This window comes from Maylandia zebra, linkage group LG9 (genome assembly GCF_041146795.1).
Source record: "Maylandia zebra isolate NMK-2024a linkage group LG9, Mzebra_GT3a, whole genome shotgun sequence".
Taxonomy (NCBI): Eukaryota; Metazoa; Chordata; class Actinopteri; order Cichliformes; family Cichlidae; genus Maylandia; species Maylandia zebra.
Window position 1 is genome coordinate 6,204,273 of NC_135175.1, and position 72,089 is coordinate 6,276,361.

Consider the following 72,089-nt stretch of genomic DNA (forward strand, 5'->3'; position numbering starts at 1 on the left):
GGGATATTGAGTTCTATAAGATAAAGCCATAAACATGTTTGTCTGAGTCTTCTATCAAAAGTTACAGCGATTTATATGAAGTTGTTCAAAAACGCTTTATTTCGCCAAGACAATGCGCTTCTCACTGTTACATGCATTTGAATGGGAAACTCGCCTGAAACAAAGTATAGGTTTTCATTATGTGAATAATTTTAAAATCTTAGCTCAAACGGCTGCAAAACCTGTTTGCCCAGCACGGGGATATTGAGTTCTATAAGATAAAGCCATAAACATGTTTGTCTGAGTCTTCTATCAAAAGTTACAGCGATTTATATGAAGTTGTTCAAAAACGCTTTATTTCGCCAAGACAATGCGCTTCTCACTGTTACATGCATTTGAATGGGAAACTCGCCTGAAACAAAGTATAGGTTTTCATTATGTGAATAATTTTAAAATCTTAGCTCAAACGGCTGCAAAACCTGTTTGCCCAGCACGGGGATATTGAGTTCTATAAGATAAAGCCATAAACATGTTTGTCTGAGTCTTCTATCAAAAGTTACAGCGATTTATATGAAGTTGTTCAAAAACGCTTTATTTCGCCAAGACAGTGTGTTTCTCACTGTTACATGCATTTGAATGGGAAACTCGCCTGAAACAAAGTATAGGTTTTCATTATGTGAATAATTTTAAAATCTTAGCTCAAACGGCTGCAAAACCTGTTTGCCCAGCACGGGGATATTGAGTTCTATAAAATAAAGCCATAAACATGTTTGTCTGAGTCTTCTATCAAAAGTTACAGCGATTTATATGAAGTTGTTCAGAAACGCTTTATTTCGCCAAGACAATGCGTTTCTCACTGTTACATGCATTTGAATGGGAAACTCGCCTGAAACAAAGTATAGGTTTTCATTATGTGAATAATTTTAAAATCTTAGCTCAAACGGCTGCAAAACCTGTTTGCCCAGCACGGGGATATTGAGTTCTATAAGATAAAGCCATAAACATGTTTGTCTGAGTCTTCTATCAAAAGTTACAGCGATTTATATGAAGTTGTTCAAAAACGCTTTATTTCGCCAAGACAGTGCGTTTCTCACTGTTGCATGCATTTGAATGGGGAACTCGCCTGAAACAAAGTATAGGTTTTCATTATGTGAATAATTTTAAAATCTTAGCTCAAACGGCTGCAAAACCTGTTTGCCCAGCACGGGGATATTGAGTTCTATAAGATAAAGCCATAAACATGTTTGTCTGAGTCTTCTATCAAAAGTTACAGCGATTTATATGAAGTTGTTCAAAAACGCTTTATTTCGCCAAGACAGTGCGTTTCTCACTGTTACATGCATTTGAATGGGGAACTCGCCTGAAACAAAGTATAGGTTTTCATTATGTGAATAATTTTAAAATCTTAGCTCAAACGGCTGCAAAACCTGTTTGCCCACCACAGGGATATTGAGTTCTATAAGATAAAGCCATAAACATGTTTGTCTGAGTCTTCTATCAAAAGTTACAGCGATTTATATGAAGTTGTTCAAAAACGCTTTATTTCGCCAAGACAATGCCCTTCTCACTGTTACATGCATTTGAATGGGAAACTCGCCTGAAACAAAGTATAGGTTTTCATTATGTGAATAATTTTAAAATCTTAGCTCAAACGGCTGCAAAACCTGTTTGCCCAGCACGGGGATATTGAGTTCTATAAGATAAAGCCATAAACATGTTTGTCTGAGTCTTCTATCAAAAGTTACAGCGATTTATATGAAGTTGTTCAAAAACGCTTTATTTCGCCAAGACAATGCGTTTCTCACTGTTGCATGCATTTGAATGGGAAACTCGCCTGAAACAAAGTATAGGTTTTCATTATGTGAATAATTTTAAAATCTTAGCTCAAACGGCTGCAAAACCTGTTTGCCCACCACAGGGATATTGAGTTCTATAAGATAAAGCCATAAACATGTTTGTCTGAGTCTTCTATCAAAAGTTACAGCGATTTATATGAAGTTGTTCAAAAACGCTTTATTTCGCCAAGACAATGCCCTTCTCACTGTTACATGCATTTGAATGGGAAACTCGCCTGAAACAAAGTATAGGTTTTCATTATGTGAATAATTTTAAAATCTTAGCTCAAACGGCTGCAAAACCTGTTTGCCCAGCACGGGGATATTGAGTTCTATAAGATAAAGCCATAAACATGTTTGTCTGAGTCTTCTATCAAAAGTTACAGCGATTTATATGAAGTTGTTCAAAAACGCTTTATTTCGCCAAGACAATGCGTTTCTCACTGTTACATGCATTTGAATGGGAAACTCGCCTGAAACAAAGTATAGGTTTTCATTATGTGAATAATTTTAAAATCTTAGCTCAAACGGCTGCAAAACCTGTTTGCCCAGCACGGGGATATTGAGTTCTATAAGATAAAGCCATAAACATGTTTGTCTGAGTCTTCTATCAAAAGTTACAGCGATTTATATGAAGTTGTACAAAAACGCTTTATTTCGCCAAGACAGTGTGTTTCTCACTGTTACATGCATTTGAATGGGAAACTCGCCTCAGACAAAGTATAGGTTTTCATTATGTGAATAATTTTAAAATCTTAGCTCAAACGGCTGCAAAACCTGTTCTGTTTGCCCAGCACGGGGATATTGAGTTCTATAAGATAAAGCCATAAACATGTTTGTCTGAGTCTTCTATCAAAAGTTACAGCGATTTATATGAAGTTGTTCAAAAACGCTTTATTTCGCCAAGACAATGCGTTTCTCACTGTTACATGCATTTGAATGGGAAACTCGCCTGAAACAAAGTATAGGTTTTCATTATGTGAATAATTTTAAAATCTTAGCTCAAACGGCTGCAAAACCTGTTTGCCCAGCACGGGGATATTGAGTTCTATAAGATAAAGCCATAAACATGTTTGTCTGAGTCTTCTATCAAAAGTTACAGCGATTTATATGAAGTTGTACAAAAACGCTTTATTTCGCCAAGACAGTGTGTTTCTCACTGTTACATGCATTTGAATGGGAAACTCGCCTCAGACAAAGTATAGGTTTTCATTATGTGAATAATTTTAAAATCTTAGCTCAAACGGCTGCAAAACCTGTTCTGTTTGCCCAGCACGGGGATATTGAGTTCTATAAGATAAAGCCATAAACATGTTTGTCTGAGTCTTCTATCAAAAGTTACAGCGATTTATATGAAGTTGTTCAAAAACGCTTTATTTCGCCAAGACAGTGTGTTTCTCACTGTTACATGCATTTGAATGGGAAACTCGCCTGAAACAAAGTATAGGTTTTCATTATGTGAATAATTTTAAAATCTTAGCTCAAACGGCTGCAAAACCTGTTTGCCCAGCACGGGGATATTGAGTTCTATAAGATAAAGCCATAAACATGTTTGTCTGAGTCTTCTATCAAAAGTTACAGCGATTTATATGAAGTTGTTCAAAAACGCTTTATTTCGCCAAGACAGTGCGTTTCTCACTGTTACATGCATTTGAATGGGGAACTCGCCTGAAACAAAGTATAGGTTTTCATTATGTGAATAATTTTAAAATCTTAGCTCAAACGGCTGCAAAACCTGTTTGCCCACCACAGGGATATTGAGTTCTATAAGATAAAGCCATAAACATGTTTGTCTGAGTCTTCTATCAAAAGTTACAGCGATTTATATGAAGTTGTTCAAAAACGCTTTATTTCGCCAAGACAATGCCCTTCTCACTGTTACATGCATTTGAATGGGAAACTCGCCTGAAACAAAGTATAGGTTTTCATTATGTGAATAATTTTAAAATCTTAGCTCAAACGGCTGCAAAACCTGTTTGCCCAGCACGGGGATATTGAGTTCTATAAGATAAAGCCATAAACATGTTTGTCTGAGTCTTCTATCAAAAGTTACAGCGATTTATATGAAGTTGTTCAAAAACGCTTTATTTCGCCAAGACAATGCGCTTCTCACTGTTACATGCATTTGAATGGGAAACTCGCCTGAAACAAAGTATAGGTTTTCATTATGTGAATAATTTTAAAATCTTAGCTCAAACGGCTGCAAAACCTGTTTGCCCAGCACGGGGATATTGAGTTCTATAAGATAAAGCCATAAACATGTTTGTCTGAGTCTTCTATCAAAAGTTACAGCGATTTATATGAAGTTGTACAAAAACGCTTTATTTCGCCAAGACAGTGTGTTTCTCACTGTTACATGCATTTGAATGGGAAACTCGCCTCAGACAAAGTATAGGTTTTCATTATGTGAATAATTTTAAAATCTTAGCTCAAACGGCTGCAAAACCTGTTCTGTTTGCCCAGCACGGGGATATTGAGTTCTATAAGATAAAGCCATAAACATGTTTGTCTGAGTCTTCTATCAAAAGTTACAGCGATTTATATGAAGTTGTTCAAAAACGCTTTATTTCGCCAAGACAATGCGTTTCTCACTGTTACATGCATTTGAATGGGAAACTCGCCTGAAACAAAGTATAGGTTTTCATTATGTGAATAATTTTAAAATCTTAGCTCAAACGGCTGCAAAACCTGTTTGCCCAGCACGGGGATATTGAGTTCTATAAGATAAAGCCATAAACATGTTTGTCTGAGTCTTCTATCAAAAGTTACAGCGATTTATATGAAGTTGTACAAAAACGCTTTATTTCGCCAAGACAGTGTGTTTCTCACTGTTACATGCATTTGAATGGGAAACTCGCCTCAGACAAAGTATAGGTTTTCATTATGTGAATAATTTTAAAATCTTAGCTCAAACGGCTGCAAAACCTGTTCTGTTTGCCCAGCACGGGGATATTGAGTTCTATAAGATAAAGCCATAAACATGTTTGTCTGAGTCTTCTATCAAAAGTTACAGCGATTTATATGAAGTTGTTCAAAAACGCTTTATTTCGCCAAGACAATGCGCTTCTCACTGTTACATGCATTTGAATGGGAAACTCGCCTGAAACAAAGTATAGGTTTTCATTATGTGAATAATTTTAAAATCTTAGCTCAAACGGCTGCAAAACCTGTTTGCCCAGCACGGGGATATTGAGTTCTATAAGATAAAGCCATAAACATGTTTGTCTGAGTCTTCTATCAAAAGTTACAGCGATTTATATGAAGTTGTACAAAAACGCTTTATTTCGCCAAGACAGTGTGTTTCTCACTGTTACATGCATTTGAATGGGAAACTCGCCTCAGACAAAGTATAGGTTTTCATTATGTGAATAATTTTAAAATCTTAGCTCAAACGGCTGCAAAACCTGTTCTGTTTGCCCAGCACGGGGATATTGAGTTCTATAAGATAAAGCCATAAACATGTTTGTCTGAGTCTTCTATCAAAAGTTACAGCGATTTATATGAAGTTGTTCAAAAACGCTTTATTTCGCCAAGACAATGCGCTTCTCACTGTTACATGCATTTGAATGGGAAACTCGCCTGAAACAAAGTATAGGTTTTCATTATGTGAATAATTTTAAAATCTTAGCTCAAACGGCTGCAAAACCTGTTTGCCCAGCACGGGGATATTGAGTTCTATAAGATAAAGCCATAAACATGTTTGTCTGAGTCTTCTATCAAAAGTTACAGCGATTTATATGAAGTTGTTCAAAAACGCTTTATTTCGCCAAGACAGTGTGTTTCTCACTGTTACATGCATTTGAATGGGAAACTCGCCTCAGACAAAGTATAGGTTTTCATTATGTGAATAATTTTAAAATCTTAGCTCAAACGGCTGCAAAACCTGTTCTGTTTGCCCAGCACGGGGATATTGAGTTCTATAAGATAAAGCCATAAACATGTTTGTCTGAGTCTTCTATCAAAAGTTACAGCGATTTATATGAAGTTGTTCAAAAACGCTTTATTTCGCCAAGACAATGCGTTTCTCACTGTTACATGCATTTGAATGGGAAACTCGCCTGAAACAAAGTATAGGTTTTCATTATGTGAATAATTTTAAAATCTTAGCTCAAACGGCTGCAAAACCTGTTTGCCCAGCACGGGGATATTGAGTTCTATAAGATAAAGCCATAAACATGTTTGTCTGAGTCTTCTATCAAAAGTTACAGCGATTTATATGAAGTTGTTCAAAAACGCTTTATTTCGCCAAGACAATGCGTTTCTCACTGTTACATGCATTTGAATGGGAAACTCGCCTGAGACAAAGTATAGGTTTTCATTATGTGAATAATTTTAAAATCTTAGCTCAAACGGCTGCAAAACCTGTTCTGTTTGCCCAGCACGGGGATATTGAGTTCTATAAGATAAAGCCATAAACATGTTTGTCTGAGTCTTCTATCAAAAGTTACAGCGATTTATATGAAGTTGTTCAAAAACGCTTTATTTCGCCAAGACAATGCGTTTCTCACTGTTACATGCATTTGAATGGGAAACTCGCCTGAGACAAAGTATAGGTTTTCATTATGTGAATAATTTTAAAATCTTAGCTCAAACGGCTGCAAAACCTGTTCTGTTTGCCCAGCACGGGGATATTGAGTTCTATAAGATAAAGCCATAAACATGTTTGTCTGAGTCTTCTATCAAAAGTTACAGCGATTTATATGAAGTTGTTCAAAAACGCTTTATTTCGCCAAGACAATGCGCTTCTCACTGTTACATGCATTTGAATGGGAAACTCGCCTGAAACAAAGTATAGGTTTTCATTATGTGAATAATTTTAAAATCTTAGCTCAAACGGCTGCAAAACCTGTTTGCCCAGCACAGGGATATTGAGTTCTATAAGATAAAGCCATAAACATGTTTGTCTGAGTCTTCTATCAAAAGTTACAGCGATTTATATGAAGTTGTTCAAAAACGCTTTATTTCGCCAAGACAATGCGTTTCTCACTGTTGCATGCATTTGAATGGGGAACTCGCCTGAAACAAAGTATAGGTTTTCATTATGTGAATAATTTTAAAATCTTAGCTCAAACGGCTGCAAAACCTGTTCTGTTTGCCCAGCACGGGGATATTGAGTTCTATAAGATAAAGCCATAAAAATGTTTGTCTGAGTCTTCTATCAAAAGTTACAGCGATTTATATGAAGTTGTTCAAAAACGCTTTATTTCGCCAAGACAATGCGTTTCTCACTGTTACATGCATTTGAATGGGAAACGCGCCTGAAACAAAGTATAGGTTTTCATTATGTGAATAATTTTAAAATCTTAGCTCAAACGGCTGCAAAACCTGTTTGCCCAGCACGGGGATATTGAGTTCTATAAGATAAAGCCATAAACATGTTTGTCTGAGTCTTCTATCAAAAGTTACAGCGATTTATATGAAGTTGTTCAAAAACGCTTTATTTCGCCAAGACAATGCGTTTCTCACTGTTACATGCATTTGAATGGGAAACTCGCCTGAGACAAAGTATAGGTTTTCATTATGTGAATAATTTTAAAATCTTAGCTCAAACGGCTGCAAAACCTGTTCTGTTTGCCCAGCACGGGGATATTGAGTTCTATAAGATAAAGCCATAAACATGTTTGTCTGAGTCTTCTATCAAAAGTTACAGCGATTTATATGAAGTTGTTCAAAAACGCTTTATTTCGCCAAGACAATGCGCTTCTCACTGTTACATGCATTTGAATGGGAAACTCGCCTGAAACAAAGTATAGGTTTTCATTATGTGAATAAATTTAAAATATTAGCTCAAACGGCTGCAAAACCTGTTTGCCCAGCACAGGGATATTGAGTTCTATAAGATAAAGCCATAAACATGTTTGTCTGAGTCTTCTATCAAAAGTTACAGCGATTTATATGAAGTTGTTCAAAAACGCTTTATTTCGCCAAGACAATGCGTTTCTCACTGTTGCATGCATTTGAATGGGGAACTCGCCTGAAACAAAGTATAGGTTTTCATTATGTGAATAATTTTAAAATCTTAGCTCAAACGGCTGCAAAACCTGTTTGCCCAGCACGGGGATATTGATTTCTATAAGATAAAGCCATAAACATGTTTGTCTGAGTCTTCTATCAAAAGTTACAGCGATTTATATGAAGTTGTTCAAAAACGCTTTATTTCGCCAAGACAATGCGCTTCTCACTGTTACATGCATTTGAATGGGAAACTCGCCTGAAACAAAGTATAGGTTTTCATTATGTGAATAATTTTAAAATCTTAGCTCAAACGGCTGCAAAACCTGTTCTGTTTGCCCAGCACGGGGATATTGAGTTCTATAAGATAAAGCCATAAACATGTTTGTCTGAGTCTTCTATCAAAAGTTACAGCGATTTATATGAAGTTGTTCAAAAACGCTTTATTTCGCCAAGACAATGCGTTTCTCACTGTTACATGCATTTGAATGGGAAACTCGCCTGAGACAAAGTATAGGTTTTCATTATGTGAATAATTTTAAAATCTTAGCTCAAACGGCTGCAAAACCTGTTCTGTTTGCCCAGCACGGGGATATTGAGTTCTATAAGATAAAGCCATAAACATGTTTGTCTGAGTCTTCTATCAAAAGTTACAGCGATTTATATGAAGTTGTTCAAAAACGCTTTATTTCGCCAAGACAATGCGTTTCTCACTGTTACATGCATTTGAATGGGAAACTCGCCTGAGACAAAGTATAGGTTTTCATTATGTGAATAATTTTAAAATCTTAGCTCAAACGGCTGCAAAACCTGTTCTGTTTGCCCAGCACGGGGATATTGAGTTCTATAAGATAAAGCCATAAACATGTTTGTCTGAGTCTTCTATCAAAAGTTACAGCGATTTATATGAAGTTGTTCAAAAACGCTTTATTTCGCCAAGACAATGCGCTTCTCACTGTTACATGCATTTGAATGGGAAACTCGCCTGAAACAAAGTATAGGTTTTCATTATGTGAATAATTTTAAAATCTTAGCTCAAACGGCTGCAAAACCTGTTTGCCCAGCACAGGGATATTGAGTTCTATAAGATAAAGCCATAAACATGTTTGTCTGAGTCTTCTATCAAAAGTTACAGCGATTTATATGAAGTTGTTCAAAAACGCTTTATTTCGCCAAGACAATGCGTTTCTCACTGTTGCATGCATTTGAATGGGGAACTCGCCTGAAACAAAGTATAGGTTTTCATTATGTGAATAATTTTAAAATCTTAGCTCAAACGGCTGCAAAACCTGTTTGCCCAGCACGGGGATATTGAGTTCTATAAGATAAAGCCATAAACATGTTTGTCTGAGTCTTCTATCAAAAGTTACAGCGATTTATATGAAGTTGTACAAAAACGCTTTATTTCGCCAAGACAGTGTGTTTCTCACTGTTACATGCATTTGAATGGGAAACTCGCCTGAGACAAAGTATAGGTTTTCATTATGTGAATAATTTTAAAATCTTAGCTCAAACGGCTGCAAAACCTGTTCTGTTTGCCCAGCACGGGGATATTGAGTTCTATAAGATAAAGCCATAAACATGTTTGTCTGAGTCTTCTATCAAAAGTTACAGCGATTTATATGAAGTTGTTCAAAAACGCTTTATTTCGCCAAGACAATGCGTTTCTCACTGTTACATGCATTTGAATGGGAAACTCGCCTGAAACAAAGTATAGGTTTTCATTATGTGAATAATTTTAAAATCTTAGCTCAAACGGCTGCAAAACCTGTTTGCCCAGCACGGGGATATTGAGTTCTATAAGATAAAGCCATAAACATGTTTGTCTGAGTCTTCTATCAAAAGTTACAGCGATTTATATGAAGTTGTTCAAAAACGCTTTATTTCGCCAAGACAGTGTGTTTCTCACTGTTACATGCATTTGAATGGGAAACTCGCCTGAAACAAAGTATAGGTTTTCATTATGTGAATAATTTTAAAATCTTAGCTCAAACGGCTGCAAAACCTGTTTGCCCAGCACGGGGATATTGAGTTCTATAAAATAAAGCCATAAACATGTTTGTCTGAGTCTTCTATCAAAAGTTACAGCGATTTATATGAAGTTGTTCAGAAACGCTTTATTTCGCCAAGACAATGCGTTTCTCACTGTTACATGCATTTGAATGGGAAACTCGCCTGAAACAAAGTATAGGTTTTCATTATGTGAATAATTTTAAAATCTTAGCTCAAACGGCTGCAAAACCTGTTTGCCCAGCACGGGGATATTGAGTTCTATAAGATAAAGCCATAAACATGTTTGTCTGAGTCTTCTATCAAAAGTTACAGCGATTTATATGAAGTTGTTCAAAAACGCTTTATTTCGCCAAGACAGTGCGTTTCTCACTGTTGCATGCATTTGAATGGGGAACTCGCCTGAAACAAAGTATAGGTTTTCATTATGTGAATAATTTTAAAATCTTAGCTCAAACGGCTGCAAAACCTGTTTGCCCAGCACGGGGATATTGAGTTCTATAAGATAAAGCCATAAACATGTTTGTCTGAGTCTTCTATCAAAAGTTACAGCGATTTATATGAAGTTGTTCAAAAACGCTTTATTTCGCCAAGACAGTGCGTTTCTCACTGTTACATGCATTTGAATGGGGAACTCGCCTGAAACAAAGTATAGGTTTTCATTATGTGAATAATTTTAAAATCTTAGCTCAAACGGCTGCAAAACCTGTTTGCCCACCACAGGGATATTGAGTTCTATAAGATAAAGCCATAAACATGTTTGTCTGAGTCTTCTATCAAAAGTTACAGCGATTTATATGAAGTTGTTCAAAAACGCTTTATTTCGCCAAGACAATGCCCTTCTCACTGTTACATGCATTTGAATGGGAAACTCGCCTGAAACAAAGTATAGGTTTTCATTATGTGAATAATTTTAAAATCTTAGCTCAAACGGCTGCAAAACCTGTTTGCCCAGCACGGGGATATTGAGTTCTATAAGATAAAGCCATAAACATGTTTGTCTGAGTCTTCTATCAAAAGTTACAGCGATTTATATGAAGTTGTTCAAAAACGCTTTATTTCGCCAAGACAATGCGTTTCTCACTGTTGCATGCATTTGAATGGGAAACTCGCCTGAAACAAAGTATAGGTTTTCATTATGTGAATAATTTTAAAATCTTAGCTCAAACGGCTGCAAAACCTGTTTGCCCACCACAGGGATATTGAGTTCTATAAGATAAAGCCATAAACATGTTTGTCTGAGTCTTCTATCAAAAGTTACAGCGATTTATATGAAGTTGTTCAAAAACGCTTTATTTCGCCAAGACAATGCCCTTCTCACTGTTACATGCATTTGAATGGGAAACTCGCCTGAAACAAAGTATAGGTTTTCATTATGTGAATAATTTTAAAATCTTAGCTCAAACGGCTGCAAAACCTGTTTGCCCAGCACGGGGATATTGAGTTCTATAAGATAAAGCCATAAACATGTTTGTCTGAGTCTTCTATCAAAAGTTACAGCGATTTATATGAAGTTGTTCAAAAACGCTTTATTTCGCCAAGACAATGCGTTTCTCACTGTTACATGCATTTGAATGGGAAACTCGCCTGAAACAAAGTATAGGTTTTCATTATGTGAATAATTTTAAAATCTTAGCTCAAACGGCTGCAAAACCTGTTTGCCCAGCACGGGGATATTGAGTTCTATAAGATAAAGCCATAAACATGTTTGTCTGAGTCTTCTATCAAAAGTTACAGCGATTTATATGAAGTTGTACAAAAACGCTTTATTTCGCCAAGACAGTGTGTTTCTCACTGTTACATGCATTTGAATGGGAAACTCGCCTCAGACAAAGTATAGGTTTTCATTATGTGAATAATTTTAAAATCTTAGCTCAAACGGCTGCAAAACCTGTTCTGTTTGCCCAGCACGGGGATATTGAGTTCTATAAGATAAAGCCATAAACATGTTTGTCTGAGTCTTCTATCAAAAGTTACAGCGATTTATATGAAGTTGTTCAAAAACGCTTTATTTCGCCAAGACAATGCGTTTCTCACTGTTACATGCATTTGAATGGGAAACTCGCCTGAAACAAAGTATAGGTTTTCATTATGTGAATAATTTTAAAATCTTAGCTCAAACGGCTGCAAAACCTGTTTGCCCAGCACGGGGATATTGAGTTCTATAAGATAAAGCCATAAACATGTTTGTCTGAGTCTTCTATCAAAAGTTACAGCGATTTATATGAAGTTGTACAAAAACGCTTTATTTCGCCAAGACAGTGTGTTTCTCACTGTTACATGCATTTGAATGGGAAACTCGCCTCAGACAAAGTATAGGTTTTCATTATGTGAATAATTTTAAAATCTTAGCTCAAACGGCTGCAAAACCTGTTCTGTTTGCCCAGCACGGGGATATTGAGTTCTATAAGATAAAGCCATAAACATGTTTGTCTGAGTCTTCTATCAAAAGTTACAGCGATTTATATGAAGTTGTTCAAAAACGCTTTATTTCGCCAAGACAGTGTGTTTCTCACTGTTACATGCATTTGAATGGGAAACTCGCCTGAAACAAAGTATAGGTTTTCATTATGTGAATAATTTTAAAATCTTAGCTCAAACGGCTGCAAAACCTGTTTGCCCAGCACGGGGATATTGAGTTCTATAAGATAAAGCCATAAACATGTTTGTCTGAGTCTTCTATCAAAAGTTACAGCGATTTATATGAAGTTGTTCAAAAACGCTTTATTTCGCCAAGACAGTGCGTTTCTCACTGTTACATGCATTTGAATGGGGAACTCGCCTGAAACAAAGTATAGGTTTTCATTATGTGAATAATTTTAAAATCTTAGCTCAAACGGCTGCAAAACCTGTTTGCCCACCACAGGGATATTGAGTTCTATAAGATAAAGCCATAAACATGTTTGTCTGAGTCTTCTATCAAAAGTTACAGCGATTTATATGAAGTTGTTCAAAAACGCTTTATTTCGCCAAGACAATGCCCTTCTCACTGTTACATGCATTTGAATGGGAAACTCGCCTGAAACAAAGTATAGGTTTTCATTATGTGAATAATTTTAAAATCTTAGCTCAAACGGCTGCAAAACCTGTTTGCCCAGCACGGGGATATTGAGTTCTATAAGATAAAGCCATAAACATGTTTGTCTGAGTCTTCTATCAAAAGTTACAGCGATTTATATGAAGTTGTTCAAAAACGCTTTATTTCGCCAAGACAATGCGCTTCTCACTGTTACATGCATTTGAATGGGAAACTCGCCTGAAACAAAGTATAGGTTTTCATTATGTGAATAATTTTAAAATCTTAGCTCAAACGGCTGCAAAACCTGTTTGCCCAGCACGGGGATATTGAGTTCTATAAGATAAAGCCATAAACATGTTTGTCTGAGTCTTCTATCAAAAGTTACAGCGATTTATATGAAGTTGTACAAAAACGCTTTATTTCGCCAAGACAGTGTGTTTCTCACTGTTACATGCATTTGAATGGGAAACTCGCCTCAGACAAAGTATAGGTTTTCATTATGTGAATAATTTTAAAATCTTAGCTCAAACGGCTGCAAAACCTGTTCTGTTTGCCCAGCACGGGGATATTGAGTTCTATAAGATAAAGCCATAAACATGTTTGTCTGAGTCTTCTATCAAAAGTTACAGCGATTTATATGAAGTTGTTCAAAAACGCTTTATTTCGCCAAGACAATGCGTTTCTCACTGTTACATGCATTTGAATGGGAAACTCGCCTGAAACAAAGTATAGGTTTTCATTATGTGAATAATTTTAAAATCTTAGCTCAAACGGCTGCAAAACCTGTTTGCCCAGCACGGGGATATTGAGTTCTATAAGATAAAGCCATAAACATGTTTGTCTGAGTCTTCTATCAAAAGTTACAGCGATTTATATGAAGTTGTACAAAAACGCTTTATTTCGCCAAGACAGTGTGTTTCTCACTGTTACATGCATTTGAATGGGAAACTCGCCTCAGACAAAGTATAGGTTTTCATTATGTGAATAATTTTAAAATCTTAGCTCAAACGGCTGCAAAACCTGTTCTGTTTGCCCAGCACGGGGATATTGAGTTCTATAAGATAAAGCCATAAACATGTTTGTCTGAGTCTTCTATCAAAAGTTACAGCGATTTATATGAAGTTGTTCAAAAACGCTTTATTTCGCCAAGACAATGCGCTTCTCACTGTTACATGCATTTGAATGGGAAACTCGCCTGAAACAAAGTATAGGTTTTCATTATGTGAATAATTTTAAAATCTTAGCTCAAACGGCTGCAAAACCTGTTTGCCCAGCACGGGGATATTGAGTTCTATAAGATAAAGCCATAAACATGTTTGTCTGAGTCTTCTATCAAAAGTTACAGCGATTTATATGAAGTTGTACAAAAACGCTTTATTTCGCCAAGACAGTGTGTTTCTCACTGTTACATGCATTTGAATGGGAAACTCGCCTCAGACAAAGTATAGGTTTTCATTATGTGAATAATTTTAAAATCTTAGCTCAAACGGCTGCAAAACCTGTTCTGTTTGCCCAGCACGGGGATATTGAGTTCTATAAGATAAAGCCATAAACATGTTTGTCTGAGTCTTCTATCAAAAGTTACAGCGATTTATATGAAGTTGTTCAAAAACGCTTTATTTCGCCAAGACAATGCGCTTCTCACTGTTACATGCATTTGAATGGGAAACTCGCCTGAAACAAAGTATAGGTTTTCATTATGTGAATAATTTTAAAATCTTAGCTCAAACGGCTGCAAAACCTGTTTGCCCAGCACGGGGATATTGAGTTCTATAAGATAAAGCCATAAACATGTTTGTCTGAGTCTTCTATCAAAAGTTACAGCGATTTATATGAAGTTGTTCAAAAACGCTTTATTTCGCCAAGACAGTGTGTTTCTCACTGTTACATGCATTTGAATGGGAAACTCGCCTCAGACAAAGTATAGGTTTTCATTATGTGAATAATTTTAAAATCTTAGCTCAAACGGCTGCAAAACCTGTTCTGTTTGCCCAGCACGGGGATATTGAGTTCTATAAGATAAAGCCATAAACATGTTTGTCTGAGTCTTCTATCAAAAGTTACAGCGATTTATATGAAGTTGTTCAAAAACGCTTTATTTCGCCAAGACAATGCGTTTCTCACTGTTACATGCATTTGAATGGGAAACTCGCCTGAAACAAAGTATAGGTTTTCATTATGTGAATAATTTTAAAATCTTAGCTCAAACGGCTGCAAAACCTGTTTGCCCAGCACGGGGATATTGAGTTCTATAAGATAAAGCCATAAACATGTTTGTCTGAGTCTTCTATCAAAAGTTACAGCGATTTATATGAAGTTGTTCAAAAACGCTTTATTTCGCCAAGACAATGCGTTTCTCACTGTTACATGCATTTGAATGGGAAACTCGCCTGAGACAAAGTATAGGTTTTCATTATGTGAATAATTTTAAAATCTTAGCTCAAACGGCTGCAAAACCTGTTCTGTTTGCCCAGCACGGGGATATTGAGTTCTATAAGATAAAGCCATAAACATGTTTGTCTGAGTCTTCTATCAAAAGTTACAGCGATTTATATGAAGTTGTTCAAAAACGCTTTATTTCGCCAAGACAATGCGTTTCTCACTGTTACATGCATTTGAATGGGAAACTCGCCTGAGACAAAGTATAGGTTTTCATTATGTGAATAATTTTAAAATCTTAGCTCAAACGGCTGCAAAACCTGTTCTGTTTGCCCAGCACGGGGATATTGAGTTCTATAAGATAAAGCCATAAACATGTTTGTCTGAGTCTTCTATCAAAAGTTACAGCGATTTATATGAAGTTGTTCAAAAACGCTTTATTTCGCCAAGACAATGCGCTTCTCACTGTTACATGCATTTGAATGGGAAACTCGCCTGAAACAAAGTATAGGTTTTCATTATGTGAATAATTTTAAAATCTTAGCTCAAACGGCTGCAAAACCTGTTTGCCCAGCACAGGGATATTGAGTTCTATAAGATAAAGCCATAAACATGTTTGTCTGAGTCTTCTATCAAAAGTTACAGCGATTTATATGAAGTTGTTCAAAAACGCTTTATTTCGCCAAGACAATGCGTTTCTCACTGTTGCATGCATTTGAATGGGGAACTCGCCTGAAACAAAGTATAGGTTTTCATTATGTGAATAATTTTAAAATCTTAGCTCAAACGGCTGCAAAACCTGTTCTGTTTGCCCAGCACGGGGATATTGAGTTCTATAAGATAAAGCCATAAAAATGTTTGTCTGAGTCTTCTATCAAAAGTTACAGCGATTTATATGAAGTTGTTCAAAAACGCTTTATTTCGCCAAGACAATGCGTTTCTCACTGTTACATGCATTTGAATGGGAAACGCGCCTGAAACAAAGTATAGGTTTTCATTATGTGAATAATTTTAAAATCTTAGCTCAAACGGCTGCAAAACCTGTTTGCCCAGCACGGGGATATTGAGTTCTATAAGATAAAGCCATAAACATGTTTGTCTGAGTCTTCTATCAAAAGTTACAGCGATTTATATGAAGTTGTTCAAAAACGCTTTATTTCGCCAAGACAATGCGTTTCTCACTGTTACATGCATTTGAATGGGAAACTCGCCTGAGACAAAGTATAGGTTTTCATTATGTGAATAATTTTAAAATCTTAGCTCAAACGGCTGCAAAACCTGTTCTGTTTGCCCAGCACGGGGATATTGAGTTCTATAAGATAAAGCCATAAACATGTTTGTCTGAGTCTTCTATCAAAAGTTACAGCGATTTATATGAAGTTGTTCAAAAACGCTTTATTTCGCCAAGACAATGCGCTTCTCACTGTTACATGCATTTGAATGGGAAACTCGCCTGAAACAAAGTATAGGTTTTCATTATGTGAATAAATTTAAAATATTAGCTCAAACGGCTGCAAAACCTGTTTGCCCAGCACAGGGATATTGAGTTCTATAAGATAAAGCCATAAACATGTTTGTCTGAGTCTTCTATCAAAAGTTACAGCGATTTATATGAAGTTGTTCAAAAACGCTTTATTTCGCCAAGACAATGCGTTTCTCACTGTTGCATGCATTTGAATGGGGAACTCGCCTGAAACAAAGTATAGGTTTTCATTATGTGAATAATTTTAAAATCTTAGCTCAAACGGCTGCAAAACCTGTTTGCCCAGCACGGGGATATTGATTTCTATAAGATAAAGCCATAAACATGTTTGTCTGAGTCTTCTATCAAAAGTTACAGCGATTTATATGAAGTTGTTCAAAAACGCTTTATTTCGCCAAGACAATGCGCTTCTCACTGTTACATGCATTTGAATGGGAAACTCGCCTGAAACAAAGTATAGGTTTTCATTATGTGAATAATTTTAAAATCTTAGCTCAAACGGCTGCAAAACCTGTTCTGTTTGCCCAGCACGGGGATATTGAGTTCTATAAGATAAAGCCATAAACATGTTTGTCTGAGTCTTCTATCAAAAGTTACAGCGATTTATATGAAGTTGTTCAAAAACGCTTTATTTCGCCAAGACAATGCGTTTCTCACTGTTACATGCATTTGAATGGGAAACTCGCCTGAGACAAAGTATAGGTTTTCATTATGTGAATAATTTTAAAATCTTAGCTCAAACGGCTGCAAAACCTGTTCTGTTTGCCCAGCACGGGGATATTGAGTTCTATAAGATAAAGCCATAAACATGTTTGTCTGAGTCTTCTATCAAAAGTTACAGCGATTTATATGAAGTTGTTCAAAAACGCTTTATTTCGCCAAGACAATGCGTTTCTCACTGTTACATGCATTTGAATGGGAAACTCGCCTGAGACAAAGTATAGGTTTTCATTATGTGAATAATTTTAAAATCTTAGCTCAAACGGCTGCAAAACCTGTTCTGTTTGCCCAGCACGGGGATATTGAGTTCTATAAGATAAAGCCATAAACATGTTTGTCTGAGTCTTCTATCAAAAGTTACAGCGATTTATATGAAGTTGTTCAAAAACGCTTTATTTCGCCAAGACAATGCGCTTCTCACTGTTACATGCATTTGAATGGGAAACTCGCCTGAAACAAAGTATAGGTTTTCATTATGTGAATAATTTTAAAATCTTAGCTCAAACGGCTGCAAAACCTGTTTGCCCAGCACAGGGATATTGAGTTCTATAAGATAAAGCCATAAACATGTTTGTCTGAGTCTTCTATCAAAAGTTACAGCGATTTATATGAAGTTGTTCAAAAACGCTTTATTTCGCCAAGACAATGCGTTTCTCACTGTTGCATGCATTTGAATGGGGAACTCGCCTGAAACAAAGTATAGGTTTTCATTATGTGAATAATTTTAAAATCTTAGCTCAAACGGCTGCAAAACCTGTTTGCCCAGCACGGGGATATTGAGTTCTATAAGATAAAGCCATAAACATGTTTGTCTGAGTCTTCTATCAAAAGTTACAGCGATTTATATGAAGTTGTACAAAAACGCTTTATTTCGCCAAGACAGTGTGTTTCTCACTGTTACATGCATTTGAATGGGAAACTCGCCTGAGACAAAGTATAGGTTTTCATTATGTGAATAATTTTAAAATCTTAGCTCAAACGGCTGCAAAACCTGTTCTGTTTGCCCAGCACGGGGATATTGAGTTCTATAAGATAAAGCCATAAACATGTTTGTCTGAGTCTTCTATCAAAAGTTACAGCGATTTATATGAAGTTGTTCAAAAACGCTTTATTTCGCCAAGACAATGCGTTTCTCACTGTTACATGCATTTGAATGGGAAACTCGCCTGAAACAAAGTATAGGTTTTCATTATGTGAATAATTTTAAAATCTTAGCTCAAACGGCTGCAAAACCTGTTTGCCCAGCACGGGGATATTGAGTTCTATAAGATAAAGCCATAAACATGTTTGTCTGAGTCTTCTATCAAAAGTTACAGCGATTTATATGAAGTTGTACAAAAACGCTTTATTTCGCCAAGACAGTGTGTTTCTCACTGTTACATGCATTTGAATGGGAAACTCGCCTCAGACAAAGTATAGGTTTTCATTATGTGAATAATTTTAAAATCTTAGCTCAAACGGCTGCAAAACCTGTTCTGTTTGCCCAGCACGGGGATATTGAGTTCTATAAGATAAAGCCATAAACATGTTTGTCTGAGTCTTCTATCAAAAGTTACAGCGATTTATATGAAGTTGTTCAAAAACGCTTTATTTCGCCAAGACAATGCGCTTCTCACTGTTACATGCATTTGAATGGGAAACTCGCCTGAAACAAAGTATAGGTTTTCATTATGTGAATAATTTTAAAATCTTAGCTCAAACGGCTGCAAAACCTGTTTGCCCAGCACGGGGATATTGAGTTCTATAAGATAAAGCCATAAACATGTTTGTCTGAGTCTTCTATCAAAAGTTACAGCGATTTATATGAAGTTGTACAAAAACGCTTTATTTCGCCAAGACAGTGTGTTTCTCACTGTTACATGCATTTGAATGGGAAACTCGCCTCAGACAAAGTATAGGTTTTCATTATGTGAATAATTTTAAAATCTTAGCTCAAACGGCTGCAAAACCTGTTCTGTTTGCCCAGCACGGGGATATTGAGTTCTATAAGATAAAGCCATAAACATGTTTGTCTGAGTCTTCTATCAAAAGTTACAGCGATTTATATGAAGTTGTTCAAAAACGCTTTATTTCGCCAAGACAATGCGCTTCTCACTGTTACATGCATTTGAATGGGAAACTCGCCTGAAACAAAGTATAGGTTTTCATTATGTGAATAATTTTAAAATCTTAGCTCAAACGGCTGCAAAACCTGTTTGCCCAGCACGGGGATATTGAGTTCTATAAGATAAAGCCATAAACATGTTTGTCTGAGTCTTCTATCAAAAGTTACAGCGATTTATATGAAGTTGTTCAAAAACGCTTTATTTCGCCAAGACAGTGTGTTTCTCACTGTTACATGCATTTGAATGGGAAACTCGCCTCAGACAAAGTATAGGTTTTCATTATGTGAATAATTTTAAAATCTTAGCTCAAACGGCTGCAAAACCTGTTCTGTTTGCCCAGCACGGGGATATTGAGTTCTATAAGATAAAGCCATAAACATGTTTGTCTGAGTCTTCTATCAAAAGTTACAGCGATTTATATGAAGTTGTTCAAAAACGCTTTATTTCGCCAAGACAATGCGTTTCTCACTGTTACATGCATTTGAATGGGAAACTCGCCTGAAACAAAGTATAGGTTTTCATTATGTGAATAATTTTAAAATCTTAGCTCAAACGGCTGCAAAACCTGTTTGCCCAGCACGGGGATATTGAGTTCTATAAGATAAAGCCATAAACATGTTTGTCTGAGTCTTCTATCAAAAGTTACAGCGATTTATATGAAGTTGTTCAAAAACGCTTTATTTCGCCAAGACAATGCGTTTCTCACTGTTACATGCATTTGAATGGGAAACTCGCCTGAGACAAAGTATAGGTTTTCATTATGTGAATAATTTTAAAATCTTAGCTCAAACGGCTGCAAAACCTGTTCTGTTTGCCCAGCACGGGGATATTGAGTTCTATAAGATAAAGCCATAAACATGTTTGTCTGAGTCTTCTATCAAAAGTTACAGCGATTTATATGAAGTTGTTCAAAAACGCTTTATTTCGCCAAGACAATGCGTTTCTCACTGTTACATGCATTTGAATGGGAAACTCGCCTGAGACAAAGTATAGGTTTTCATTATGTGAATAATTTTAAAATCTTAGCTCAAACGGCTGCAAAACCTGTTCTGTTTGCCCAGCACGGGGATATTGAGTTCTATAAGATAAAGCCATAAACATGTTTGTCTGAGTCTTCTATCAAAAGTTACAGCGATTTATATGAAGTTGTTCAAAAACGCTTTATTTCGCCAAGACAATGCGCTTCTCACTGTTACATGCATTTGAATGGGAAACTCGCCTGAAACAAAGTATAGGTTTTCATTATGTGAATAATTTTAAAATCTTAGCTCAAACGGCTGCAAAACCTGTTTGCCCAGCACAGGGATATTGAGTTCTATAAGATAAAGCCATAAACATGTTTGTCTGAGTCTTCTATCAAAAGTTACAGCGATTTATATGAAGTTGTTCAAAAACGCTTTATTTCGCCAAGACAATGCGTTTCTCACTGTTGCATGCATTTGAATGGGGAACTCGCCTGAAACAAAGTATAGGTTTTCATTATGTGAATAATTTTAAAATCTTAGCTCAAACGGCTGCAAAACCTGTTCTGTTTGCCCAGCACGGGGATATTGAGTTCTATAAGATAAAGCCATAAAAATGTTTGTCTGAGTCTTCTATCAAAAGTTACAGCGATTTATATGAAGTTGTTCAAAAACGCTTTATTTCGCCAAGACAATGCGTTTCTCACTGTTACATGCATTTGAATGGGAAACGCGCCTGAAACAAAGTATAGGTTTTCATTATGTGAATAATTTTAAAATCTTAGCTCAAACGGCTGCAAAACCTGTTTGCCCAGCACGGGGATATTGAGTTCTATAAGATAAAGCCATAAACATGTTTGTCTGAGTCTTCTATCAAAAGTTACAGCGATTTATATGAAGTTGTTCAAAAACGCTTTATTTCGCCAAGACAATGCGTTTCTCACTGTTACATGCATTTGAATGGGAAACTCGCCTGAGACAAAGTATAGGTTTTCATTATGTGAATAATTTTAAAATCTTAGCTCAAACGGCTGCAAAACCTGTTCTGTTTGCCCAGCACGGGGATATTGAGTTCTATAAGATAAAGCCATAAACATGTTTGTCTGAGTCTTCTATCAAAAGTTACAGCGATTTATATGAAGTTGTTCAAAAACGCTTTATTTCGCCAAGACAATGCGCTTCTCACTGTTACATGCATTTGAATGGGAAACTCGCCTGAAACAAAGTATAGGTTTTCATTATGTGAATAAATTTAAAATATTAGCTCAAACGGCTGCAAAACCTGTTTGCCCAGCACAGGGATATTGAGTTCTATAAGATAAAGCCATAAACATGTTTGTCTGAGTCTTCTATCAAAAGTTACAGCGATTTATATGAAGTTGTTCAAAAACGCTTTATTTCGCCAAGACAATGCGTTTCTCACTGTTGCATGCATTTGAATGGGGAACTCGCCTGAAACAAAGTATAGGTTTTCATTATGTGAATAATTTTAAAATCTTAGCTCAAACGGCTGCAAAACCTGTTTGCCCAGCACGGGGATATTGATTTCTATAAGATAAAGCCATAAACATGTTTGTCTGAGTCTTCTATCAAAAGTTACAGCGATTTATATGAAGTTGTTCAAAAACGCTTTATTTCGCCAAGACAATGCGCTTCTCACTGTTACATGCATTTGAATGGGAAACTCGCCTGAAACAAAGTATAGGTTTTCATTATGTGAATAATTTTAAAATCTTAGCTCAAACGGCTGCAAAACCTGTTCTGTTTGCCCAGCACGGGGATATTGAGTTCTATAAGATAAAGCCATAAACATGTTTGTCTGAGTCTTCTATCAAAAGTTACAGCGATTTATATGAAGTTGTTCAAAAACGCTTTATTTCGCCAAGACAATGCGTTTCTCACTGTTACATGCATTTGAATGGGAAACTCGCCTGAGACAAAGTATAGGTTTTCATTATGTGAATAATTTTAAAATCTTAGCTCAAACGGCTGCAAAACCTGTTCTGTTTGCCCAGCACGGGGATATTGAGTTCTATAAGATAAAGCCATAAACATGTTTGTCTGAGTCTTCTATCAAAAGTTACAGCGATTTATATGAAGTTGTTCAAAAACGCTTTATTTCGCCAAGACAATGCGTTTCTCACTGTTACATGCATTTGAATGGGAAACTCGCCTGAGACAAAGTATAGGTTTTCATTATGTGAATAATTTTAAAATCTTAGCTCAAACGGCTGCAAAACCTGTTCTGTTTGCCCAGCACGGGGATATTGAGTTCTATAAGATAAAGCCATAAACATGTTTGTCTGAGTCTTCTATCAAAAGTTACAGCGATTTATATGAAGTTGTTCAAAAACGCTTTATTTCGCCAAGACAATGCGCTTCTCACTGTTACATGCATTTGAATGGGAAACTCGCCTGAAACAAAGTATAGGTTTTCATTATGTGAATAATTTTAAAATCTTAGCTCAAACGGCTGCAAAACCTGTTTGCCCAGCACGGGGATATTGAGTTCTATAAGATAAAGCCATAAACATGTTTGTCTGAGTCTTCTATCAAAAGTTACAGCGATTTATATGAAGTTGTACAAAAACGCTTTATTTCGCCAAGACAGTGTGTTTCTCACTGTTACATGCATTTGAATGGGAAACTCGCCTCAGACAAAGTATAGGTTTTCATTATGTGAATAATTTTAAAATCTTAGCTCAAACGGCTGCAAAACCTGTTCTGTTTGCCCAGCACGGGGATATTGAGTTCTATAAGATAAAGCCATAAACATGTTTGTCTGAGTCTTCTATCAAAAGTTACAGCGATTTATATGAAGTTGTTCAAAAACGCTTTATTTCGCCAAGACAATGCGCTTCTCACTGTTACATGCATTTGAATGGGAAACTCGCCTGAAACAAAGTATAGGTTTTCATTATGTGAATAATTTTAAAATCTTAGCTCAAACGGCTGCAAAACCTGTTTGCCCAGCACGGGGATATTGAGTTCTATAAGATAAAGCCATAAACATGTTTGTCTGAGTCTTCTATCAAAAGTTACAGCGATTTATATGAAGTTGTACAAAAACGCTTTATTTCGCCAAGACAGTGTGTTTCTCACTGTTACATGCATTTGAATGGGAAACTCGCCTCAGACAAAGTATAGGTTTTCATTATGTGAATAATTTTAAAATCTTAGCTCAAACGGCTGCAAAACCTGTTCTGTTTGCCCAGCACGGGGATATTGAGTTCTATAAGATAAAGCCATAAACATGTTTGTCTGAGTCTTCTATCAAAAGTTACAGCGATTTATATGAAGTTGTTCAAAAACGCTTTATTTCGCCAAGACAATGCGCTTCTCACTGTTACATGCATTTGAATGGGAAACTCGCCTGAAACAAAGTATAGGTTTTCATTATGTGAATAATTTTAAAATCTTAGCTCAAACGGCTGCAAAACCTGTTTGCCCAGCACGGGGATATTGAGTTCTATAAGATAAAGCCATAAACATGTTTGTCTGAGTCTTCTATCAAAAGTTACAGCGATTTATATGAAGTTGTTCAAAAACGCTTTATTTCGCCAAGACAGTGTGTTTCTCACTGTTACATGCATTTGAATGGGAAACTCGCCTCAGACAAAGTATAGGTTTTCATTATGTGAATAATTTTAAAATCTTAGCTCAAACGGCTGCAAAACCTGTTCTGTTTGCCCAGCACGGGGATATTGAGTTCTATAAGATAAAGCCATAAACATGTTTGTCTGAGTCTTCTATCAAAAGTTACAGCGATTTATATGAAGTTGTTCAAAAACGCTTTATTTCGCCAAGACAATGCGTTTCTCACTGTTACATGCATTTGAATGGGAAACTCGCCTGAAACAAAGTATAGGTTTTCATTATGTGAATAATTTTAAAATCTTAGCTCAAACGGCTGCAAAACCTGTTTGCCCAGCACGGGGATATTGAGTTCTATAAGATAAAGCCATAAACATGTTTGTCTGAGTCTTCTATCAAAAGTTACAGCGATTTATATGAAGTTGTTCAAAAACGCTTTATTTCGCCAAGACAATGCGTTTCTCACTGTTACATGCATTTGAATGGGAAACTCGCCTGAGACAAAGTATAGGTTTTCATTATGTGAATAATTTTAAAATCTTAGCTCAAACGGCTGCAAAACCTGTTCTGTTTGCCCAGCACGGGGATATTGAGTTCTATAAGATAAAGCCATAAACATGTTTGTCTGAGTCTTCTATCAAAAGTTACAGCGATTTATATGAAGTTGTTCAAAAACGCTTTATTTCGCCAAGACAATGCGTTTCTCACTGTTACATGCATTTGAATGGGAAACTCGCCTGAGACAAAGTATAGGTTTTCATTATGTGAATAATTTTAAAATCTTAGCTCAAACGGCTGCAAAACCTGTTCTGTTTGCCCAGCACGGGGATATTGAGTTCTATAAGATAAAGCCATAAACATGTTTGTCTGAGTCTTCTATCAAAAGTTACAGCGATTTATATGAAGTTGTTCAAAAACGCTTTATTTCGCCAAGACAATGCGCTTCTCACTGTTACATGCATTTGAATGGGAAACTCGCCTGAAACAAAGTATAGGTTTTCATTATGTGAATAATTTTAAAATCTTAGCTCAAACGGCTGCAAAACCTGTTTGCCCAGCACAGGGATATTGAGTTCTATAAGATAAAGCCATAAACATGTTTGTCTGAGTCTTCTATCAAAAGTTACAGCGATTTATATGAAGTTGTTCAAAAACGCTTTATTTCGCCAAGACAATGCGTTTCTCACTGTTGCATGCATTTGAATGGGGAACTCGCCTGAAACAAAGTATAGGTTTTCATTATGTGAATAATTTTAAAATCTTAGCTCAAACGGCTGCAAAACCTGTTCTGTTTGCCCAGCACGGGGATATTGAGTTCTATAAGATAAAGCCATAAAAATGTTTGTCTGAGTCTTCTATCAAAAGTTACAGCGATTTATATGAAGTTGTTCAAAAACGCTTTATTTCGCCAAGACAATGCGTTTCTCACTGTTACATGCATTTGAATGGGAAACGCGCCTGAAACAAAGTATAGGTTTTCATTATGTGAATAATTTTAAAATCTTAGCTCAAACGGCTGCAAAACCTGTTTGCCCAGCACGGGGATATTGAGTTCTATAAGATAAAGCCATAAACATGTTTGTCTGAGTCTTCTATCAAAAGTTACAGCGATTTATATGAAGTTGTTCAAAAACGCTTTATTTCGCCAAGACAATGCGTTTCTCACTGTTACATGCATTTGAATGGGAAACTCGCCTGAGACAAAGTATAGGTTTTCATTATGTGAATAATTTTAAAATCTTAGCTCAAACGGCTGCAAAACCTGTTCTGTTTGCCCAGCACGGGGATATTGAGTTCTATAAGATAAAGCCATAAACATGTTTGTCTGAGTCTTCTATCAAAAGTTACAGCGATTTATATGAAGTTGTTCAAAAACGCTTTATTTCGCCAAGACAATGCGCTTCTCACTGTTACATGCATTTGAATGGGAAACTCGCCTGAAACAAAGTATAGGTTTTCATTATGTGAATAAATTTAAAATATTAGCTCAAACGGCTGCAAAACCTGTTTGCCCAGCACAGGGATATTGAGTTCTATAAGATAAAGCCATAAACATGTTTGTCTGAGTCTTCTATCAAAAGTTACAGCGATTTATATGAAGTTGTTCAAAAACGCTTTATTTCGCCAAGACAATGCGTTTCTCACTGTTGCATGCATTTGAATGGGGAACTCGCCTGAAACAAAGTATAGGTTTTCATTATGTGAATAATTTTAAAATCTTAGCTCAAACGGCTGCAAAACCTGTTTGCCCAGCACGGGGATATTGATTTCTATAAGATAAAGCCATAAACATGTTTGTCTGAGTCTTCTATCAAAAGTTACAGCGATTTATATGAAGTTGTTCAAAAACGCTTTATTTCGCCAAGACAATGCGCTTCTCACTGTTACATGCATTTGAATGGGAAACTCGCCTGAAACAAAGTATAGGTTTTCATTATGTGAATAATTTTAAAATCTTAGCTCAAACGGCTGCAAAACCTGTTCTGTTTGCCCAGCACGGGGATATTGAGTTCTATAAGATAAAGCCATAAACATGTTTGTCTGAGTCTTCTATCAAAAGTTACAGCGATTTATATGAAGTTGTTCAAAAACGCTTTATTTCGCCAAGACAATGCGTTTCTCACTGTTACATGCATTTGAATGGGAAACTCGCCTGAGACAAAGTATAGGTTTTCATTATGTGAATAATTTTAAAATCTTAGCTCAAACGGCTGCAAAACCTGTTCTGTTTGCCCAGCACGGGGATATTGAGTTCTATAAGATAAAGCCATAAACATGTTTGTCTGAGTCTTCTATCAAAAGTTACAGCGATTTATATGAAGTTGTTCAAAAACGCTTTATTTCGCCAAGACAATGCGTTTCTCACTGTTACATGCATTTGAATGGGAAACTCGCCTGAGACAAAGTATAGGTTTTCATTATGTGAATAATTTTAAAATCTTAGCTCAAACGGCTGCAAAACCTGTTCTGTTTGCCCAGCACGGGGATATTGAGTTCTATAAGATAAAGCCATAAACATGTTTGTCTGAGTCTTCTATCAAAAGTTACAGCGATTTATATGAAGTTGTTCAAAAACGCTTTATTTCGCCAAGACAATGCGCTTCTCACTGTTACATGCATTTGAATGGGAAACTCGCCTGAAACAAAGTATAGGTTTTCATTATGTGAATAATTTTAAAATCTTAGCTCAAACGGCTGCAAAACCTGTTTGCCCAGCACAGGGATATTGAGTTCTATAAGATAAAGCCATAAACATGTTTGTCTGAGTCTTCTATCAAAAGTTACAGCGATTTATATGAAGTTGTTCAAAAACGCTTTATTTCGCCAAGACAATGCGTTTCTCACTGTTGCATGCATTTGAATGGGGAACTCGCCTGAAACAAAGTATAGGTTTTCATTATGTGAATAATTTTAAAATCTTAGCTCAAACGGCTGCAAAACCTGTTTGCCCAGCACGGGGATATTGAGTTCTATAAGATAAAGCCATAAACATGTTTGTCTGAGTCTTCTATCAAAAGTTACAGCGATTTATATGAAGTTGTACAAAAACGCTTTATTTCGCCAAGACAGTGTGTTTCTCACTGTTACATGCATTTGAATGGGAAACTCGCCTGAGACAAAGTATAGGTTTTCATTATGTGAATAATTTTAAAATCTTAGCTCAAACGGCTGCAAAACCTGTTCTGTTTGCCCAGCACGGGGATATTGAGTTCTATAAGATAAAGCCATAAACATGTTTGTCTGAGTCTTCTATCAAAAGTTACAGCGATTTATATGAAGTTGTTCAAAAACGCTTTATTTCGCCAAGACAATGCGTTTCTCACTGTTACATGCATTTGAATGGGAAACTCGCCTGAAACAAAGTATAGGTTTTCATTATGTGAATAATTTTAAAATCTTAGCTCAAACGGCTGCAAAACCTGTTTGCCCAGCACGGGGATATTGAGTTCTATAAGATAAAGCCATAAACATGTTTGTCTGAGTCTTCTATCAAAAGTTACAGCGATTTATATGAAGTTGTTCAAAAACGCTTTATTTCGCCAAGACAGTGTGTTTCTCACTGTTACATGCATTTGAATGGGAAACTCGCCTGAAACAAAGTATAGGTTTTCATTATGTGAATAATTTTAAAATCTTAGCTCAAACGGCTGCAAAACCTGTTCTGTTTGCCCAGCACGGGGATATTGAGTTCTATAAGATAAAGCCATAAACATGTTTGTCTGAGTCTTCTATCAAAAGTTACAGCGATTTATATGAAGTTGTTCAAAAACGCTTTATTTCGCCAAGACAATGCGTTTCTCACTGTTACATGCATTTGAATGGGAAACTCGCCTGAAACAAAGTATAGGTTTTCATTATGTGAATAATTTTAAAATCTTAGCTCAAACGGCTGCAAAACCTGTTTGCCCAGCACGGGGATATTGAGTTCTATAAGATAAAGCCATAAACATGTTTGTCTGAGTCTTCTATCAAAAGTTACAGCGATTTATATGAAGTTGTTCAAAAACGCTTTATTTCGCCAAGACAGTGCGTTTCTCACTGTTACATGCATTTGAATGGGGAACTCGCCTGAAACAAAGTATAGGTTTTCATTATGTGAATAATTTTAAAATCTTAGCTCAAACGGCTGCAAAACCTGTTTGCCCAGCACGGGGATATTGAGTTCTATAAGATAAAGCCATAAACATGTTTGTCTGAGTCTTCTATCAAAAGTTACAGCGATTTATATGAAGTTGTTCAAAAACGCTTTATTTCGCCAAGACAGTGTGTTTCTCACTGTTACATGCATTTGAATGGGAAACTCGCCTGAAACAAAGTATAGGTTTTCATTATGTGAATAATTTTAAAATCTTAGCTCAAACGGCTGCAAAACCTGTTCTGTTTGCCCAGCACGGGGATATTGAGTTCTATAAGATAAAGCCATAAACATGTTTGTCTGAGTCTTCTATCAAAAGTTACAGCGATTTATATGAAGTTGTTCAAAAACGCTTTATTTCGCCAAGACAATGCGTTTCTCACTGTTACATGCATTTGAATGGGAAACTCGCCTGAAACAAAGTATAGGTTTTCATTATGTGAATAATTTTAAAATCTTAGCTCAAACGGCTGCAAAACCTGTTTGCCCAGCACGGGGATATTGAGTTCTATAAGATAAAGCCATAAACATGTTTGTCTGAGTCTTCTATCAAAAGTTACAGCGATTTATATGAAGTTGTTCAAAAACGCTTTATTTCGCCAAGACAATGCGCTTCTCACTGTTGCATGCATTTGAATGGGGAACTCGCCTGAAACAAAGTATAGGTTTTCATTATGTGAATAATTTTAAAATCTTAGCTCAAACGGCTGCAAAACCTGTTTGCCCAGCACGGGGATATGGAGTTCTATAAGATAAAGCCATAAACATGTTTGTCTGAGTCTTCTATCAAAAGTTACAGCGATTTATATGAAGTTGTTCAGAAACGCTTTATTTCGCCAAGACAATGCGTTTCTCACTGTTACATGCATTTGAATGGGAAACTCGCCTGAAACAAAGTATAGGTTTTCATTATGTGAATAATTTTAAAATCTTAGCTCAAACGGCTGCAAAACCTGTTTGCCCAGCACGGGGATATTGAGTTCTATAAGATAAAGCCATAAACATGTTTGTCTGAGTCTTCTATCAAAAGTTACAGCGATTTATATGAAGTTGTTCAAAAACGCTTTATTTCGCCAAGACAGTGCGTTTCTCACTGTTGCATGCATTTGAATGGGGAACTCGCCTGAAACAAAGTATAGGTTTTCATTATGTGAATAATTTTAAAATCTTAGCTCAAACGGCTGCAAAACCTGTTTGCCCAGCACGGGGATATTGAGTTCTATAAGATAAAGCCATAAACATGTTTGTCTGAGTCTTCTATCAAAAGTTACAGCGATTTATATGAAGTTGTTCAAAAACGCTTTATTTCGCCAAGACAATGCGTTTCTCACTGTTACATGCATTTGAATGGGAAACTCGCCTGAAACAAAGTATAGGTTTTCATTATGTGAATAATTTTAAAATCTTAGCTCAAACGGCTGCAAAACCTGTTTGCCCAGCACGGGGATATTGAGTTCTATAAGATAAAGCCATAAACATGTTTGTCTGAGTCTTCTATCAAAAGTTACAGCGATTTATATGAAGTTGTTCAAAAACGCTTTATTTCGCCAAGACAGTGCGTTTCTCACTGTTACATGCATTTGAATGGGGAACTCGCCTGAAACAAAGTATAGGTTTTCATTATGTGAATAATTTTAAAATCTTAGCTCAAACGGCTGCAAAACCTGTTTGCCCAGCACGGGGATATTGAGTTCTATAAGATAAAGCCATAAACATGTTTGTCTGAGTCTTCTATCAAAAGTTACAGCGATTTATATGAAGTTGTTCAAAAACGCTTTATTTCGCCAAGACAGTGTGTTTCTCACTGTTACATGCATTTGAATGGGAAACTCGCCTGAAACAAAGTATAGGTTTTCATTATGTGAATAATTTTAAAATCTTAGCTCAAACGGCTGCAAAACCTGTTCTGTTTGCCCAGCACGGGGATATTGAGTTCTATAAGATAAAGCCATAAACATGTTTGTCTGAGTCTTCTATCAAAAGTTACAGCGATTTATATGAAGTTGTTCAAAAACGCTTTATTTCGCCAAGACAATGCGTTTCTCACTGTTACATGCATTTGAATGGGAAACTCGCCTGAAACAAAGTATAGGTTTTCATTATGTGAATAATTTTAAAATCTTAGCTCAAACGGCTGCAAAACCTGTTTGCCCAGCACGGGGATATTGAGTTCTATAAGATAAAGCCATAAACATGTTTGTCTGAGTCTTCTATCAAAAGTTACAGCGATTTATATGAAGTTGTTCAAAAACGCTTTATTTCGCCAAGACAATGCGCTTCTCACTGTTGCATGCATTTGAATGGGGAACTCGCCTGAAACAAAGTATAGGTTTTCATTATGTGAATAATTTTAAAATCTTAGCTCAAACGGCTGCAAAACCTGTTTGCCCAGCACGGGGATATGGAGTTCTATAAGATAAAGCCATAAACATGTTTGTCTGAGTCTTCTATCAAAAGTTACAGCGATTTATATGAAGTTGTTCAGAAACGCTTTATTTCGCCAAGACAATGCGTTTCTCACTGTTACATGCATTTGAATGGGAAACTCGCCTGAAACAAAGTATAGGTTTTCATTATGTGAATAATTTTAAAATCTTAGCTCAAACGGCTGCAAAACCTGTTTGCCCAGCACGGGGATATTGAGTTCTATAAGATAAAGCCATAAACATGTTTGTCTGAGTCTTCTATCAAAAGTTACAGCGATTTATATGAAGTTGTTCAAAAACGCTTTATTTCGCCAAGACAGTGCGTTTCTCACTGTTGCATGCATTTGAATGGGGAACTCGCCTGAAACAAAGTATAGGTTTTCATTATGTGAATAATTTTAAAATCTTAGCTCAAACGGCTGCAAAACCTGTTTGCCCAGCACGGGGATATTGAGTTCTATAAGATAAAGCCATAAACATGTTTGTCTGAGTCTTCTATCAAAAGTTACAGCGATTTATATGAAGTTGTTCAAAAACGCTTTATTTCGCCAAGACAGTGCGTTTCTCACTGTTGCATGCATTTGAATGGGGAACTCGCCTGAAACAAAGTATAGGTTTTCATTATGTGAATAATTTTAAAATCTTAGCTCAAACGGCTGCAAAACCTGTTTGCCCAGCACGGGGATATTGAGTTCTATAAGATAAAGCCATAAACATGTTTGTCTGAGTCTTCTATCAAAAGTTACAGCGATTTATATGAAGTTGTTCAAAAACGCTTTATTTCGCCAAGACAATGCGTTTCTCACTGTTACATGCATTTGAATGGGAAACTCGCCTGAAACAAAGTATAGGTTTTCATTATGTGAATAATTTTAAAATCTTAGCTCAAACGGCTGCAAAACCTGTTTGCCCAGCACGGGGATATTGAGTTCTATAAGATAAAGCCATAAACATGTTTGTCTGAGTCTTCTATCAAAAGTTACAGCGATTTATATGAAGTTGTTCAAAAACGCTTTATTTCGCCAAGACAATGCGTTTCTCACTGTTACATGCATTTGAATGGGAAACTCGCCTGAGACAAAGTATAGGTTTTCATTATGTGAATAATTTTAAAATCTTAGCTCAAACGGCTGCAAAACCTGTTCTGTTTGCCCAGCACGGGGATATTGAGTTCTATAAGATAAAGCCATAAACATGTTTGTCTGAGTCTTCTATCAAAAGTTACAGCGATTTATATGAAGTTGTTCAAAAACGCTTTATTTCGCCAAGACAATGCGTTTCTCACTGTTACATGCATTTGAATGGGAAACTCGCCTGAGACAAAGTATAGGTTTTCATTATGTGAATAATTTTAAAATCTTAGCTCAAACGGCTGCAAAACCTGTTCTGTTTGCCCAGCACGGGGATATTGAGTTCTATAAGATAAAGCCATAAACATGTTTGTCTGAGTCTTCTATCAAAAGTTACAGCGATTTATATGAAGTTGTTCAAAAACGCTTTATTTCGCCAAGACAATGCGCTTCTCACTGTTACATGCATTTGAATGGGAAACTCGCCTGAAACAAAGTATAGGTTTTCATTATGTGAATAATTTTAAAATCTTAGCTCAAACGGCTGCAAAACCTGTTTGCCCAGCACAGGGATATTGAGTTCTATAAGATAAAGCCATAAACATGTTTGTCTGAGTCTTCTATCAAAAGTTACAGCGATTTATATGAAGTTGTTCAAAAACGCTTTATTTCGCCAAGACAATGCGTTTCTCACTGTTGCATGCATTTGAATGGGGAACTCGCCTGAAACAAAGTATAGGTTTTCATTATGTGAATAATTTTAAAATCTTAGCTCAAACGGCTGCAAAACCTGTTCTGTTTGCCCAGCACGGGGATATTGAGTTCTATAAGATAAAGCCATAAAAATGTTTGTCTGAGTCTTCTATCAAAAGTTACAGCGATTTATATGAAGTTGTTCAAAAACGCTTTATTTCGCCAAGACAATGCGTTTCTCACTGTTACATGCATTTGAATGGGAAACTCGCCTGAAACAAAGTATAGGTTTTCATTATGTGAATAATTTTAAAATCTTAGCTCAAACGGCTGCAAAACCTGTTTGCCCAGCACGGGGATATTGAGTTCTATAAGATAAAGCCATAAACATGTTTGTCTGAGTCTTCTATCAAAAGTTACAGCGATTTATATGAAGTTGTTCAAAAACGCTTTATTTCGCCAAGACAATGCGTTTCTCACTGTTACATGCATTTGAATGGGAAACTCGCCTGAGACAAAGTATAGGTTTTCATTATGTGAATAATTTTAAAATCTTAGCTCAAACGGCTGCAAAACCTGTTCTGTTTGCCCAGCACGGGGATATTGAGTTCTATAAGATAAAGCCATAAACATGTTTGTCTGAGTCTTCTATCAAAAGTTACAGCGATTTATATGAAGTTGTTCAAAAACGCTTTATTTCGCCAAGACAATGCGCTTCTCACTGTTACATGCATTTGAATGGGAAACTCGCCTGAAACAAAGTATAGGTTTTCATTATGTGAATAATTTTAAAATCTTAGCTCAAACGGCTGCAAAACCTGTTTGCCCAGCACAGGGATATTGAGTTCTATAAGATAAAGCCATAAACATGTTTGTCTGAGTCTTCTATCAAAAGTTACAGCGATTTATATGAAGTTGTTCAAAAACGCTTTATTTCGCCAAGACAATGCGTTTCTCACTGTTGCATGCATTTGAATGGGGAACTCGCCTGAAACAAAGTATAGGTTTTCATTATGTGAATAATTTTAAAATCTTAGCTCAAACGGCTGCAAAACCTGTTCTGTTTGCCCAGCACGGGGATATTGAGTTCTATAAGATAAAGCCATAAAAATGTTTGTCTGAGTCTTCTATCAAAAGTTACAGCGATTTATATGAAGTTGTTCAAAAACGCTTTATTTCGCCAAGACAATGCGTTTCTCACTGTTACATGCATTTGAATGGGAAACTCGCCTGAAACAAAGTATAGGTTTTCATTATGTGAATAATTTTAAAATCTTAGCTCAAACGGCTGCAAAACCTGTTTGCCCAGCACGGGGATATTGAGTTCTATAAGATAAAGCCATAAACATGTTTGTCTGAGTCTTCTATCAAAAGTTACAGCGATTTATATGAAGTTGTTCAAAAACGCTTTATTTCGCCAAGACAATGCGTTTCTCACTGTTACATGCATTTGAATGGGAAACTCGCCTGAGACAAAGTATAGGTTTTCATTATGTGAATAATTTTAAAATCTTAGCTCAAACGGCTGCAAAACCTGTTCTGTTTGCCCAGCACGGGGATATTGAGTTCTATAAGATAAAGCCATAAACATGTTTGTCTGAGTCTTCTATCAAAAGTTACAGCGATTTATATGAAGTTGTTCAAAAACGCTTTATTTCGCCAAGACAATGCGCTTCTCACTGTTACATGCATTTGAATGGGAAACTCGCCTGAAACAAAGTATAGGTTTTCATTATGTGAATCATTTTAAAATCTTAGCTCAAACGGCTGCAAAACCTGTTTGCCCAGCACAGGGATATTGAGTTCTATAAGATAAAGCCATAAACATGTTTGTCTGAGTCTTCTATCAAAAGTTACAGCGATTTATATGAAGTTGTTCAAAAACGCTTTATTTCGCCAAGACAATGCGTTTCTCACTGTTGCATGCATTTGAATGGGGAACTCGCCTGAAACAAAGTATAGGTTTTCATTATGTGAATAATTTTAAAATCTTAGCTCAAACGGCTGCAAAACCTGTTTGCCCAGCACGGGGATATTGATTTCTATAAGATAAAGCCATAAACATGTTTGTCTGAGTCTTCTATCAAAAGTTACAGCGATTTATATGAAGTTGTTCAAAAACGCTTTATTTCGCCAAGACAATGCGCTTCTCACTGTTACATGCATTTGAATGGGAAACTCGCCTGAAACAAAGTATAGGTTTTCATTATGTGAATAATTTTAAAATCTTAGCTCAAACGGCTGCAAAACCTGTTCTGTTTGCCCAGCACGGGGATATTGAGTTCTATAAGATAAAGCCATAAACATGTTTGTCTGAGTCTTCTATCAAAAGTTACAGCGATTTATATGAAGTTGTTCAAAAACGCTTTATTTCGCCAAGACAATGCGTTTCTCACTGTTACATGCATTTGAATGGGAAACTCGCCTGAGACAAAGTATAGGTTTTCATTATGTGAATAATTTTAAAATCTTAGCTCAAACGGCTGCAAAACCTGTTCTGTTTGCCCAGCACGGGGATATTGAGTTCTATAAGATAAAGCCATAAACATGTTTGTCTGAGTCTTCTATCAAAAGTTACAGCGATTTATATGAAGTTGTTCAAAAACGCTTTATTTCGCCAAGACAATGCGTTTCTCACTGTTACATGCATTTGAATGGGAAACTCGCCTGAGACAAAGTATAGGTTTTCATTATGTGAATAATTTTAAAATCTTAGCTCAAACGGCTGCAAAACCTGTTCTGTTTGCCCAGCACGGGGATATTGAGTTCTATAAGATAAAGCCATAAACATGTTTGTCTGAGTCTTCTATCAAAAGTTACAGCGATTTATATGAAGTTGTTCAAAAACGCTTTATTTCGCCAAGACAATGCGCTTCTCACTGTTACATGCATTTGAATGGGAAACTCGCCTGAAACAAAGTATAGGTTTTCATTATGTGAATAATTTTAAAATCTTAGCTCAAACGGCTGCAAAACCTGTTTGCCCAGCACAGGGATATTGAGTTCTATAAGATAAAGCCATAAACATGTTTGTCTGAGTCTTCTATCAAAAGTTACAGCGATTTATATGAAGTTGTTCAAAAACGCTTTATTTCGCCAAGACAATGCGTTTCTCACTGTTGCATGCATTTGAATGGGGAACTCGCCTGAAACAAAGTATAGGTTTTCATTATGTGAATAATTTTAAAATCTTAGCTCAAACGGCTGCAAAACCTGTTTGCCCAGCACGGGGATATTGAGTTCTATAAGATAAAGCCATAAACATGTTTGTCTGAGTCTTCTATCAAAAGTTACAGCGATTTATATGAAGTTGTACAAAAACGCTTTATTTCGCCAAGACAGTGTGTTTCTCACTGTTACATGCATTTGAATGGGAAACTCGCCTGAGACAAAGTATAGGTTTTCATTATGTGAATAATTTTAAAATCTTAGCTCAAACGGCTGCAAAACCTGTTCTGTTTGCCCAGCACGGGGATATTGAGTTCTATAAGATAAAGCCATAAACATGTTTGTCTGAGTCTTCTATCAAAAGTTACAGCGATTTATATGAAGTTGTTCAAAAACGCTTTATTTCGCCAAGACAATGCGTTTCTCACTGTTACATGCATTTGAATGGGAAACTCGCCTGAAACAAAGTATAGGTTTTCATTATGTGAATAATTTTAAAATCTTAGCTCAAACGGCTGCAAAACCTGTTTGCCCAGCACGGGGATATTGATTTCTATAAGATAAAGCCATAAACATGTTTGTCTGAGTCTTCTATCAAAAGTTACAGCGATTTATATGAAGTTGTTCAAAAACGCTTTATTTCGCCAAGACAATGCGCTTCTCACTGTTACATGCATTTGAATGGGAAACTCGCCTGAAACAAAGTATAGGTTTTCATTATGTGAATAATTTTAAAATCTTAGCTCAAACGGCTGCAAAACCTGTTCTGTTTGCCCAGCACGGGGATATTGAGTTCTATAAGATAAAGCCATAAACATGTTTGTCTGAGTCTTCTATCAAAAGTTACAGCGATTTATATGAAGTTGTTCAAAAACGCTTTATTTCGCCAAGACAATGCGTTTCTCACTGTTACATGCATTTGAATGGGAAACTCGCCTGAGACAAAGTATAGGTTTTCATTATGTGAATAATTTTAAAATCTTAGCTCAAACGGCTGCAAAACCTGTTCTGTTTGCCCAGCACGGGGATATTGAGTTCTATAAGATAAAGCCATAAACATGTTTGTCTGAGTCTTCTATCAAAAGTTACAGCGATTTATATGAAGTTGTTCAAAAACGCTTTATTTCGCCAAGACAATGCGCTTCTCACTGTTACATGCATTTGAATGGGAAACTCGCCTGAAACAAAGTATAGGTTTTCATTATGTGAATAATTTTAAAATCTTAGCTCAAACGGCTGCAAAACCTGTTTGCCCAGCACAGGGATATTGAGTTCTATAAGATAAAGCCATAAACATGTTTGTCTGAGTCTTCTATCAAAAGTTACAGCGATTTATATGAAGTTGTTCAAAAACGCTTTATTTCGCCAAGACAATGCGTTTCTCACTGTTGCATGCATTTGAATGGGGAACTCGCCTGAAACAAAGTATAGGTTTTCATTATGTGAATAATTTTAAAATCTTAGCTCAAACGGCTGCAAAACCTGTTTGCCCAGCACGGGGATATTGAGTTCTATAAGATAAAGCCATAAACATGTTTGTCTGAGTCTTCTATCAAAAGTTACAGCGATTTATATGAAGTTGTACAAAAACGCTTTATTTCGCCAAGACAGTGTGTTTCTCACTGTTACATGCATTTGAATGGGAAACTCGCCTGAGACAAAGTATAGGTTTTCATTATGTGAATAATTTTAAAATCTTAGCTCAAACGGCTGCAAAACCTGTTCTGTTTGCCCAGCACGGGGATATTGAGTTCTATAAGATAAAGCCATAAACATGTTTGTCTGAGTCTTCTATCAAAAGTTACAGCGATTTATATGAAGTTGTTCAAAAACGCTTTATTTCGCCAAGACAATGCGTTTCTCACTGTTACATGCATTTGAATGGGAAACTCGCCTGAAACAAAGTATAGGTTTTCATTATGTGAATAATTTTAAAATCTTAGCTCAAACGGCTGCAAAACCTGTTTGCCCAGCACGGGGATATTGAGTTCTATAAGATAAAGCCATAAACATGTTTGTCTGAGTCTTCTATCAAAAGTTACAGCGATTTATATGAAGTTGTTCAAAAACGCTTTATTTCGCCAAGACAGTGCGTTTCTCACTGTTACATGCATTTGAATGGGGAACTCGCCTGAAACAAAGTATAGGTTTTCATTATGTGAATAATTTTAAAATCTTAGCTCAAACGGCTGCAAAACCTGTTTGCCCAGCACGGGGATATTGAGTTCTATAAGATAAAGCCATAAACATGTTTGTCTGAGTCTTCTATCAAAAGTTACAGCGATTTATATGAAGTTGTTCAAAAACGCTTTATTTCGCCAAGACAGTGTGTTTCTCACTGTTACATGCATTTGAATGGGAAACTCGCCTGAAACAAAGTATAGGTTTTCATTATGTGAATAATTTTAAAATCTTAGCTCAAACGGCTGCAAAACCTGTTCTGTTTGCCCAGCACGGGGATATTGAGTTCTATAAGATAAAGCCATAAACACGTTTGTCTGAGTCTTCTATCAAAAGTTACAGCGATTTATATGAAGTTGTTCAAAAACGCTTTATTTCGCCAAGACAGTGTGTTTCTCACTGTTACATGCATTTGAATGGGAAACTCGCCTGAAACAAAGTATAGGTTTTCATTATGTGAATAATTTTAAAATCTTAGCTCAAACGGCTGCAAAACCTGTTTGCCCAGCACGGGGATATTGAGTTCTATAAGATAAAGCCATAAACATGTTTGTCTGAGTCTTCTATCAAAAGTTACAGCGATTTATATGAAGTTGTTCAAAAACGCTTTATTTCGCCAAGACAATGCGCTTCTCACTGTTGCATGCATTTGAATGGGGAACTCGCCTGAAACAAAGTATAGGTTTTCATTATGTGAATAATTTTAAAATCTTAGCTCAAACGGCTGCAAAACCTGTTTGCCCAGCACGGGGATATGGAGTTCTATAAGATAAAGCCATAAACATGTTTGTCTGAGTCTTCTATCAAAAGTTACAGCGATTTATATGAAGTTGTTCAGAAACGCTTTATTTCGCCAAGACAATGCGTTTCTCACTGTTACATGCATTTGAATGGGAAACTCGCCTGAAACAAAGTATAGGTTTTCATTATGTGAATAATTTTAAAATCTTAGCTCAAACGGCTGCAAAACCTGTTTGCCCAGCACGGGGATATTGAGTTCTATAAGATAAAGCCATAAACATGTTTGTCTGAGTCTTCTATCAAAAGTTACAGCGATTTATATGAAGTTGTTCAAAAACGCTTTATTTCGCCAAGACAGTGCGTTTCTCACTGTTGCATGCATTTGAATGGGGAACTCGCCTGAAACAAAGTATAGGTTTTCATTATGTGAATAATTTTAAAATCTTAGCTCAAACGGCTGCAAAACCTGTTTGCCCAGCACGGGGATATTGAGTTCTATAAGATAAAGCCATAAACATGTTTGTCTGAGTCTTCTATCAAAAGTTACAGCGATTTATATGAAGTTGTTCAAAAACGCTTTATTTCGCCAAGACAGTGCGTTTCTCACTGTTGCATGCATTTGAATGGGGAACTCGCCTGAAACAAAGTATAGGTTTTCATTATGTGAATAATTTTAAAATCTTAGCTCAAACGGCTGCAAAACCTGTTTGCCCAGCACGGGGATATTGAGTTCTATAAGATAAAGCCATAAACATGTTTGTCTGAGTCTTCTATCAAAAGTTACAGCGATTTATATGAAGTTGTTCAAAAACGCTTTATTTCGCCAAGACAATGCGTTTCTCACTGTTACATGCATTTGAATGGGAAACTCGCCTGAAACAAAGTATAGGTTTTCATTATGTGAATAATTTTAAAATCTTAGCTCAAACTGCTGCAAAACCTGTTTGCCCAGCACGGGGACATTGAGTTCTATAAGATAAAGTCATGAATACTATATCTGAATCTTCTATCAAAAGTTACAGCTATTTATATGAAGTTGTACAAAAACGCTTTATTTTGTCAAGACAGTGGGTTTTAGAGTCTTTATCATTAAATCTCTGGTTGATCTCTGGATGATCTGATCCATCAAACCCCCAGCAGGTGAACTTTATTCATGACATAACACCGCAACAATGTAAAAAATTAAACAGCAACAGTCTAAATGTAAAGTGCATTCTAAAGTCCTCTTCAATAAATTGTATGCAAAGAGTCATTCAGGTCACTACAGAACCCAGAGTCTTCATCATTAAATCTCTGGTTGCTTCATTTTTTCTATCCTATATCAGATATTTTAAAGGTTAGCTTAGGTAAAGTTCCATTCTCATGGTGAGGCAAAGTGCTTTATGTGTGTGTGTGCGTGTCATGAACGGCTATAAAAGGCCTATAATTAAAGAACAAAGCGGGGTTTGAGTTCGAGTTGCGGCAGACTGTCACTACTTGTAAATGGAACGCAGCCTTCCTACGGCGGACAGCTAATAACAGGAATCGGACGCGGTCCAGCCAAGTCCACAGCAACCACCATAGCAACCGCCTAGCATGACCTTAAAAACATATTCTGTCTTCATAACTATCAAAATCGTGAAATGATTTGCAAAGTGTGAAAGTGTTACAGCTGCAGAGAGCTATGGCGGTATCTATGGAAGCTGTTTACATAGCTAATAATATACGATGTAACCATGGAGACAGTCAGTCACTTGAGCTAGCGGTGCATGTTTACTACAGTGAATAAGGTGATTGAGTGCACAGCGTCCACACTCTGCAGGGGGTAAAGACATTACTTGAATATTGTTTTATATTGATATATATTAGCCTTCTGTTGACCATCACCTCAGGTTCACCATTACAGTTTCAGATTACAGATACACACTGTCTAAACACATTCAAAAACTCATGTCTCAGAAATAAGCACAGCTGTTCATGTTTGTCATTAGAGTTTTATTTGTAAGAAAATTATGAACTTCATATTGTGCATTAAATAAAAGAACATTTCACAACTCTGAGTCAACAGAAACAGGTAACAGAAATGTCTCTAATGTGTACAGTGTAGTGTAAGCATTAAAAGATCATAAAGGAAAAACTAACATTTATGTGAAACTAATTGTAATAAAAAATGAGCAGGTGCTTTATAGATTTAAAAGAAAGAATCTGAAAACAACACTTTTTTGGTCTAAGTGATCAAAGTAGAAAACAGAACTGATGTTCAAGAACAAACCGTAGCTGCACTAATATTACACATCTCGATCGTTGTACTGAACAGACATGTTGCTTTTAAAACCACATGCAGTGTGTGACCATGACTGTTCACTGAGACCATGAACGCCACTTCGCTGAAGCATTCTTCTTCTTCTTCTTCTTGCCATTAAATTGGAAGCAGAAGCAGCACGAGCTGATTTGATCTACTGAAAGGAAAAAGCAGAACATCTGAGTTGAAACCAGTCAGCTGAAATCATTAAGACAGGAACAAATTCAATGCAGTGTCTCAAGTGGCTTAGCCTGTTACAACTGTTGATACAAGCTAAATACGGTTAACACACAGTGTCAGGGAGCTCCAGTGTGGGAACTAGTGGCTTTAGGTTTGTAGTCATTTAACTTTCATCCATTCATTCATTTAATTCAGGAGGAAGAAATGCCAGGTTGGTGCAGGCTGGTTACATGCATTTGGTCCCATGCTGTCTTTAATTAAATGACTTGGTTCATTTTATGGCTGGGCTGTATGTGGGGTTATATCATGTTATTTGGGCAGGAGTACCTGTCCCCTGTTAGACTTAGAAAGTTTCTCCATAAGTAGAGTTTCTAACTCTTCTAGCACATCTGTGGCTGACAGCTTTTTGGTGGCTCTTTTTACCCCACACTGGTTGTGAGTGTGTAAATAGCCCCACTAGTTATTTTGGGTTGCAGTTAACTAGGGAGGAAGGGGTGGGTATGCCATGATTAGGTGAATAACAATTATATGTGATACATAAATTTCACAATGCATGCATATATCTCTATCAATTAAACCTGGCCTGAGGGCTGCCATTTTTTACATTCAGTTATTTCTCTTAGAAATGTTGGAACTAAATAATGAATGTGTTACAGTTAAAGTGAAACACTGGTCAGTGTAAATGGCTCATTGGGACACAGAAACCTTTAAATTAAACCTGATATCTAGTGTCAAACAATATCAAAGCTGTAAAAGATGTTTACATTCAGAATTTATAAAACTATGATTGTAAATAAATTCAAACAAGTGAGCTTTTCTCTTTGTGCTGAATATCAACACTGTGGTTTCTTAGACTGTAAGCTTTACTTTAGTGCAACCAGTTGCAGAAGCTGCCACTCCAAATGTCTTTTGATAACAAGAAAAAAATACCTTTTCAGTACACGGCCTGAAGTTCTTCTCCGAAATCTTCTGCAATCGGCTTTGTCTGCTGGTTTGAAGACAATAAACCATAAAAAAGATGATTTAGTCACTTTGTCTGTGTCATGCAGCTCGAATGTGTCGTGTAACGATGTTGAATAGCCGTCGTTATCCCTCTGCTGCGTCAGTAGGATTGTACTGTACAGCATCTCATTGATATGTGAGGAATGCTAATGTAACACGATAACAGACTTACATCATTAAAATATAAAGTGCAGGAGATATTTAGATATTTTTTATATTTATATTACATTTTATAGCTGACGGATATTACTAAATAGATAGAATTTACTAAATAGCTGGATGAACATGAAAAATATGTCTATAATAACAAATGACCATGAGAGCCAGTAGAATTAATTCAGCTGGACACTCAAAAGACGTCCTTAAATGCTCTTTAAGTGGCAGAACAGATGAACAAACAGTTAATCGCTTACTTGAGATGAAATCTGCTCAGCTACTTTGAAAACAGCTTCTAACTGGTTCCTCCTTTAACAGGATGACTGCTCAGGGGTAAGGCCATCATGCAATCCAGCAACCTTTATGGTTCTGCTTTGATTCACCAGGAACTATTAGGGAAACCTTCCAGCGCCTCCTGTGAAAGACACAGGCATAAACACACAAACATTTATTAACATGTTCCACAGTGTTCCAGTTTGATTTTCTTATCCTGTGGACAACAACGTACATGGATGCAGGTTTATTGTTAACTTTTGTAAGGTTTATTTAATGAACATATCCAGCTGCAGCTCCACTGTGATCCTGAACTGGATAAGCACTTAAGAAAATGTGTCAATAAATGGACAAACATCAACTTACTATATTTATCCAAACAGACGGGACCAATAATGCTTCGCTGAGTTAGAGACTTTAACAGACTCTTCTATGTAAGAATGTCTCGTGCTGATATACCTGCAATACTTGACAACAAAGGTTTTTCAGACTACATGTAGCTGTCCTCTATGTCAGCTAACACATTTACATTTATGTCACACTTATTTCTGCTTTCCCATTTTATAATTATTACTTACATTTTGATTAGATACCTTGAGTTTGTAAATGATCAGATTACATAATTGGAATACAATGTATCCAATTCAGGGTTGCGGGAGGATGAAGCCTATCCCAGCTGATACAGGACAAAGACAGGCTGCCAGTTTATTGCAGGGCTAATACAATATGTGTAACAGAAAATCCACTTAAATGTTTGATATTTCTTATAATAATCATAATTATGACTATTATTTAAAGGTTTCTTCATAAATGCATTTTGATTTTTTATAACCCCTAAAATATAAACCTGAGCTGTTTCAGATTCTGACCTCTGACCTCAGTGACCTGGCTGTGTCCTCACTGCAGCTCCCTCTTGGAAGTACGTCTGCTTCTTGTCTTCCCCCAGTGTTGACCGCCTGATATCAAGATATCACGTACTGTAACTGAGGAACAAAAAAGGACAAACACTTGCATTCATTTAAAAGTACATTCATACAGAGATAATCTATGGAAACACACTAGTTCACAGTTTGGGAGGAACCAGTTCCTGTGAAACATTTCTGTATATGAACATCATGTGGAGAATGAATGAAATGAGTTCTTCAGGTGACTCAGCAGTCCCACACTGACAAATGAAATCTAGTTAAACTATTAAGCATATTTGCTCTTCTGAAATCTGTGTTAAACAACAACAAACATAAATTAGTAACAAAAACTACAGCTGAGTATAGGCTTTACAAACCACCAGCAGCCATAATGCTAAATTTTAATCTTCAAATGTTTCTGAGCTGTCTTCAACCTGCTTTTAGCACATTAAAGTCTCAATAAATAAAGTCAATGCAGACTCAATCCTAAATGTTCAGCACACAGAGACACAGAGGTACTGTTTAAAGTTTAGTGTTAACTTGAGTCACTGATCATTCACAGTATTACAGAGTCTGGCAGTCTTTGCATGATGTCCACGTCACTGTAAGTTTCTAGCTAACTCTCAGGTGTGCCAGCAGGAAAGAGTAATAATAACCTGCATCCTGAGGTTTGCCATGCAGGATTAAAGGAGCCAAGCTTTGTTCACACAGCTAGGATTGTATTTTACACTGACCCTGGGTCAGTATCAACTTCAAGAAGACAGCTGTAACTGTTGATAGAAGAATCACACACACATATTTATGGCTTTGCCTTATAGAATTCAGCATCTCAGTGCTCAGGAAATAGGTTTTGCAGCTGTTTGAGCTAAGATTTTCAAGTTATTCACAAATTAAAACCTATACTTTGTGTCGGGCAAGAACTAAATTCAAATGCATGTAACAGTGAGAAACGCACTGTCTTGGCGAAGTAAAGCGTTTCCCATCAACTTCATAGAGCTTGCTGTAACTTTTGATAGAAGACTCAGACAAACATATTCATGGCTTTATCTTATAGACTTCAATATCCCCCCAATGTGTGTGTGAGTCTTCTCTCAAAATTTACAGCTGTCTTTATGAAGTTTATGGAAAAACGCTTTATTTCACCACGTTAGTGCGTTTCTCGCTATTACATGCATTTGAATGGAGTTCTCGCCCGACACAAAGTATAGGTTTTCAATTTGTGAATAACTTGAAAATCTTAGCTCAAACAGCTGCAAAACCTATTTCCTCAGCACGGAGATGCTGAATTCTATAAGGCAAAGCCATAAATATGTGTGTGTGTGAGTCCTCTATCAAAAGTTACAGCTGTCTTCATGAAGTTGATACTGACCCAGGGTCAGTGTAAAATACAAGTTATTCACATAATGAAAACTTATACTTTGTTTCGTGCAAGAACTCCATTCAAATGCATGTAATAGTCAGAAACGCACTGTCTCGGCGAAATGAAGCCTTTTTGTACAACTTCATGAAGTTAGCTGTAACTTTTGATAAAAGGCTCAAAGCAGAGGGATAACGACGGCTATTCAACATCGTTACACGACACATTCGAGCTGCATGACGCAGACAAAGTGACTAAATCATCTTTTTTGTGGTTTATTGTCTTCAAACCAGCAGACAAAGCCGATTGCAGAAGATGTCGGAGAAGAACTTCAGGCCGTGTACTGAAAAGGTATTTTTTTCTTGTTATCAAAAGACATTTGGAGTGGCAGCTTCTGCAACTGGTTGCACTAAAGTAAAGCTTACAGTCTAAGAAACCACAGTGTTGATATTCAGCACAAAGAGAAAAGCTCACTTGTTTGAATTTATTTACAATCATAGTTTTATAAATTCTGAATGTAAACATCTTTTACAGCTTTGATATTGTTTGACACTAGATATCAGGTTTAATTTAAAGGTTTCTGTGTCCCAATGAGCCATTTACACTGACCAGTGTTTCACTTTAACTGTAACACATTCATTATTTAGTTCCAACATTTCTAAGAGAAATAACTGAATGTAAAAAATGGCAGCCCTCAGGCCAGGTTTAATTGATAGAGATATATGCATGCATTGTGAAATTTATGTATCACATATAATTGTTATTCACCTAATCATGGCATACCCACCCCTTCCTCCCTAGTTAACTGCAACCCAAAATAACTAGTGGGGCTATTTACACACTCACAACCAGTGTGGGGTAAAAAGAGCCACCAAAAAGCTGTCAGCCACAGATGTGCTAGAAGAGTTAGAAACTCTACTTATGGAGAAACTTTCTAAGTCTAACAGGGGACAGGTACTCCTGCCCAAATAACATGATATAACCCCACATACAGCCCAGCCATAAAATGAACCAAGTCATTTAATTAAAGGCAGCATGGGACCAAATGCATGTAACCAGCCTGCACCAACCTGACATTTCTTCCTCCTGAATTAAATGAATCCTGAATTAAATGAATGAATGGATGAAAGTTAAATGACTACAAACCTAAAGCCACTAGTTCCCACACTGGAGCTCCCTGACACTGTGTGTTAACCGTATTTAACTTGTATCAACAGTTGTAACAGGCTAAGCCACTTGAGACACTGCATTGAATTTGTTCCTGTCTTAATGATTTCAGCTGACTGGTTTCAACTCAGATGTTCTGCTTTTTCCTTTCAGTAGATCAAATCAGCTCGTGCTGCTTCTGCTTCCAATTTAATGGCAAGAAGAAGAAGAAGAATGGCTCAGTGAAGTGGCGTTCATGGTCTCAGTGAACAGTCATGGTCACACACTGCATGTGGTTTTAAAAGCAACATGTCTGTTCAGTACAACGATCGAGATGTGTAATATTAGTGCAGCTACGGTTTGTTCTTGAACATCAGTTCTGTTTTCTACTTTGATCACTTAGACCAAAAAAGTGTTGTTTTCAGATTCTTTCTTTTAAATCTATAAAGCACCTGCTCATTTTTTATTACAATTAGTTTCACATAAATGTTAGTTTTTCCTTTATGATCTTTTAATGCTTACACTACACTGTACACATTAGAGACATTTCTGTTACCTGTTTCTGTTGACTCAGAGTTGTGAAATGTTCTTTTATTTAATGCACAATATGAAGTTCATAATTTTCTTACAAATAAAACTCTAATGACAAACATGAACAGCTGTGCTTATTTCTGAGACATGAGTTTTTGAATGTGTTTAGACAGTGTGTATCTGTAATCTGAAACTGTAATGGTGAACCTGAGGTGATGGTCAACAGAAGGCTAATATATATCAATATAAAACAATATTCAAGTAATGTCTTTACCCCCTGCAGAGTGTGGACGCTGTGCACTCAATCACCTTATTCACTGTAGTAAACATGCACCGCTAGCTCAAGTGACTGACTGTCTCCATGGTTACATCGTATATTATTAGCTATGTAAACAGCTTCCATAGATACCGCCATAGCTCTCTGCAGCTGTAACACTTTCACACTTTGCAAATCATTTCACGATTTTGATAGTTATGAAGACAGAATATGTTTTTAAGGTCATGCTAGGCGGTTGCTATGGTGGTTGCTGTGGACTTGGCTGGACCGCGTCCGATTCCTGTTATTAGCTGTCCGCCGTAGGAAGGCTGCGTTCCATTTACAAGTAGTGACAGTCTGCCGCAACTCGAACTCAAACCCCGCTTTGTTCTTTAATTATAGGCCTTTTATAGCCGTTCATGACACGCACACACACACATAAAGCACTTTGCCTCACCATGAGAATGGAACTTTACCTAAGCTAACCTTTAAAATATCTGATATAGGATAGAAAAAATGAAGCAACCAGAGATTTAATGATGAAGACTCTGGGTTCTGTAGTGACCTGAATGACTCTTTGCATACAATTTATTGAAGAGGACTTTAGAATGCACTTTACATTTAGACTGTTGCTGTTTAATTTTTTACATTGTTGCGGTGTTATGTCATGAATAAAGTTCACCTGCTGGGGGTTTGATGGATCAGATCATCATAATCAATGGGTCCTGAGGTGGGCGGGACTGTCTCTGGTGATGTCACCATGAAGGAACAGCAGCTGGCACGTGTTGCTGAAACATCCCAGTACACTGGTGTAGTTTCCTCTCCAGCTGTTTGACATTTGACACTTCAACATTAAGGGGAAGAAGAAGAAACAGTGTTAGGTCAGGTGACCACATGGTTTCTAAAGTAACTGACAGGAAGTAACCAGGCCGTTAGAAATGGATGGCATGTGTTTAGAGTTACTGGAGTTGGGTAACTCTACTTACCAAAAGCAGAAGCACACAGATGAAGGATCAGATGCTGAATGTTGCAGGAACATGCTCGTGCGGTGGTCATTCAGTGCTGCTCCGGCAGGTTAGACAGTCCAAGACTGATATACTGCCCATCTGAGAGTTTGAAAACACACATGCAAAGATTTATTTTGTATTACAGTCAAAGTTGGATGTTCATTTTTGTCCTTTAAAAATGTTTGTGTATTTGAAAGCGCTAACATTTAAGGATGACTTGGATCGTCTCCTTTAAAGGGGAGACAAGTGTATCCACTGATCCACGTCACTTTACCTGGATGATGACTCCTCTCCCCCTCACTCAGAATCGCTCCTAATATAACCAAGCAAATAAATAATATTGAAGATTTACTTACATCATTACAAAAACAGGAAAAACATCTCCCTTTGATTCTATTTCTCCATTCCTGCTGAACATCAGGCAACAAATATCTCAATAAATCACAGTAAAATGTAAAGCACATGTTTTCTCTGCTTTGTCTAACCTCTGCAGAGCCTCTGTCAAGAAAAACATATCTGTAAGCATAAAACAAATATACATTTCATAACACGTCACTGGACAAACCTCGGTCAGTTGATTTCCTCTGTGCAGTGCAGACGAACATCAGTCAGCAAGTCAAGGTGGTGAGATGGACTGGTGTCCTTTGTGACTCTGCTGGTTCTTCTGAGGAAATACCACCGTCTCTCCACACCGTCACCATCTGTGAGCACAAACTGCTGCTCTGCTCTGCCAGCATGTAGGAAATCACATATCACACACACAGGGGTGAAGAAACATTAGAACTCAACTTTGGATACTTTAGATCTAAACAGATCAAAGTAGCTCTTAGCTTCAACAATCAGTGAACAGACAAACAATGATACCATACTGATTCTGTATGAATACAATATGGTATTTTCAATACAGGTGTCAAATTAATTTACTAAAACTAATACAGATATATGTTGTTGTTTTTTTGATAAATTCGTTTGCTAAATTATAAGAATATATATTTTTTCATTTAACAATTGCAACTGAAAGAAATTAAATATTGAACAAAAATATATTGTCACATTCTGAGCATGCTCAGCATGCTGACAGACTTGAAGTTGCTACAGATTTTAAGAAGTGATAATTATAGGGAAAAAACTTCTCTTTTTCATCCGTTTAATCAAACATTTGATGCCTTAGATGTCTCAGTCCTATAGCATTCTGCAACTACAACTAAGCTGAAGCTTGGATTTGGCTGCAGGTGCCCTGTACATCCTTCTCAACATGTGGGTACCATTTAATCACACTTCTTCCTGAGCTTTGCTTCATCACAAGACCAAAGGTGGCATCCCGTGTCACGGTCATATCATCATCCAGAAGAAACATTTGAAGAAACATCATGGAGAAGAAACATTTACGCGCCTCCCGGTTTTGTTTTCTGATCCTGCAAAAAGACTGAGGACAACAAAGCCCAGAGAACACGAGATACACAACATCCAACATTCAGACTCAACAGCCTCCATAAATGAAGAGCACCAGGTTGGTTCAGTTATAGTAGATGTCATGGAATTTTTTAAATAAAGTCTGCAACACAGAAAGAGCTGTGATCATGCTATTTATTACTGTGCACAGGAGAGCAAACACACATCAAACATCACAGTTCAGTCATGTCAGCTCTGCCACTTCACGTGTCTCGCTATGAAACCTAACGGATCAATGGTTATGCTGTTTTGTGCCCTTGACGTTATCAGCACCTGTAAAGGGAGTTGTTTTCTCAAACTGCTGAAGTAAGTTCATCTAGTTTTAGAAACTTTCATTGAACAGTCTATAACAGTGTCACAACTAAGCATATGCATAAGCACTTAAATGCTTTAAATGAGAATAACATAAAATTTCTATTACAGGAGCTAGAGCCTGTCCCAGTAGTCATAGGTAGAGCACACCTGGACAGGTCACCAGTCTGTCAGAGGACTAACACAGATGCAGCCTGACTCAATCCTAAATGTTCAGCACACAGAGACACAGAGGTACCGTTTAAAGTTTAGTTAGTAGTTAACTTGAGTCACTGATCATTTGCAGTATTACAGAGTCTGGCAGTCTTTGCATGATGTCCACGTCACTGTAAGTTTCTAGCTGACTCTCAGGTGTGACAGGTGTGCCAGCAGGAAAGAGTAATAATAGCCTGCATCCTGAGGTTTTTCATGCAGGATTAAAGGAGCCAGGCTTTGTTCACACAGCTAGGATTGTATTTTACACTGACCCTGGGTCAATATAAGTATCATACAGTTTAAACGAAGCACTGAAACTTGCACATATTTATTACAGATGCACTGAAGGTAATCGAGATATTTGCTGTCAGTCTGTGGCTGCGATTAAACACTTTACTGGAAACTTTATTAACTAGTAACTTCGTCAGTCATGACAGAAGCTAATATTTCTGTGCTAACATCGTTTAAACAGTAACAGCTTTACTCCAATATAAGCTAACGTTTACACCGTAACTTTAAGCTAGCACCATAAAGACGATAAAACACGTAATAACATCTACAAATGCATCTTAAAGCTGTTATATTAGCACTCGGTGTATTATAACCACATTAACATTATTGACACTCGCTGGTCTGACTTTTAATAGTCATTCTATAAATGCTGTCCGTTTAAACGGTCTTACCTGTAAACACTGCTGTATCCACCGGATTGCAGCCAGAGTGGATTCTGGAGTCTTCCCACGCTCCTGTTAGTGATCCTCCATCTGGATGGATGATAACAACCTTCTGAACAATCTAGCAGGAGATGGTCCATATCTAGGGGATATGGACTGATAACAGCCAAAGCGGGTGAATAAAGTCACCCAGTCGCTAGCTGTGCGATTACCCAGCATACACCACACAATATTAGGCACAGCACCACCATAGACATTTTCAGTGGTTTTGAATGCAGGACATGGTTATCTTACCTTGTAAAATGCATGACAATTAAACAGCTAACCACCATAAAATGGTATTGTGTATGTATGTATGTGCATGTGTGTGTGTGTGTGTGTGAGAGAGAGAGAGAGAGAGAGAGAGAGAGAGAGAGAGAGAGAAAGAGAGAGAGAGAGAGAGGGGGGGGGGGGAGAGATCAAAGGCGTGCGCTTATGTTTTTTCTTGATCAAGAGTGTGCCTCCTCTCTCTTATTGGATGTATGGTATAGCATGTTTATTCAGGTGCACCTTTGAAGTCTATGAGAATACTTTGCAGCCTGGTCTGAGTGGTCATTTCTGCACAGACACAATGAAGCGTGCACTCAGTTTAGAGGAGGCTGTTGCTGCAGTTTTGCACTCTCCACAAGCAGTGGAGATACTTCTGACAGCGAAGAAGAATTTTTGCCAGGCACCGAGGAGCTTTGCAGCTCATGTGCGGAGGAGGAGAAGGAGAAGGAGGAAGAAGACCAGGAGGAAGAGACAAGACTGGAGGATGGCCAGTGGAGATCTAAAAATGGAGAAATCATGTGGCAACCCACACACGAAGAGGTCCTGCCATTTTTTCCTCCCCCCATTTTAACCCCAGGACCAACCCATTATGCAATTCGTATAGGATCAGCAGCCCTGTGAGCACTTTCCATCTTTTTTTGCAGAGGACATTATGCAGCTAATCCTGCATTTCACCAACCTGCAGGGGCAACAGGTCAGTAAAAGACTGGAAGGACATAGATGAGGCTTACATGGGGCTTGTGATGCTGGCTGGCCTGTACAGGTCTCAACATGAAACGACAACAAGCCTGTGAAATGGGGAGACAGGGCTCTTCTGTTTCATGCTACCATGTCAAAAAAAACAAAAAAAAGATTTGAGCAAATTAATCGGGCAGTAAGATTCGATGATCGTCTCTCCCGTCCAGGTCGCTACAGGGGGGGCAAGGCTGTGGTTTCCTACATCCCCAAGCAAAGAAAAAAGGTTGTCTTATTGAGCACCAGGCACCGTGAGCTACAAGTCCAGGACTCTGGGAAGAGAAAGCCCCACATCATCCTGGATTATAACAAATGCAAAGGGACTGTGGATCATTTGGACCAGGTAAGCACAATTATAAGTAATTTATTTGCCAAATTGTTCACCGTTTCTCATTGTTATAACTGGTAAAGTCAGATAATGTGATTATAATAGTTTTGATATGAGATGATAGTTTTAGACTATGATAGTTTTGATAGTTACAGTAAGGAGGGGGGGGGGGGGGGGGGGGGGGGTCCAGTTTGACGCCCACAGGCAGGAAGAATCTCTTGCTTATGGCTGTATAAATCTGTTCATGTCACCTGATCATTTCTTTTTGTTTTGCAGGTTTGTGGCAACTACTCCTGCCGTAGAAGGACACGTAGGTGGCCCATGTGTCTGTTCTACCACATGATCGAGGTGAGCTGCTATAATGCTTTCATTCAAGACAGCTGTAACTTTTGATAGAAGACGCATATAAACATATTTATGGCTTTATCTTATAAAGTTCGATATCCCCGTGTTGAGCAAACAGGATTTGCAGCTGTTTGATCTAAGATTTTCAAGTTATTCACAAAATGAATACCTATACTTTGTTTCGTGCGACAACTCCATTCAAATGCATGTAATAGTCAGAAACGCACTGTCTTGGCGAAATAAAGCGTTTACAACTTCATGAAGACAGCTCTAACTTTTGATAGGAGACTCAGATATGCGTATTTATGGCTTTATCTTATCGAATTCAATATCCCCGTGTTGAGCAAACAGTTTTAAAGCTATGTGAGCTAAGATTTTCAAGTTATTCACAAGATGAAAACCTATACTTTGTTTCGTGCGAGAACTCCATTCAAATGCATGTAATAGTCAGAAACGCACGGTCTCGGCGAAATAAAGTGTTTTTGTACAGCTTCATGAAGTTACCTGTAACTTTTGATAGAAGGCTCAGACACACATCAATATGGCTTTGCCTTATACAATTCAGCATCTCCGTGCTGGGGAAACAGGTTTTGCAGCTGTTTGAGCCAAGAGCTTCCAGCTATTGAAAAAATGAAAGCCTATACTTTGTTTCGTGCGAGAACTCCATTCAAATAAAAGGGTTTACAACTTCATGAAGACAGCTGTAACTTTTGATAGGAAACTCAGATATACGTATTTATGGCTTTATCTTATAGAATTCAATATCCCCGTTGAGCAAACAGTTTTAAAGCTATTTGAGCTAAGATTTTTAAGTTATTCACAAAATAAAAAGCTATACTTTGTTTCGTGTGAGAACTCCATTTATGTTACGCCCCTAATCTAGGCGTGTAGGGACGCACATAAGGTTGGAGGAGAGAGAGACAAATCCCCGCCCTGGTTCCCAAGCCAAACATCCAAACCAGTTGTGAGTAAAAAAAGGTGATTTTATTTAAGGACAAGAAGCATAGCTCCAGGGTGAGCCCAGGCCAAAATAATAAACAAAACCAACTAAGACCCGCCAGAAAAGACTAACTAAACCCTAGGAAAGAAAAAGAACAAACAAATGACAGCGCTATCCCTCGCTCCCTGACCAAGAAAACAGGAGAAAACGATTCCAAAAGAAAAGGCAGCTCACCCCTTCCGCTTCAGCCCACGAGTACCTAAGCTCTCAGCTAATGCACTAGGAGCGGCTTTTACAATTCACCCTCACACAAATACACAAGATAAGCACAGGCTGGGAAAACCATGGTCAGGACCGCGACGGCTGTCAGGCTACTCGCTCGTTGCACACACTCTCTCTCTCTCTCCCCTCTGGAGCTGTCAGAGCGGCTTTTTGAACGTGGTCACCTGTTCCATGGTCCAATCAGCTGCTCACTACTCTTCATTAGGGGAGGGACCTGTAAAGTGTCTTAAACACAGTAAAGAGACACGTCTCGCATGTAATAGTCAGAAACGCACTATCTTTGCAAAATAAAGCCTTTTTGTACAACTTCATGAAGTTAGCTGTAACTTTTGATAGAAGATTCAGATTTACGTAGTTATGACTTTATCTTATAATATTCAGTATCCCCGTGTTGAGCAAACAGGTTTGAGCTAAGATTTTTGAGTTATTCACATAATGAAAACCTATACTTTGTTTCGTGCGAGAACTGCATTCAAATGCATGTAATAGTCAGAAACGCATTGTCTCGGCGAAATAAAGTGTTTTTGTACAGCTTCATGAAGACAGCTGTAACTTTTGATAGAAGGCTCAGATTTACGTATTTATGGTTTTATCTTATAGAATTCAATATCCCCGTGCTGGGAAAACAGATTTTGCAGCTGTTTGAGCTAAGATTTCCAAGTTATACACATAATGAAAACCTATACTTTGTTTCGGTCGAGTTCCCCATTCAAATGCATGTAACAGTGACAAACGCACTGTCTTGGCGAAAGAAAGCGTTTTTGTACAACTTCATATAAATAGCTGTAACTTTTGATAGAAGACTCGGATACACATGTTTATGGCTTTATCTTATAGAACTCAAGGTCCCCGTGCTGGGAAAACAGGATTTGCAGCTGTTTGAGCTAAGATTTTAAAATTATTCACATAATGAAAACCTATACTTTGTTTCAGGCGAGTTTCCCATTCAAATGCATGTAACAGTGAGAAACGCATTGTCTTGGCGAAATAAAGCGTTTTTGAACAACTTCATATAAATCGCTGTAACTTTTGATAGAAGACTCAGACAAACATGTTTATGGCTTTATCTTATAGAACTCAAGGTCCCCGTGCTGGGAAAACAGGATTTGCAGCTGTTTGAGCTAAGATTTTCAAGTTATACACATAATGAAAACCTATACTTTGTTTCGGTCAAGTTCCCCATTCTTTTTTTTTTTTTTTTTTTTTTTTTTTTTTTTTTTTAAATGACATCAGAAACAGCAGTATGCGACATTACGTGATGGCAGAGCTTCAGTTCATCCTTTGTCATTTTTTTTTTTTTTTTTTTTTTTTTTTTTTTTTAATAAATAGGACAGGGGGAATGAATGAGAGAGAGAGAGGGGGAGAGAAAGAAAGAAAACCAAAGGGGAGAAGAGACAGTGAGAAGGGGGGGGGAAGAGAGACAAAAAAAAAAAACAAAAAACTCCTGGGTCACCAAGTTCCCCATTCAAATGCATGTAACAGTGAGAAACGCACTGTGTCGGCGAAATAAAGTGTTTTTGTACAGCTTCATGAAGACAGCTGTAACTTTTGATAGAAGGCTCAGATTTATGTATTTATGGTTTTATCTTATAGAATTCAATATCCCAGTGCTGGGCAAACAGATTTTGCAGCTGTGTGAGCTAAGATGTCCAAGTTATACACATAATGAAAACCTATACTTTGTTTCGGTCGAGTTCCCCATTCAAATGCATGTAACAGTGAGAAACGCACTGTCTTGGCGAAAGAAAGCGTTTTTGTACAACTTCATATAAATAGCTGTAACTTTTGATAGAAGACTCGGATACACATGTTTATGGCTTTATCTTATAGAACTCAAGGTCCCCGTGCTGGGAAAACAGGATTTGCAGCTGTGTGAGCTAAGATTTCCAAGTTATACACATAATGAAAACCTATACTTTGTTTCGGTCGAGTTCCCCATTCAAATGCATGTAACAGTGAGAAACGCATTGTCTTGGCGAAATAAAGCGTTTTTCAACAACTTCATATAAATCGCTGTAACTTTTGATAGAAGACTCAGACAAACATGTTTATGGCTTTGCATGTAACAGTGACAAACGCACTGTCTTGGCGAAAGAAAGCGTTTTTGTACAACTTCATATAAATCGCTGTAACTTTTGATAGAAGACTCGGACAAACATGTTTATGGCTTTATCTTATAGAACTCAAGGTCCCCGTGCTGGGAAAACAGGATTTGCAGCTGTTTGAGCTAAGATTTTAAAATTATTCACATAATGAAAACCTATAATTTGTTTCAGGCGAGTTTCCCATTCGCTGTAACTTTTGATAGAAGACTCGGATACACATGTTTATGGCTTTATCTTATAGAACTCAAGGTCCCCGTGCTGGGAAAACAGGATTTGCAGCTGTGTGAGCTAAGATTTTCAAGTTATACACATAATGAAAACCTATACTTTGTTTCGGTCAAGTTCCCCATTCAAATGCATGTAACAGTGAGAAACGCACTGTGTCGGCGAAATAAAGTGTTTTTGTACAGCTTCATGAACACAGCTTTAACTTTTGATAGAAGGCTCAGATTTATGTATTTATGGTTTTATCTTATAGAATTCAATATCCCCGTGCTGGGCAAACAGATTTTGCAGCTGTTTGAGCTAAGATTTCCAAGGTATACACATAATGAAAACCTATACTTTGTTTCAGTCGAGTTCCCCATTCAAATGCATGTAACAGTGACAAACGCACTGTCTTGGCGAAATAAAGCGTTTTTGTACAACTTCATATAAATCGCTGTAACTTTTGATAGAAGACTCGGATACACATGTTTATGGCTTTATCTTATAGAACTCAAGGTCCCCGTGCTGGGAAAACAGGATTTGCAGCTGTTTGAGCTAAGATTTTAAAATTATTCACATAATAAAAACCTATAATTTGTTTCAGGCGAGTTTCCCATTCAAATGCATGTAACAGTGAGAAACGCATTGTCTTGGCGAAATAAAGCGTTTTTGTACAACTTCATATAAATAGCTGTAACTTTTGATAGAAGACTCAGACAAACATGTTTATGGCTTTATCTTATAGAACTCAAGGTCCCCGTGCTGGGAAAACAGGATTTGCAGCTGTGTGAGCTAAGATTTCCAAGTTATACACATAATGAAAACCTATACTTTGTTTCGGTCGAGTTCCCCATTCAAATGCATGTAACAGTGAGAAACGCATTGTCTTGGCGAAATAAAGCGTTTTTGAACAACTTCATATAAATCGCTGTAACTTTTGATAGAAGACTCAGACAAACATGTTTATGGCTTTATCTTATAGAACTCAAGGTCCCCGTGCTGGGAAAACAGGATTTGCAGCTGTTTGAGCTAAGATTTTAAAATTATTCACATAATGAAAACCTATAATTTGTTTCAGGCGAGTTTCCCATTCAAATGCATGTAACAGTGAGAAACGCACTGTCTTGGCGAAATAAAGCGTTTTTGTACAACTTCATATAAATAGCTGTAACTTTTGATAGAAGACTCAGACAAACATGTTTATGGCTTTATCTTATAGAACTCAATATCCCTGTGCTGGGCAAACAGAACAGGTTTTGCAGCCGTTTGAGCTAAGATTTTAAAATTATTCACATAATGAAAACCTATACTTTGTCTCAGGCGAGTTTCCCATTCAAATGCATGTAACAGTGAGAAACGCATTGTCTTGGCGAAAGAAAGCGTTTTTGAACAACTTCATATAAATCGCTGTAACTTTTGATAGAAGACTCAGACAAACATGTTTATGGCTTTATCTTATAGAACTCAAGGTTCCCGTGCTGGGAAAACAGGATTTGCAGCTGTTTGAGCTAAGATTTCCAAGTTATACACATAATGAAAACCTATACTTTGTTTCGGTCAAGTTCCCCATTCAAATGCATGTAACAGTGAGAAACGCACTGTGTCGGCGAAATAAAGTGTTTTTGTACAGCTTCATGAAGACAGCTGTAACTTTTGATAGAAGGCTCAGATTTATGTATTTATGGTTTTATCTTATAGAATTCAATATCCCCGTGCTGGGCAAACAGATTTTGCAGCTGTGTGAGTTAAGATGTCCAAGTTATACACATAATGAAAACCTATACTTTGTTTCGGTCGAGTTCCCCATTCAAATGCATGTAACAGTGAGAAACGCATTGTCTTGGCGAAATAAAGCGTTTTTGAACAACTTCATATAAATCGCTGTAACTTTTGATAGAAGACTCAGACAAACATGTTTATGGCTTTATCTTATAGAACTCAATATCCCTGTGCTGGGCAAACAGAACAGGTTTTGCAGCCGTTTGAGCTAAGATTTTAAAATTATTCACATAATGAAAACCTATACTTTGTCTCAGGCGAGTTTCCCATTCAAATGCATGTAACAGTGAGAAACGCATTGTCTTGGCAAAATAAAGCGTTTTTGAACAACTTCATATAAATCGCTGTAACTTTTGATAGAAGACTCAGACAAACATGTTTATGGCTTTATCTTATAGAACTCAAGGTCCCCATGCTGGGAAAACAGGATTTGCAGCTGTTTGAGCTAAGATTTTCAAGTTATACACATAATGAAAACCTATACTTTGTTTCGGTCAAGTTCCCCATTCAAATGCATGTAACAGTGAGAAACGCACTGTGTCGGCGAAATAAAGTGTTTTTGTACAGCTTCATGAAGACAGCTGTAACTTTTGATAGAAGGCTCAGATTTATGTATTTATGGTTTTATCTTATAGAATTCAATATCCCCGTGCTGGGCAAACAGATTTTGCAGCTGTGTGAGCTAAGATGTCCAAGTTATACACATAATGAAAACCTATACTTTGTTTCGGTCGAGTTCCCCATTCAAATGCATGTAACAGTGAGAAACGCACTGTCTTGGCGAAAGAAAGCGTTTTTGTACAACTTCATATAAATAGCTGTAACTTTTGATAGAAGACTCGGATACACATGTTTATGGCTTTATCTTATAGAACTCAAGGTCCCCGTGCTGGGAAAACAGGATTTGCAGCTGTGTGAGCTAAGATTTCCAAGTTATACACATAATGAAAACCTATACTTTGTTTCGGTCGAGTTCCCCATTCAAATGCATGTAACAGTGAGAAACGCACTGTCTTGGCGAAATAAAGCGTTTTGTACAACTTCATATAAATAGCTGTAACTTTTGGTAGAAGACTCAGACAAACATGTTTATGGCTTTATCTTATAGAACTCAAGGTCCCCGTGCTGGGAAAAGAGGATTTGCAGCTGTTTGAGCTAAGATTTTCAAGTTATACACATAATGAAAACCTATACTTTGTTTCGGTCGAGTTCCCCATTCAAATGCATGTAACAGTGAGAAACGCACTGTCTTGGCGAAAGAAAGCGTTTTGTACAACTTCATATAAATAGCTGTAACTTTTGATAGAAGACTCAGACAAACATGTTTATGGCTTTATCTTATAGAACTCAAGGTCCCCGTGCTGGGAAAACAGGATTTGCAGCTGTTTGAGCTAAGATTTTCAAGTTATACACATAATGAAAACCTATACTTTGTTTCGGTCGAGTTCCCCATTCAAATGCATGTAACAGTGAGAAACGCACTGTCTTGGCGAAAGAAAGCGTTTTGTACAACTTCATATAAATAGCTGTAACTTTTGATAGAAGACTCAGACAAACATGTTTATGGCTTTATCTTATAGAACTCAAGGTCCCCGTGCTGGGCAAACAGCATTTGCAGCTGTTTGAGCTAAGATTTTAAAATTATTCACATAATGAAAACCTATACTTTGTTTCAGGCGAGTTCCCCATTCAAATGCATGCAACAGTGAGAAACGCACTGTCTTGGCGAAATAAAGCGTTTTTGTACAACTTCATATAAATAGCTGTAACTTTTGGTAGAAGACTCGGATACACATGTTTATGGCTTTATCTTATAGAACTCAAGGTCCCCGTGCTGGGAAAACAGGATTTGCAGCTGTTTGAGCTAAGATGTCCAAGTTATACACATAATGAAAACCTATACTTTGTTTCGGTCGAGTTCCCCATTCAAATGCATGTAACAGTGAGAAACGCACTGTCTTGGCGAAATAAAGCGTTTTTGTACAACTTCATATAAATAGCTGTAACTTTTGATAGAAGACTCGGATACACATGTTTATGGCTTTATCTTATAGAACTCAAGGTCCCTGTGCTGGGAAAACAGGATTTGCAGCTGTTTGAGCTAAGATTTTAAAATTATTCACATAATGAAAACCTATAATTTGTTTCAGGCGAGTTTCCCATTCAAATGCATGTAACAGTGACAAACGCACTGTCTTGGCGAAATAAAGCGTTTTTGTACAACTTCATATAAATAGCTGTAACTTTTGGTAGAAGACTCGGATACACATGTTTATGGCTTTATCTTATAGAACTCAAGGTCCCCGTGCTGGGAAAACAGGATTTGCAGCTGTTTGAGCTAAGATGTCCAAGTTATACACATAATGAAAACCTATACTTTGTTTCGGTCGAGTTCCCCATTCAAATGCATGTAACAGTGAGAAACGCACTGTCTTGGCGAAAGAAAGCGTTTTTGTACAACTTCATATAAATAGCTGTAACTTTTGATAGAAGACTCAGACAAACATGTTTATGGCTTTATCTTATAGAACTCAAGGTCCCCGTGCTGGGAAAAGAGGATTTGCAGCTGTTTGAGCTAAGATTTTCAAGTTATACACATAATGAAAACCTATACTTTGTTTCGGTCGAGTTCCCCATTCAAATGCATGTAACAGTGAGAAACGCACTGTCTTGGCGAAAGAAAGCGTTTTGTACAACTTCATATAAATCGCTGTAACTTTTGATAGAAGACTCAGACAAACATGTTTATGGCTTTATCTTATAGAACTCAAGGTCCCCGTGCTGGGAAAACAGGATTTGCAGCTGTTTGAGCTAAGATTTTAAAATTATTCACATAATGAAAACCTATACTTTGTTTCAGGCGAGTTCCCCATTCAAATGCATGCAACAGTGAGAAACGCACTGTCTTGGCGAAATAAAGCGTTTTTGTACAACTTCATATAAATAGCTGTAACTTTTGGTAGAAGACTCGGATACACATGTTTATGGCTTTATCTTATAGAACTCAAGGTCCCCGTGCTGGGAAAACAGGATTTGCAGCTGTTTGAGCTAAGATGTCCAAGTTATACACATAATGAAAACCTATACTTTGTTTCGGTCGAGTTCCCCATTCAAATGCATGTAACAGTGAGAAACGCACTGTCTTGGCGAAATAAAGCGTTTTTGTACAACTTCATATAAATAGCTGTAACTTTTGATAGAAGACTCGGATACACATGTTTATGGCTTTATCTTATAGAACTCAAGGTCCCTGTGCTGGGAAAACAGGATTTGCAGCTGTTTGAGCTAAGATTTTAAAATTATTCACATAATGAAAACCTATAATTTGTTTCAGGCGAGTTTCCCATTCAAATACATGTAACAGTGACAAACGCACTGTCTTGGCGAAATAAAGCGTTTTTGTACAACTTCATATAAATCGCTGTAACTTTTGATAGAAGACTCGGATACACATGTTTATGGCTTTATCTTATAGAACTCAATGTCCCCGTGCTGGGAAAACAGGATTTGCAGCTGTTTGAGCTAAGATTTTCAAGTTATACACATAATGAAAACCTATACTTTGTTTCGGTCAAGTTCCCCATTCAAATGCATGTAACAGTGACAAACGCACTGTCTTGGCGAAAGAAAGCGTTTTGTACAACTTCATATAAATAGCTGTAACTTTTGATAGAAGACTCAGACAAACATGTTTATGGCTTTATCTTATAGAACTCAAGGTCCCCGTGCTGGGCAAACAGGATTTGCAGCTGTTTGAGCTAAGATTTTAAAATTATTCACATAATGAAAACCTATAATTTGTTTCAGGCGAGTTTCCCATTCAAATGCATGTAACAGTGACAAAACGCACTGTCTTGGCGAAATAAAGCGTTTTTGTACAACTTCATATAAATAGCTGTAACTTTTGGTAGAAGACTCGGATACACATGTTTATGGCTTTATCTTATAGAACTCAAGGTCCCCGTGCTGGGAAAACAGGATTTGCAGCTGTTTGAGCTAAGATGTCCAAGTTATACACATAATGAAAACCTATACTTTGTTTCGGTCGAGTTCCCCATTCAAATGCATGTAACAGTGAGAAACGCACTGTCTTGGCGAAAGAAAGCGTTTCTGTACAACTTCATATAAATAGCTGTAACTTTTGATAGAAGACTCGGATACACATGTTTATGGCTTTATCTTATAGAACTCAAGGTCCCTGTGCTGGGAAAACAGGATTTCCAGCTGTTTGAGCTAAGATTTTAAAATTATTCACATAATGAAAACCTATAATTTGTTTCAGGCGAGTTTCCCATTCAAATGCATGTAACAGTGACAAACGCACTGTCTTGGCGAAATAAAGCGTTTTTGTACAACTTCATATAAATAGCTGTAACTTTTGGTAGAAGACTCGGATACACATGTTTATGGCTTTATCTTATAGAACTCAAGGTCCCCGTGCTGGGAAAACAGGATTTGCAGCTGTTTGAGCTAAGATGTCCAAGTTATACACATAATGAAAACCTATACTTTGTTTCGGTCGAGTTCCCCATTCAAATGCATGTAACAGTGAGAAACGCACTGTCTTGGCGAAATAAAGCGTTTTTGTACAACTTCATATAAATAGCTGTAACTTTTGATAGAAGACTCGGATACACATGTTTATGGCTTTATCTTATAGAACTCAAGGTCCCTGTGCTGGGAAAACAGGATTTGCAGCTGTTTGAGCTAAGATTTTAAAATTATTCACATAATGAAAACCTATAATTTGTTTCAGGCGAGTTTCCCATTCAAATGCATGTAACAGTGACAAACGCACTGTCTTGGCGAAATAAAGCGTTTTTGTACAACTTCATATAAATCGCTGTAACTTTTGATAGAAGACTCGGATACACATGTTTATGGCTTTATCTTATAGAACTCAATGTCCCCGTGCTGGGAAAACAGGATTTGCAGCTGTTTGAGCTAAGATTTTCAAGTTATACACATAATGAAAACCTATACTTTGTTTCGGTCAAGTTCCCCATTCAAATGCATGTAACAGTGACAAACGCACTGTCTTGGCGAAAGAAAGCGTTTTTGTACAACTTCATATAAATAGCTGTAACTTTTGATAGAAGACTCAGACAAACATGTTTATGGCTTTATCTTATAGAACTCAAGGTCCCCGTGCTGGGCAAACAGGATTTGCAGCTGTTTGAGCTAAGATTTTAAAATTATTCACATAATGAAAACCTATAATTTGTTTCAGGCGAGTTTCCCATTCAAATGCATGTAACAGTGACAAAACGCACTGTCTTGGCGAAATAAAGCGTTTTTGTACAACTTCATATAAATAGCTGTAACTTTTGGTAGAAGACTCGGATACACATGTTTATGGCTTTATCTTATAGAACTCAAGGTCCCCGTGCTGGGAAAACAGGATTTGCAGCTGTTTGAGCTAAGATGTCCAAGTTATACACATAATGAAAACCTATACTTTGTTTCGGTCGAGTTCCCCATTCAAATGCATGCAACAGTGAGAAACGCACTGTCTTGGCGAAAGAAAGCGTTTTTGTACAACTTCATATAAATAGCTGTAACTTTTGATAGAAGACTCAGACAAACATGTTTATGGCTTTATCTTATAGAACTCAAGGTCCCCGTGCTGGGAAAAGAGGATTTGCAGCTGTTTGAGCTAAGATTTTCAAGTTATACACATAATGAAAACCTATACTTTGTTTCGGTCGAGTTCCCCATTCAAATGCATGTAACAGTGAGAAACGCACTGTCTTGGCGAAAGAAAGCGTTTTGTACAACTTCATATAAATCGCTGTAACTTTTGATAGAAGACTCAGACAAACATGTTTATGGCTTTATCTTATAGAACTCAAGGTCCCCGTGCTGGGAAAACAGGATTTGCAGCTGTTTGAGCTAAGATTTTAAAATTATTCACATAATGAAAACCTATACTTTGTTTCAGGCGAGTTCCCCATTCAAATGCATGCAACAGTGAGAAACGCACTGTCTTGGCGAAATAAAGCGTTTTTGTACAACTTCATATAAATAGCTGTAACTTTTGGTAGAAGACTCGGATACACATGTTTATGGCTTTATCTTATAGAACTCAAGGTCCCCGTGCTGGGAAAACAGGATTTGCAGCTGTTTGAGCTAAGATGTCCAAGTTATACACATAATGAAAACCTATACTTTGTTTCGGTCGAGTTCCCCATTCAAATGCATGTAACAGTGAGAAACGCACTGTCTTGGCGAAATAAAGCGTTTTTGTACAACTTCATATAAATAGCTGTAACTTTTGATAGAAGACTCGGATACACATGTTTATGGCTTTATCTTATAGAACTCAAGGTCCCTGTGCTGGGAAAACAGGATTTGCAGCTGTTTGAGCTAAGATTTTAAAATTATTCACATAATGAAAACCTATAATTTGTTTCAGGCGAGTTTCCCATTCAAATACATGTAACAGTGACAAACGCACTGTCTTGGCGAAATAAAGCGTTTTTGTACAACTTCATATAAATCGCTGTAACTTTTGATAGAAGACTCGGATACACATGTTTATGGCTTTATCTTATAGAACTCAATGTCCCCGTGCTGGGAAAACAGGATTTGCAGCTGTTTGAGCTAAGATTTTCAAGTTATACACATAATGAAAACCTATACTTTGTTTCGGTCAAGTTCCCCATTCAAATGCATGTAACAGTGACAAACGCACTGTCTTGGCGAAAGAAAGCGTTTTGTACAACTTCATATAAATAGCTGTAACTTTTGATAGAAGACTCAGACAAACATGTTTATGGCTTTATCTTATAGAACTCAAGGTCCCCGTGCTGGGCAAACAGGATTTGCAGCTGTTTGAGCTAAGATTTTAAAATTATTCACATAATGAAAACCTATAATTTGTTTCAGGCGAGTTTCCCATTCAAATGCATGTAACAGTGACAAAACGCACTGTCTTGGCGAAATAAAGCGTTTTTGTACAACTTCATATAAATAGCTGTAACTTTTGGTAGAAGACTCGGATACACATGTTTATGGCTTTATCTTATAGAACTCAAGGTCCCCGTGCTGGGAAAACAGGATTTGCAGCTGTTTGAGCTAAGATGTCCAAGTTATACACATAATGAAAACCTATACTTTGTTTCGGTCGAGTTCCCCATTCAAATGCATGTAACAGTGAGAAACGCACTGTCTTGGCGAAAGAAAGCGTTTTTGTACAACTTCATATAAATAGCTGTAACTTTTGATAGAAGACTCGGATACACATGTTTATGGCTTTATCTTATAGAACTCAAGGTCCCTGTGCTGGGAAAACAGGATTTGCAGCTGTTTGAGCTAAGATTTTAAAATTATTCACATAATGAAAACCTATAATTTGTTTCAGGCGAGTTTCCCATTCAAATGCATGTAACAGTGACAAACGCACTGTCTTGGCGAAATAAAGCGTTTTTGTACAACTTCATATAAATAGCTGTAACTTTTGGTAGAAGACTCGGATACACATGTTTATGGCTTTATCTTATAGAACTCAAGGTCCCCGTGCTGGGAAAACAGGATTTGCAGCTGTTTGAGCTAAGATGTCCAAGTTATACACATAATGAAAACCTATACTTTGTTTCGGTCGAGTTCCCCATTCAAATGCATGTAACAGTGAGAAACGCACTGTCTTGGCGAAATAAAGCGTTTTTGTACAACTTCATATAAATAGCTGTAACTTTTGATAGAAGACTCGGATACACATGTTTATGGCTTTATCTTATAGAACTCAAGGTCCCTGTGCTGGGAAAACAGGATTTGCAGCTGTTTGAGCTAAGATTTTAAAATTATTCACATAATGAAAACCTATAATTTGTTTCAGGCGAGTTTCCCATTCAAATGCATGTAACAGTGACAAACGCACTGTCTTGGCGAAATAAAGCGTTTTTGTACAACTTCATATAAATCGCTGTAACTTTTGATAGAAGACTCGGATACACATGTTTATGGCTTTATCTTATAGAACTCAATGTCCCCGTGCTGGGAAAACAGGATTTGCAGCTGTTTGAGCTAAGATTTTCAAGTTATACACATAATGAAAACCTATACTTTGTTTCGGTCAAGTTCCCCATTCAAATGCATGTAACAGTGACAAACGCACTGTCTTGGCGAAAGAAAGCGTTTTGTACAACTTCATATAAATAGCTGTAACTTTTGATAGAAGACTCAGACAAACATGTTTATGGCTTTATCTTATAGAACTCAAGGTCCCCGTGCTGGGCAAACAGGATTTGCAGCTGTTTGAGCTAAGATTTTAAAATTATTCACATAATGAAAACCTATAATTTGTTTCAGGCGAGTTTCCCATTCAAATGCATGTAACAGTGACAAAACGCACTGTCTTGGCGAAATAAAGCGTTTTTGTACAACTTCATATAAATAGCTGTAACTTTTGGTAGAAGACTCGGATACACATGTTTATGGCTTTATCTTATAGAACTCAAGGTCCCCGTGCTGGGAAAACAGGATTTGCAGCTGTTTGAGCTAAGATGTCCAAGTTATACACATAATGAAAACCTATACTTTGTTTCGGTCGAGTTCCCCATTCAAATGCATGTAACAGTGAGAAACGCACTGTCTTGGCGAAAGAAAGCGTTTTTGTACAACTTCATATAAATAGCTGTAACTTTTGATAGAAGACTCAGACAAACATGTTTATGGCTTTATCTTATAGAACTCAAGGTCCCCGTGCTGGGAAAACAGGATTTGCAGCTGTTTGAGCTAAGATTTTCAAGTTATACACATAATGAAAACCTATACTTTGTTTCGGTCGAGTTCCCCATTCAAATGCATGTAACAGTGAGAAACGCACTGTCTTGGCGAAAGAAAGCGTTTTGTACAACTTCATATAAATCGCTGTAACTTTTGATAGAAGACTCAGACAAACATGTTTATGGCTTTATCTTATAGAACTCAAGGTCCCCGTGCTGGGAAAACAGGATTTGCAGCTGTTTGAGCTAAGATTTTAAAATTATTCACATAATGAAAACCTATACTTTGTTTCAGGCGAGTTCCCCATTCAAATGCATGCAACAGTGACAAACGCACTGTCTTGGCGAAATAAAGCGTTTTTGTACAACTTCATATAAATAGCTGTAACTTTTGGTAGAAGACTCGGATACACATGTTTATGGCTTTATCTTATAGAACTCAAGGTCCCCGTGCTGGGAAAACAGGATTTGCAGCTGTTTGAGCTAAGATGTCCAAGTTATACACATAATGAAAACCTATACTTTGTTTCGGTCGAGTTCCCCATTCAAATGCATGTAACAGTGAGAAACGCACTGTCTTGGCGAAATAAAGCGTTTTTGTACAACTTCATATAAATAGCTGTAACTTTTGATAGAAGACTCGGATACACATGTTTATGGCTTTATCTTATAGAACTCAAGGTCCCTGTGCTGGGAAAACAGGATTTGCAGCTGTTTGAGCTAAGATTTTAAAATTATTCACATAATGAAAACCTATAATTTGTTTCAGGCGAGTTTCCCATTCAAATACATGTAACAGTGACAAACGCACTGTCTTGGCGAAATAAAGCGTTTTTGTACAACTTCATATAAATCGCTGTAACTTTTGATAGAAGACTCGGATACACATGTTTATGGCTTTATCTTATAGAACTCAATGTCCCCGTGCTGGGAAAACAGGATTTGCAGCTGTTTGAGCTAAGATTTTCAAGTTATACACATAATGAAAACCTATACTTTGTTTCGGTCAAGTTCCCCATTCAAATGCATGTAACAGTGACAAACGCACTGTCTTGGCGAAAGAAAGCGTTTTGTACAACTTCATATAAATAGCTGTAACTTTTGATAGAAGACTCAGACAAACATGTTTATGGCTTTATCTTATAGAACTCAAGGTCCCCGTGCTGGGCAAACAGGATTTGCAGCTGTTTGAGCTAAGATTTTAAAATTATTCACATAATGAAAACCTATAATTTGTTTCAGGCGAGTTTCCCATTCAAATGCATGTAACAGTGACAAAACGCACTGTCTTGGCGAAATAAAGCGTTTTTGTACAACTTCATATAAATAGCTGTAACTTTTGGTAGAAGACTCGGATACACATGTTTATGGCTTTATCTTATAGAACTCAAGGTCCCCGTGCTGGGAAAACAGGATTTGCAGCTGTTTGAGCTAAGATGTCCAAGTTATACACATAATGAAAACCTATACTTTGTTTCGGTCGAGTTCCCCATTCAAATGCATGTAACAGTGAGAAACGCACTGTCTTGGCGAAAGAAAGCGTTTTTGTACAACTTCATATAAATAGCTGTAACTTTTGATAGAAGACTCGGATACACATGTTTATGGCTTTATCTTATAGAACTCAAGGTCCCTGTGCTGGGAAAACAGGATTTCCAGCTGTTTGAGCTAAGATTTTAAAATTATTCACATAATGAAAACCTATAATTTGTTTCAGGCGAGTTTCCCATTCAAATGCATGTAACAGTGACAAACGCACTGTCTTGGCGAAATAAAGCGTTTTTGTACAACTTCATATAAATAGCTGTAACTTTTGGTAGAAGACTCGGATACACATGTTTATGGCTTTATCTTATAGAACTCAAGGTCCCCGTGCTGGGAAAACAGGATTTGCAGCTGTTTGAGCTAAGATGTCCAAGTTATACACATAATGAAAACCTATACTTTGTTTCGGTCGAGTTCCCCATTCAAATGCATGTAACAGTGAGAAACGCACTGTCTTGGCGAAAGAAAGCGTTTTTGTACAACTTCATATAAATAGCTGTAACTTTTGATAGAAGACTCAGACAAACATGTTTATGGCTTTATCTTATAGAACTCAAGGTCCCCGTGCTGGGAAAAGAGGATTTGCAGCTGTTTGAGCTAAGATTTTCAAGTTATACACATAATGAAAACCTATACTTTGTTTCGGTCGAGTTCCCCATTCAAATGCATGTAACAGTGAGAAACGCACTGTCTTGGCGAAATAAAGCGTTTTGTACAACTTCATATAAATAGCTGTAACTTTTGATAGAAGACTCAGACAAACATGTTTATGGCTTTATCTTATAGAACTCAAGGTCCCCGTGCTGGGCAAACAGGATTTGCAGCTGTTTGAGCTAAGATTTTAAAATTATTCACATAATGAAAACCTATACTTTGTTTCGGTCGAGTTCCCCATTCAAATGCATGTAACAGTGAGAAACGCACTGTCTTGGCGAAAGAAAGCGTTTTTGTACAACTTCATATAAATAGCTGTAACTTTTGATAGAAGACTCGGATACACATGTTTATGGCTTTATCTTATAGAACTCAAGGTCCCCGTGCTGGGAAAACAGGATTTGCAGCTGTGTGAGCTAAGATTTCCAAGTTATACACATAATGAAAACCTATACTTTGTTTCGGTCGAGTTCCCCATTCAAATGCATGTAACAGTGAGAAACGCACTGTCTTGGCGAAATAAAGCGTTTTTGTACAACTTCATATAAATAGCTGTAACTTTTGATAGAAGACTCAGACAAACATGTTTATGGCTTTATCTTATAGAACTCAAGGTCCCCGTGCTGGGAAAACAGGATTTGCAGCTGTTTGAGCTAAGATTTTCAAGTTATACACATAATGAAAACCTATACTTTGTTTCGGTCGAGTTCCCCATTCAAATGCATGTAACAGTGAGAAACGCACTGTCTTGGCGAAAGAAAGCGTTTTGTACAACTTCATATAAATAGCTGTAACTTTTGATAGAAGACTCAGACAAACATGTTTATGGCTTTATCTTATAGAACTCAAGGTCCCCGTGCTGGGAAAACAGGATTTGCAGCTGTTTGAGCTAAGATTTTCAAGTTATACACATAATGAAAACCTATACTTTGTTTCGGTCGAGTTCCCCATTCAAATGCATGTAACAGTGAGAAACGCACTGTCTTGGCGAAAGAAAGCGTTTTGTACAACTTCATATAAATAGCTGTAACTTTTGATAGAAGACTCAGACAAACATGTTTATGGCTTTATCTTATAGAACTCAAGGTCCCCGTGCTGGGAAAACAGGTTTTGCAGCTGTTTGAGCTAAGATTTTAAAATTATACACATAATGAAAACCTATACTTTGTTTCGGTCGAGTTCCCCATTCAAATGCATGTAACAGTGACAAACGCACTGTCTTGGCGAAATAAAGCGTTTTTGTACAACTTCATATAAATCGCTGTAACTTTTGATAGAAGACTCGGATACACATGTTTATGGCTTTATCTTATAGAACTCAAGGTCCCCGTGCTGGGAAAACAGGATTTGCAGCTGTTTGAGCTAAGATTTTCAAGTTATACACATAATGAAAACCTATACTTTGTTTCGGTCGAGTTCCCCATTCAAATGCATGTAACAGTGAGAAACGCACTGTCTTGGCGAAAGAAAGCGTTTTGTACAACTTCATATAAATAGCTGTAACTTTTGATAGAAGACTCAGACAAACATGTTTATGGCTTTATCTTATAGAACTCAAGGTCCCCGTGCTGGGAAAACAGGATTTGCAGCTGTTTGAGCTAAGATTTTCAAGTTATACACATAATGAAAACCTATACTTTGTTTCGGTCGAGTTCCCCATTCAAATGCATGTAACAGTGAGAAACGCACTGTCTTGGCGAAATAAAGCGTTTTTGTACAACTTCATATAAATCGCTGTAACTTTTGATAGAAGACTCGGATACACATGTTTATGGCTTTATCTTATAGAACTCAAGGTCCCCGTGCTGGGAAAACAGGATTTGCAGCTGTTTGAGCTAAGATATCCAAGTTATACACATAATGAAAACCTATACTTTGTTTCAGGCGAGTTCCCCATTCAAATGCATGTAACAGTGACAAACGCACTGTCTTGGCGAAAGAAAGCGTTTTTGTACAACTTCATATAAATAGCTGTAACTTTTGATAGAAGACTCAGACAAACATGTTTATGGCTTTATCTTATAGAACTCAAGGTCCCCGTGCTGGGCAAACAGATTTTGCAGCTGTTTGAGCTAAGATTTCCAAGTTATACACATAATGAAAACCTATACTTTGTTTCGGTCGAGTTCCCCATTCAAATGCATGTAACAGTGAGAAACGCACTGTCTTGGCGAAAGAAATCGTTTTTGTACAACTTCATATAAATAGCTGTAACTTTTGATAGAAGACTCGGATACACATGTTTATGGCTTTATCTTATAGAACTCAAGGTCCCCGTGCTGGGAAAACAGGATTTGCAGCTGTGTGAGCTAAGATTTCCAAGTTATACACATAATGAAAACCTATACTTTGTTTCGGTCGAGTTCCCCATTCAAATGCATGTAACAGTGAGAAACGCACTGTCTTGGCGAAATAAAGCGTTTTTGTACAACTTCATATAAATAGCTGTAACTTTTGATAGAAGACTCAGACAAACATGTTTATGGCTTTATCTTATAGAACTCAAGGTCCCCGTGCTGGGAAAACAGGATTTGCAGCTGTTTGAGCTAAGATTTTCAAGTTATACACATAATGAAAACCTATACTTTGTTTCGGTCGAGTTCCCCATTCAAATGCATGTAACAGTGAGAAACGCACTGTCTTGGCGAAAGAAAGCGTTTTGTACAACTTCATATAAATAGCTGTAACTTTTGATAGAAGACTCAGACAAACATGTTTATGGCTTTATCTTATAGAACTCAAGGTCCCCGTGCTGGGAAAACAGGATTTGCAGCTGTTTGAGCTAAGATTTTCAAGTTATACACATAATGAAAACCTATACTTTGTTTCGGTCGAGTTCCCCATTCAAATGCATGTAACAGTGAGAAACGCACTGTCTTGGCGAAAGAAAGCGTTTTGTACAACTTCATATAAATAGCTGTAACTTTTGATAGAAGACTCAGACAAACATGTTTATGGCTTTATCTTATAGAACTCAAGGTCCCCGTGCTGGGAAAACAGGTTTTGCAGCTGTTTGAGCTAAGATTTTAAAATTATACACATAATGAAAACCTATACTTTGTTTCGGTCGAGTTCCCCATTCAAATGCATGTAACAGTGACAAACGCACTGTCTTGGCGAAATAAAGCGTTTTTGTACAACTTCATATAAATCGCTGTAACTTTTGATAGAAGACTCGGATACACATGTTTATGGCTTTATCTTATAGAACTCAATGTCCCCGTGCTGGGAAAACAGGATTTGCAGCTGTTTGAGCTAAGATTTTCAAGTTATACACATAATGAAAACCTATACTTTGTTTCGGTCAAGTTCCCCATTCAAATGCATGTAACAGTGACAAACGCACTGTCTTGGCGAAAGAAAGCGTTTTGTACAACTTCATATAAATAGCTGTAACTTTTGATAGAAGACTCAGACAAACATGTTTATGGCTTTATCTTATAGAACTCAAGGT

The 72,089-nt window shown here is 37.1% G+C and overlaps 1 long non-coding RNA gene across 7 annotated transcripts; it reads right to left on the reverse strand.

Moving 5' to 3' along the window:
* Positions 1-40,904: 40,904 nt before the first annotated feature.
* On the reverse strand, positions 40,905-51,036 carry LOC143420223 (uncharacterized). 7 transcript variants are annotated; one of them, XR_013100048.1, is made up of 9 exons: positions 50,975-51,036; positions 48,613-50,770; positions 48,252-48,360; positions 48,027-48,146; positions 47,723-47,884; positions 43,715-43,828; positions 42,830-42,987; positions 42,345-42,402; positions 40,905-41,391 (listed from the first exon to the last, which is right to left on the reverse strand). It is a non-coding gene; the product is annotated as an uncharacterized LOC143420223 (long non-coding RNA). The 7 variants fall into 7 exon arrangements; XR_013100051.1 differs by lacking the exon at positions 50,975-51,036 and having other exon boundaries at positions 48,613-48,774; positions 49,313-50,873; XR_013100053.1 differs by lacking the exon at positions 50,975-51,036 and having other exon boundaries at positions 43,722-43,828; positions 48,613-50,873.
* Positions 51,037-72,089: the final 21,053 nt, after the last annotated feature.